Source organism: Siniperca chuatsi, linkage group LG4 (assembly GCF_020085105.1).
Source record: "Siniperca chuatsi isolate FFG_IHB_CAS linkage group LG4, ASM2008510v1, whole genome shotgun sequence".
Lineage (NCBI taxonomy): Eukaryota > Metazoa > Chordata > Actinopteri > Centrarchiformes > Sinipercidae > Siniperca > Siniperca chuatsi.
The window spans coordinates 24,780,625-24,834,823 of record NC_058045.1 but is presented as its reverse complement, the minus strand read 5'-3'; the positions used below and the strand labels follow the sequence as shown (position 1 = coordinate 24,834,823).

Below are 54,199 nucleotides of genomic sequence, written 5' to 3'. Positions count from 1 at the left end.
GAGGCAGGCCTTTAATTCCTTTCGCACAAAACTCTTGCTCAGCAAAGATGGGAAATACGGTAAATAATTAAGGAATGGACACGTATTTGGACTTTATGGCCACTTCAAAGGTAGGGAGTCACGGCTTTTTTTCGTCTCTCTTGTTTACCATGCCAATCTAAATAAATAAATCTGAATGAATTATACTTTGGTACTCATGGTTTCCGTAAAATGATCTGACTGAATTGTGGAGAATCTAATCGATCTAATGATGTGTAGCATGTCCATATTGACAAAAGTTAAAACATTTGTATGCCCAATCTAAGCAGCTTAGAACTAGCTCAAGCGGATGACCCTCTGAGCTTTAAGAGGTTTTATACTTCCAAAGAACTTCTTTAAAAACCAGACCCGGCATCTAATTGAGACCTACGTTTATTTGTCAAAACGTGTAGCCACACACAGCCAGTAAACGGGACTAAGCTAACTTAGTGGTCCTATTAGCTGACTGAGCGCCAGACCCGGAGCCGGGCAAGCAGCCTCCCAGTGAACACAGCCTCTGAGACCTTCGGAGGCCAGTTTGACGACAGGGAATACAGTACCGAGGTGATGTACAGTGGCTCCGACCAGGACTCCAGGGGTGACGAAGACAGGCGATGACAGGAGAGGCGTCAAGTGGGAGAGGAGCGAGAGGGAGGTCAGGCAGAGAGGCAGCGACAGCCTGTAGAGCCAGAATATTTTTCACATCTAACTCGGTGGATTAAGGATTTATTTCGACCAAACCAGAGTTGGTGATTGTTGGAACAGTGGAAAGATTAACCAAGGCGGTTTTGGTGATTTTTATTTTGTTTCTGTCTAGTTTGAATGAAGTGTGTTTTACAATGAGTTAACAAGGCAATTAAGTTGGTCTTAGTTCGGTGAAAGAGAGAAACATGAATTCAGAAGGTGTATGGTTTTATTTTTCTGTTTGATAAGGAAAAGAGGTGTAAGAATATTTCCTTTCTTGACATTTTGTGAGTTTATTTTGTTTATTTATTAGACTAAAACAGCTAAGAGAGCTTAGTGAACCCGCGGCTCACACACAAATCCCAGCTGGAACTACCTGAGCTATACTATCAGAGTATCGCACAAGTGGTATTACAACACAGGACAGGCTGGGGCTAGCAGGTTAGCATATCTCTGCAACACAATACATAGACATTTTTGACACGACGCCATGATAAGGTTAGTTAATTTTTTGAATGTTTTCAACAGAATTTCTGGCCAAATCTTACATATTGCCCCTTTAAGCTTAAGAGTTCAAACAAAATCCATGTTTGACAAAAACATTTGAACTTAAGGTCCTAGCTTTCGGGGGCTTTTGACTGCCTCTCACGGTCTTCCTCAGCGGATGGACTGGTAAGTAGACCTTTTTGGTCTAACTATGGTTTCCATGGTAAAAAAATGAACTTTCATGCTCAAAATCTATGTTGCTTATACATTAACTAACTGATATGTTAGTTGATATGTTAATCTTACTCAATAGGACTTACTGTGGCAAAGCAGAGAAAAAAAACATTAAAGCAGAGTTAATAGATTTTTTTGGCCACTTGGAGGCAGCAGAACAACCTCTAAACACAACATTAACATATTATCGGTTTATCAGGTTGCTATGGCTAACTTGTTAGCTAACAATTGTCATTTACACATCCAGTAGGCACGGAGTAACATTATCATTTGGAGTTGTGTTTCTGGCCACCTGGTAAATGTAAGTCCAATATTCACTCAACGTTTATGTTTTGGTCTTCAGCATCTCCTGAGGGAATAATCTGACTCGTGTAGCAGCTAAATGCTCCACTATGCTCGCTAGCTAGATGCTAACATTGCCTGTCTGTCATTTGGTGTTGGGCAGGTAGCGTACAGTGGGTTTATCAGTGCTATTTCATTGAAAACAGCTGCCAGCTACAAAGTGAACCAAAACAGTAAAGTTGCAACTATGCCAAAACAATGAGCTGAAAGACAATAAAACGCTCCGTAGAGCTGAGAGGAACTGCACAGTTGGGTGACAATTTTCTGTGGGTTTGTCACTATGAGTGACCCATGTCACATTACATATGGTCATTTGAATAATTGTTAATATAAAAATATTGATTAATGCAGATTTAAAAATGAAAAATGTGTGACCTAAACAACTTTCAATGTAGCAATTGGAGGAAGCTTAGGTATTTTCATAGACATTAAGGGGAATGTGGTAATAGGAAGAAGCTTAGGAAAAAATACAGACATACAGATTGTAAGGGTAAAAGAAAGAGAAGAGAGAGCAGAATATCCCAAAAATATTTTTCGTGGAAGTCAGTACCAGTCTAATATTGGTCTATCCCAATTTGAAAACCCAGAATAAGTCACAAAACACGATTTTCACAATGCAGCAGATGATGATAAGCCCTGAGCAGCAGGCTTGTAGGACTGCATTATCTTTGTGTATCTGATGTGTACCAGGTATGCAAACTGAAGAAGGCTCAAAGAGGCAATCAGCGGGAGCTGCTTGTCATTTCAAAGGTCTTCATTATATCACTACTACTGGACTGATTGGGCTGATTTTCCTTGCTGAGATAAGATGATGTATCACATGTTTACATCTAAACACTTTAACTCACAACTCCTTTACTTACTGCCTGATATTGTCACTTTTCTTTTTTTTTTTTATAAATATTTCATCTACATTTACCACTCTAAAATCAGAAAAGCAATATTATTTGGGATGGAAGAATGTCTTAGGTCAGTTGTAGAAAATATGATATCTGCATTTCATAAAATAAAGATTCCTAAGGGAGCAATACATGAAAACATGGCCTACATGGTAAAACTGCTTCAATGTATGAAAAAAGTTCTCATTTGAGTGTTTTGCTTAGTCAGGCAGTTTCAAGGCTGTGACTTATGAAATAAGTAAAAAGCAATAAATAAATAAGCAAAAAATTAATGAACAGACTTTTGCTACTGAAAGTACACTTAAAAACAGAAGCGGTCCATATAGAAATTAACATCATAAAGCCAATGGAGTTTCCATGCTGTAAATGTACTCAACCTGTTCTTTGTATAAGAAGTTTTGCTCAAACCAAACATACACACATACATGTAAACACAGTTAACTGAAGGTTTAATTGAAACCTACACAAACTCTCCAGAATATGGTTACTAATATGTGGAAGGATGGAGGTGAGCGACAGTCACAAAGCGCAAGGTCTCAGTGTGAAAATACATTACTACTACATAACTGACTGCTGTGCTTCAGGTTTGTTTTCCTAGGATCATCTTGCACTAGAATAAATTCCATCATGTGAGTTTGATTAATATATGTGCTCAAGTGTTCATTTAATTACTCTGAGATCTGTAAATTCTCAATACTTGCTCTCATTGCCAAGAACCATGCATTTCTGCACGGATGCTTTTTTTCAGTGCTTGACTCAATCATAGGGTCTGTTCATTTAAAGACATGCTCATAAATGGCTTATTTGCCTCTTTTGAGCAGATTGTTCAGGAATTCAATATCTCCAGGTCACACTGCTTCCGATACTTACAAATTCGCACCTTCATTTCTCTAAATATCATTCAATTCTCTTCACAGCCCCCAGACACACTCCTAGACTCAATCAATGACATTACATCATCCAGAAAGGGAAAGATAGGTGACATATTCTTTATTAATGAGAGAAAATATGAGTCTTAACTCCCTTAAAGGCCAGTGGGAGAGGGATCTGAGTATAGAAATGTCAGAATCCATTTAGTCAAAGATGATGGGGGGAATATATTCATCTTCAATATGTATGAAACATACTGTTATGCAGTTTAGCATTTTCCACCAACTGCACTGGACCAAAGTTAAACTATCCCAATTCAGTTGCAAGCAGAACCAAGCCACTCTAATTCACGTGTTTTGGGATTGTCCTAAATTATCTAATTTTTGGCAATTCCTAATAGTTGATATGCTTTCCGAAACTACTGATAAATCCTTAGAACAATCAGCCTCCCTTGCTTTATTTGGTGTGGTAACACAAAATCTTATTTTAAATAACAATAAACTAAGTATTTTGTCTTTTGTCAAAATGGTGGCCAGACGACAAATGTTGATTAGATGGAAAGATTGTAATCGTCCAACATTTGCACAATGGATTAGGGATATGTTTCTTCTTTTTTAATCCACTTTGGTACTACTTTTAGCTTTTATACTTATATCCACTTGTACTTAATTTATCTTACCTGTATTATAGGGTATTATATTTTGATTTGCTTAGTACTTCTATTACTTCTATTCCCAAGTGTGCATTGATGTGATAGTGACCAGCTGTAACAAAAGAGTTTCCCCTCAGGGATCAATAAAGTATTTCTGATTCTGATTCTGATTAGGTATACTGTTAGGGGGTCAGCTGACAGGTTTACATTGATATGGCAACCTTTCCTTAGTCGTGTTGATGCTTTAGGCTCTGATAACTTTATGGCTGAGTAAAGTCTTTGTATGTATGTCATATGTATGTAACTAGGAGCATTGGAAAGATCCCTGATATGTCTTAGTGTTCACATTTTTCTGTTTCCCTCTTTTGCATGCTTCTATGCATGCCAGTATGCTAGATAAAAAAAGAAACAAAAATTCATAAAATAAAATTTTGTTCAAAAAAGTATTACTTTAATTACTTTAATTACTCATTCTCTTTCAATTTCAGATCCATCCAGTGTGGTTCGCTGCATGCATTACAATGCGTCAAGGCCAAAATTCAGTTCATTTCCATTTCTTTTTTCAGTTTGTCTACTTGTATTAATGACACACTTGTTCCCAAAATGTTCGCTCTCATCTTCTCCTTGATACAGTCTCAAACAAACAGCAGAGATGAGGGGCGTCCTTGTCGAAGTCCCTTTTTAACAAGCTTGAGTTAATGCAAAGAATGTTCCGGGGGATACGTCAGGGAACACATACATTCATGGGCTAGTTCCAGATCTGCAACATACATGCGAAGAGGATTAACAAACCCCCCGGCCCCCTCGATCATATGTGGGAGAGTGTAAAGCTCGTCCACTTTTCTGCAACGGAATACACGTTTTTACTCCTAAAATCTGAGGTTCCTCACCTGCTCCCGCTCTCTATCACCATGCCAGTATGGGTATGGTTCTGGACTCCTAGATGGTCAAGGGGAATTATTAGTCCTCTTTCTTAAAAATGAGGCACAGTTCTTGATTCCATGATACTTCAATGAAATGTGTCAACCATGACAAGTCCACCAATATCCCAAGCCTTCAGCATTTCACAGATCTGGTCCTTCTTGCTGCTGAAGAGCTTTCTGACCACACCAGTGACCTCTGACTATAAAGCACAAGACAGTGAGTTCTTCCAGCCCTGGACAGAGCTCATGTCACTCAGATTTGAGAATTTCTCAAACTGCACCCACCAACTTCAGCCACCATTTGAGGTCAGCGTTTCTCTGCTTTTCAAATTGTTTTCTAAGCCTTTTTGGAGATTTAAGTCAGACACTGATCTGTAACATTGCTGGTGTCGGCTATCTGTTAAATGTACTTTGGAAATTCAAACATACTGCATATCTCTTCTGCGTAAATGGTCTATAATGACTCTATTGAGACATGATAGAGCGTTATGGGTCTTCCCCCCAGCGAAAGACTCATCCCCCCACAATGAGCCGCAGCACGCTACAGGAAGTCATTCCTGCCTGTGGCCATCAAACTCTTTAACTCCTCCCTCTAAGTGTCAGTCTATATGACCCTAGGTCACTAAACTGGACATTGGATCATTAACATCACTGCAATACTTGAAATAATTGTGCAATATCCTCTGTTTTCAGTTTAAAATTCCTTATTTACTGATATTTATTCATACTTCTATTACTGCTGTGCAATATCCACCGTCTCATAATCATCTTAATAAGCTACGCTTAACTTGACAGTACTCATTATTGCACTATTACTTATTACTGATCTTATTACATTGTATTATACTGTACATACTTATCAACCTCTAAATCCACTTTGGTACTTAAACTTATTTTAGCAGCTGTAATGAAAGAGTTTCCCTCTGGGATCAATAAAGTATTTCTAATTCTGATTCTGATTCTGATATACTATGGATGGATCTCTGCTGCTGTCCACTTCTCACCAGTCTGACTAACCCAGAGACATTTTCTCATCAATGTCAACTTTTATTAGATGAAATATAGAATTTTACTACCTATTAACCTACAATTTGATGGCCAAGTTTGCTGGATATGTTGTAAGCTGATGAAATGAATGAAAGTTAAAAGTTTAGAAAGACTGATGATCTGAGTGTTTTTTGTGTGTGTTTTTGTTTTGCTCTGTTGCCCTGAACTGTGAGGGAAAGAAATCATGCAAACACATTTTTTATATACTGATCTGATAAAAAGTCTTCGACATCTTAAAGGTGCTCTGTGGAGTTTACATTCAGTGTGTCAACAAAATGCATGAGGTCTAAAAATGTGTTAAATGTATTTCCTTCATTATTAAAAACCTTTTTAAAGCCAGTTTTTAAAAAAAAATCTTAAGGCTGCATTGTTTACATTCATGTTTGCTGTGCCTTCGGTGTGTGAGTGTGTGTGAATGGGTAGGATTCTTTGAACTGATTAGCAGTTGGCACCTGCCATCAGTGTATGAATGTGTGTAAATGGGGTGAAAGACAGTGGTCGGAAGACTAGAAAGGTGCTATACAAGTACAGTCCATTTACCATTTACCAATTTAACTCAGCTCATATGAATCTGGTCAAACCCACGTGGAGACTCCACACCCTTATTGTTTAGATTGCTCCCCACAGACCACAAGAGGGCTCTTGCTGACATTCTGCCTCTTCAACTCAGACATACTCTACTCCGTCTATATTTTCCCCCTCTGTCATTTCAAGCACAGAAGAGACCAAAATATGAAATTATACACAGATTGAGATGGATGCACAGATTAGAAGGCTCAAGTTAAAGCAGTGTTGCTCAAAGTAGAGCTTGCTGGACAAAATCTCTCTCTCCACAAAAATATTTTTAGCACCTCAAAGAGTTTCTAGGGAGTGACAGTCAGATCTATTTGGATTTCATGGCTGTACTATTCTGACTAGATCTGAGCAGTGGTTTTCATCTTTTAATGACACACAAACCAACACCATGCGTACAGAAATCTCAGCAGGCTAATGCTGACTTGATACATTTCTAAATAATAAATGTCCACTTGCATTTTTGCCGCTTAGATTCAAGCGTTCGGCCCTCCATGAAAAAGATATAGGATCCCAGGTACAGAGAGGGTTAATAAAACATCAGAAAACCAGGTGAGGTCAGATTCGAGGTCAGACTGTTGACCTTAAGATCACCAAGCTGAATGTTTTACTAGCCTGTTCTGTGTTTGCATGGCTCTGAGTCTGAGAATGAGACACACGTGCCAAAGATGTCACAGAAACACACTCTGTACAATCCACATGTGAGTCAGCTGTGTGTGAGTATGTTTGTATGCATCTGTGAGAATTTTACTTACACACAAACACAGACACGCTGCCATGTGGAATGCTAGTCTGCTGGCTGGCCTGGCCTGGCTGTGGTGTCGGGTTGCAGTAGGTGTTTCAGGCTGTGACCCTGGCATATCTGTGTTTGTTTTATGTCACAGCCCCTCCCTCTGGGGAGATGACAGTCCAGCAGTGCCCGAGGGGATGAAACCTGAGATCGGCAGAGCAGAGTAGTAAACAACAACTCCTTTACGAGGCAGAGGTGGATGCCTGCCGCATTCAAAGATCTGAGAGAGAAACAAAGATTTTCTGGTCAGGGCAGTGGCTACAAAAAGTGGGGTCCCCAGCAGCCCCGGGGATCCTTCCAGGCAGTCGGGGGGGGGGGGGGACGACATCTAGAGGACGATTTAGATAGCTGACAGCCTGCATTATTCCTGCACGCATTCCTACTGATAGCCCATAAATGCAAAAGAGAGCCAACGGAAAGCAACATTAGCATTAGCCCTTGATATGTTACGTTAGCTTAAATGTTGGCGTGTTAGCCTGCCTGTGTCGTGGTTTGTCCCTCCGCTGTTTTGTTGCTGATTCTTGACTAATTTTCTATCACATATTTCCTTCTATGAACCGTTAGCTAATGTTGCTGGCAGAGACATAACGGAACTGAAACATAAAATGCTGCTTATTAGTTTAACAGGTCAAGCAGCCTAGCAATGTGTAGCAAGTCAAGCACCAACAGTTGTACTTTGTTCTGACAAAGCTATAAAAGGCAGTCCCTACAACTATCACGTTTCTATTTGTGTATGGAGGCTGCATGTATGCTGGGACATAATCAGGATGTGAATCAGTTAAGCTGTATTATTTAGGAGATATTGACAATTTTCTGTTAAAGGGGGTTTTTGTTTCAGAATGATCCAAATGCAAATGTGACATTTCTTAATTAAGGTACAATATTTTGTTGTATATGTTAACTTTTGTGGAGCAGCAGCCAGTGTGACCGCAGTAAACTGAAAATAACACATCATGGGATAATGATAAATACTAAATACGAAATTATAGGCTATTATGACAGTAGCACAAGTAGTGAACAGTCATTAAGTCAGTGAACTCCTCAGTATGTCGGATGCACAACAATATCAAGTTTGCTAACATTGGCCACCATAAGCTACTGGTCATACCAGACCAAGCAAGGCCATATTGGTTCGTTCGTTTTATTGCTTATGAATGAAACTTTCCATTTGTAAGAAAAAGGAGGTTTTTTTTCTTCTTTATAAAGTCACATAGTTTCTCTAAAGTGTTTAAAATGGCCTTTTAATTATTTAAAATTCAACTTTCTAATTTTATTTTTGTGGACTAAGTGGTGGACTTTGTCATAAATTGTATTTGATGTGGCGTAAAAAGTTTTAAATTTAACGCGCACAAAGATGTTGTCACTGTATTTTTTAGCTGACCTTATTTGATTGGTTGTCAGCTGAGCAGAGCAGACTGTGTTTTCATCTCGATTCATTCTCCTCCTTCACTGAATCGAGTTTGGACGCTCCACTCTTTTCTTTTGTTGTTGAACGCAGCCCATACGGTCCGGCCCCTTCCCCTTCCCCCTCGCTCTCTTTTTTTTCCACCCATCCTCCCATCTCTCACTCACTCTATTTCATCTATCCAGGGTGACGCCAGTCCCTCTCACCCCGCCCCGTTCAACTCAGTCCACTGCGTTCATTTCATTCCTGCTCCCATTCCGCGCATATTTCGCATCCTTGGAGAGACGCTGCGCATTTTACGCACTCAGCGCGCCCGATCCTTCATTAATCCAAAACCGAGAGGAGACTCTGGACTTGGCGGAGTGCTTCCCGATGCTGTAGCGACTCCGATCCGTGGAAAAGTGTGGGAATTAATCCATAAAGAGGCGTATGAATCGAGGTAAGTTCCCAAGGAGGAGTCCCCCCCCCCCTCAGCCTGTAGCCTGCGCGTCTGAAAGCCCCCGGACGTTTTGCTTGTTTCTAAAACCCTGAAGTGGTCACTGAAGCTGAAATTACAACAATTTCGGCGACATCGCGAGCGAAATCGACACTCTCAGACCCCTTCTAGATTTTAAACAAGTCTAACAAGCTCATCAACGCTCTGCCGTGTGAGCCTCAAAGCGAGGGATGCCGCTTTCACTACAGTTTTATCCCCCTTTCTCCCGACACCAAAAAAAACCCACTTCTTTCTCTCGTATACTAAAATACATACTGTAGGATATCACCCCATCAGAGCTAGGTTCGTGAATTGACCTACATGTAACGCGGAAAGGATGGAAACATTTCGCTGTTGCGCTGGGAGGCAGCTTAACAAAGCTGGGAGTGAATGGGGGACTTGTTGCATCGGCGGGGTTTTCGCTTTTCCTCCACTGGCAGGCCCCAGTCACAGGAACAGGCCATAAGCTGATAACATGCACACAGTCAGTGTTTACCCAGTGGACAGAGCACATTATATGCTCAATGAGAACACGATCACACGAGCTGCTCTGGATGTGTTAACGCATTTACTCCTCCTCTCCATCTTAAAGAAAAACGATTAATATTGAGGCCTTAACACTCATTTTTATGAGCCTAATTTGAGTTTTTCTACCTTTCACCAGGCTGACTCATCTTTCACTGTGTGCATCCACGTTTTACATCATATACAGTGTGTAGACTGAACAGATGTAAGCTGTGAGAAGTGAGGGAAATTGAATGCGTTTTTGATTGATGATTTAAATTTGTCATTTGGGTTTCTCTCTAATTATTCCAGTTCAACCACCATTTAATTTTACATTTCACATCAAATCTGTTTTAAGTGTCTGTGGTAGGTGGTGGTAATTTTGTTAGAGACCTTTATAGCTTTTTAAATCTCCAATCAGTTTCATCAGCCTATAATATCTCCATATGGGCTTTAAGTTGCGTTGTGTATTTCCTTTTAAATATTGATTAAAGGACTGCTCTTGTCCTTTTATAGCAAGAGATCTGTGGCAATGCAGGCCAAACCACAATGTAATTATTGGAGAAAATTTCAGCCTGTAGCATGAAACATAGTAGCTGCATAACTTCTGTAACAGTAATCCGTCAGATGAGGGGAGGGCTATGTCCCATAAAAGGCTTCTTTTTATCACACTGATGTGGCTGAATGAAATTGTCAAATACAGTTTATGGAGATAAATGTTTTGTTTTGTCAGTGAGAAGATGCCGTACACCCAGTGACATTATTACAGTCATAGTGAGTTTATGACTTTGGCAAAATTTAAATTTGTTAAGGCTGCAACTAACGATTGTTGTCATTATCGATAGATTATCGATAAATAGTTTTTTCTTTAAAATGTCAGTAAATTATGTTATTATACTATCATTTCTCAGAGCCCAAAGCAATGTCCACTAATATCTTGTTTTGTTCGATCAACAGTCCAGAACTCATACGTATTAGAGCTGCAATAGTTGTCAACTATTAAATTAATCGCCAACTATTTTGATAATCGATTAATCAGTTTGAGTCATTTTTTTAAAGAAAAAAAGTCAAAATTCAAAACAAGACATTTGAGGACGTCGTCTTGGGCTTTGGGAAACACTGATGGACATTTTTCACCATTTTCTGACATTTTATACACCAAACAAGTAATCGATTAATGGAGAAAATAATCGACAGATAAATCAACAGTGAAAATAATCGTTAGTTGCAGCCCTAATACACATTCACTTTACAGTGGTGTAAAACACAGAAGCTGTACAGCTTCTCAAATGTGTGGCCGTTTTTGCTTGAAAAATGCCTGAAACAATGAATCAATGACCAATATAGTTGCTGATTAGTTGTCTGTTGATCAACTAACCGATTTCACCTGTCCCACAGTTACAAAACAGAAAGTGTGTGAGATAGAGTTTACATTAAACTGTCTTTAAAATGTCAGGAAAGCAAAACAGAAAAAAATATCAAATTGTTTTATGTAAGGTATTTTAAGTGCTTTATTACATGTCTGACATTACAGAGGTATATGTGTGTTTATTTAGTTTGTAGCGTTTTGGTCCATCTGTGGTAGCTGGCAACGGTGTAACATATTGCTAAATGTGAAGTAGTGATGCTCTACACCAACAACAGTATCTATGATGTTGTCATTTCTCTTGAAAATGTGAAAGTGTGTTTTTCATTTTTAAGCCTTGAAAAAGTGTTAATCTTGATTTGGGAGCAAAATGCACTTTTTAATCTCTCTTTTTGCTCCTTTTAAAGTGTTTAAAAATGATAAATCAGGCAGTCCTGAAAGTGTAACAGAAGAAGGAGATGCATTTGTGTGTGTGTGTGTGTGTGTGTGTGTGTGTGTCATTGTCTTTGCTGTGTCTAGGCCTTCGAGTGTACAAAGCTTTGTCAGTCACCCTGGGCAAACAGCCTCCAGTCGTCCCTCCACTTTCCTCCCCTCTTCCCTCTCCCCTGTGCCTCTCCCTCTCCAGTCCGTTGACATCTGTTTTGAGTGCTCCGTGCACCTGTAGAGACCGGGGAAGTGTGTGTGTGTGTGTGAGATAGAGAGAGAGAGAGGGGAGGAGGACGAAGGGAGGCGCAGAATGCAAATCCAGGCGTTTGTTCTGGGCCTAAGCAACACAGACTGACTGACTAACGACCATTTGGTGTGTGTGTGTACGTGCACGTGTGCACACACATTTGTGTGTGTGTGTGTTCGCGCACATTTGTGTGTGTGTGTTTGCCTCTTGCTGTCCAGGCCAGGCAGGCCTATTGTTGCGGCAGCAACAGGCGTCGGTGATGAGGACGCACCATATGGCCTGTGTGCTTTAGTCACAACCGCTGTGTACGTGCACATGTTTGTGTCTGTGTTCATGTACTTTGCCAGTGCTGTAACAATATGGAGGAGTTGTGAGCGGCCGCCTGCTCGCTGCCTTCCTCCTTGTTTCATTTGTCGTCTCATTTCTAGACAGGAGGACAAAATCCGGCACACAGATTTTTATGGAGTCGGGATTAGGAGGAGTAATCTTTCTGGCATGAAATGATGTCTTGTGACGTCCAAATGTAGTCCCACTCTTCATTTATATACAAATGATTTAGTTATTTTATCAGATTCAGTTGAGAGTTTTACTCGGTGCGGATTGTTAGTTTGGATGAATCAACAGGTGATACAGTGAATCCTGGAAATGAAGGGATGCTTCTGGCTGTGTTGTTGTTGTTGGAGTTACTGAGGTGAAAATTGGAGAATTTTCTCTTTTTAAAAAAACACAATTATCTTTTAAATCCAATTAAAATCAACTCCTGCAGTGTCCCCCGCAGTCCTGTTTTGATTTCCCTTTTTCTTTTTTTACACTTCTCGGACTATAACAGCGTTTCATTTAATTTTTGCCCGCAAATGTGGTGGTTTTCTGCATGTTGTGCTCACCAGAAAGTGACAGGGTTTTGCATGTAGCAAGATGAATCAGGATAAATTCGGTCTCTGTGTTTTTAAAAACTCTGAGTGTAAACGAACCCTGAGCTTGTATGTAATGAAATTTAGGGAGCGGAGCCGGTTTATTAGAGCAACAATGCTGAGTGGGTGGGGGGCAGGGGCAATGGGGGTAGGTGGGCAAAGGGAGGGTGGGTTTTGGGGTGTGGGGTGAGGTGGAGGGGGGCAGGCTTTGTTTAGGGGATGGGGGAACAATAGGCAGCCTCCTGGGTGGGGTGGGGTGGGGTAGGGGAGGGTTGTGGGTGTGCAGAGGCGCAGGGGGGGAGCTGGTTTCTGGCTGCAGGAGGCTGTGGAGCCTGTGCTGGCTTGTCTGACTGCCCGTCTCTCCTCTCCTTGTCTTCGTCTCTCAGTCAGTCTGTCTCTCTCGCTCATGTCCACACTAATGCAAATACACCTCAAAATGCATCTTTTTCTTTGTATACATCTGGGCTGTATGATACTCTCAGCATATTTTGCCGACGATAAGAATGGTATTACCATACAGGTGATTCTGCAACATATGGTAAGATAGTCCTCTGTGATATATCATGGTGTGTGTAAGTGAAGAAAAAAACATAACCCAGCCTTGTTCTGCTTTTATTCTCTGCATTATACAGATTTTTCAGTCACACAAAGTTTTATAAAAGCTGAGATGAAACAGTGTTTTTAACAAACGCAGCAACAATTATACACTTTGCATCGTTCAAATGCTAAACAGCCATAAACTGGCACAAAGCTGAACTGTCAGAAAGTAGAACAGTTCAGGCAGAAAATTTGTGCAGTAAAAAAAAAAAAAAATGAGACAGATTGCAATGTTGGTCCCAGTATATCAGTAAAGTATCACATCCTTCCTTAATCCACACCAACTTTTCCAATACCAAACATAATAGTGTGTATAAATTACAAAACTGCAGTAGTCTTGACAGGAGAAGCAGAACTTTTTTAAAACACTGATCTGTTTACCAGCATCGCAACCTCGAACAAACATGGCTGACACACAGTGTCAAAAAGACAGCTTTCTGTTGCCTTCAAATCTTTCTCACATCTTTTTTTGTATTTAACATTAGCAGATACGCAGTACAGCTGCTGTTGTTATATCCTTCTGTTTCTCTGTCAGGCGGCTGAAGGATCATAAAGCACCTCGAGTTAGTATTGGTCTAGCTCAAATCACTTGTTTTATACTATATATATATTTTCGTTCATTGATTTCTGTTTTTAGGGAATTTCTCAAAAAAAAAAAAAAACTAAATGTAAAGGAGCAGATTGAATTTGATTTGGTATCCCAGCTCACCCAAACGTTGTTGTTTCCTGTTGCAAGAAGGCGTTGACCACTGTACAGTAAAAGAAAGTCCGAATGCGAGTGCAGGAAATCTACTAGGAAATGAAAATTGAATTACAGAGTGGTTGCTTTCTTTTTCTTTGCTGTGGAATTTTTAAAACCTGATTGAAGCCAGATTTTTGTATCACTGCTGTATTAAAATCTATACTGAATCAGTTTTTTGATGTTCAAAATAAACATCAGTCAATTCCCACAATTCTTTGTAAAATGTAATAACTTGAAAAATGAACTCAATGGATCCTTTATGTGGCTGTCTACCAACGGAAATACAGAGAGAGTTGGAGGAAACAGAGCTTTACCCTGAAAACAGTGGAGTATATATACACCTGCCAAGTTTAGCCATTCTATTCAACCACAATGCTTACCAGATCATGGTGATAATATAAACCATGTTTTACCAACCTGCAATAAACTAAAAAAAAAAAAGGAAGAGATTTAAGTGTCTTTCTGTGGATGATACACCTTTTTAGAAACAGCTTCTACAAACCGGGACTGTCGACAGAAAACACATTAACAGCATTTTCAGGTTTATCTACGTTAGCACGGACGTGATCTCAGTCCAGGGTTTTAGCACCAAGCAGATACGTGGATGAGTATCTAACCCTTCATGGGAAATCTCAATCAACCTCGTGTTTCCTGACTTCAGCAGGAAGTGAGCTGGAAGTCTAGATTTCAGCTACTCCTTGCTTACTTTCCCGGTTGGAGGAATAGACATGATAAACACAATGCAGAGCAGGACAACAGCTCATGACCTCAGTTTTTTGTCAGTGATTACTCACTGTTGTTTGTTCTGTAGTTCTCTGATAACATGTTCACACTCAGTGAGGAGAGTGAGGCATTATTCAGAAATAGCTAATGGCCAAGTTGAAACCAAATAAGTTTTCACTGAATGAAGAATTAAACAGCTTCTGTTTCCAAGAGCCTGAAACAGTTTATGGTAATTTTTGTGACACTGATTTGCCTTTTTGTTCTTTAGATGCTATTACTAACTGACAGAATAAAGTACTTCATACATCTTCCATTGGAGTCAGTTGTACATATTAAATGTTGAATCGTTCATAAGTAATTAAACACACACTCGCTCAATCGAATACACCCAGAGGTTTTCCTGCTACAGCCTTTTTTGTCTGTATGTATGACGTGTAGCAGCTAGCTATTTAGCTTATGCTTAGCTAATGTTAGCAAACTTTAGCTAGATATTTTTGTGTAACTGACATTACTGAGCTAATTTGCTGCCTTAATGACTCTTCTTTACCTCTGCTACAGTTATATGTTACATGTTTTACCGTTCACCATCTAACTGTCACTTGTGGCTACTGTTTAGCAAAAGTTACATTATTTCGTTTTAAGTTTAGATTTGCAGCGCAAACAAATCTATTTCTTTGAGGTTTTATCAGTGTGAGAATTCATTTTCAGCGTTAAAGCCAATTTGTGGAGGTTGTTCATGTGCTGCTGGAAATCTCTGACACCCAACACTCGAGAGTTGACTGCACAGCACAACTCTTGTCACACACACCATTTTATTTTTGTAACTTTATCTTGGTGTTCAGCCAAATACAACAAACAAGAGCTCTTCTCGAACACGTGTGGAACACTGCGTACGCAGATCCCCAATTAGTAGTATGTATAGAAGTGCGTGCACGTCCGCTGCTCACGTCTGTACCGAAGTATGATCAAAGCTTTAACCCCTTGGCCACCAGGGCACCACAGCCATCATTTTTATTGTTAAGAATAAAATTACAGTACAGTAATTGCTAAGATCCGGGAAGTTAGTCAAATAAATTTGGAAGAGAAAACAAAGGCGGATGGTAAAATTATTACCCAACCATGGTAAACGTTTATCACAGTTCATAACTGATAGAAAGGATGGCCAAGATTTCCTTTAATGCTCCAGTCTGGTAGATTTTTAAATCAGTACACACTTTCAACTGTAAATCTTTGCTTCTGAAAGAGAGATATAATAAACACACACAGTCTTTTTGGGTGGAGCACCCTTTTTATTCATTTTATTACCCCACTGTCTATTGATCTGCTTGTAGAAGTACATGTTAACGACCTCTGAAGCCCATGTTGCGTTGGTCTGCTCTATTCAGGTCTGTGATGAAGCTTAGTTAGCGACACAGTTTTGTAGACAGAGGAATATAAAAGTGCGCAAATGAAGCCAGTTCTGTCCTTAAATAACTTACTGCACACCAGCATGGTTATGGGATGCACAGCCGCCGCACTCTCTGCCTCCTAACCTGCAGCAGTCTAAATAAAGCTGTACCCAAGTTTTAATGGACCATGGATGGAAAACACAGTTCAGGGGCTAATTCATTTTGTGTGTGTGTGTGTATGTGTGTGTGTGAGCAGTGGAGATGAGAGCAGAGCATCTGTTAGCTGTAGAGGATGTAATTGTGGCGGAGCGATAGATAGATGGAGTTCACTGTACTCTTTTCACATTCATGCTTCCATACAATGTTCCTTTACTAGGTGTGGAATAAGACTCATACATGAACGTACACACACACACACACACACACACATAAAAACACACATGTGGTTTCTGTCTCGGCACAATGCTCCCAAGCTCACACTTATTAAATGGTGTTGGTATTGCTGCAACCTCCCCAAGCCTCTCTACTGGTGTAGGATATTGTCATCCGTGTGTGTGTGTGTGTGTGTGTGTATGTCGGTGTGTATGTCGGTGTGACAGCAACCCCCCCCAGGAAGAGGCCGGATAATGGCTCGGTCTGACTCAGCAAAAACTGGTGGAAGAAGAAAAATAACAGAGGGACGGAGAACAGAGAAAAGAGCTGCTTTTACCATCACGTTTCCAGGAGGAAATAAGCACTTCACTGTATCAGTGTGCAATCTGTGACCAATTACTGTGTGTGCATAAATGGTAATGCTTCTGTGAGAAGAGTTGGTGAAATAATGAGGAGTGCATGCTGTGAATCACAGCCTCTTCACCACTCATAAAGCAAGTCTCTCTCACTTTCTCTGTCTTTCTCAAGTGTGTATTAGCGCAGCGGAAGAATAAAAGAAGCTTTGCTGGTTTCGTTTCACTGATTCCGCTTTTTCATTCAGCCTAATGAATATCTGTCTTTGTTTTTTAAACATGAAATCGGGTCAGAACTAATCAAACCAACTCGAGACTTCCATAAAGGTGATTATTTTTTCCCCGGCATTATGCAAGATGAATTTATCAGTAATGGATAAACTGAAATCGTGACCATCTGAACTATAAAGAGTGAATGCAGAGACTTGCGTCAGCGCCAAGACAAAAATCACGAGCCGTGGCGTACAGAACTAAAGTCTGCATTAGAAATGGATGCACAAGAGGTCAGTTCAGTCTGCATGGAAAGTATTTGTACAATCTGACGGATCATATAGATAATCCATGACAAACACCATTTTGAATATAGGTGCCATTAGAAATTAAAGTTGTCCTGTTGATTGTTTTTCAGTTCTCAGTATCTGATGCAGTATGCATATCGTGCTTCATGGTTGTTTGAGGCGTTAGAGAGATTGGAGCAGCACTCATCCACAGTTCAGGCAAAATACAGCTGAAACTAAATGCTGTTTTGGAGTCCAGCTGGTGACAATTGTCACATGGTTGATGGTTGTGTACCCTTGTGAAAGCATTTCTTCTTCTTTTTCTGCTTGTTGACATATGGTTACATATAGACCTGCACACTTCTTACCAAATAGCGTCGTGTGTGTGTGGATTAAAAGCAGATACCAGTATATACACTGGGAATGCACCTAGAATGCACTGAGGATGCATTACTTAAGCCACAATCAGGTGGTCAAGGACATGTGTCTTCGTGTGACCTCGTGTGTAGTTCACCCTTCCTGACCCCACTGAAGAATGGCCTTATTGACTCCAGTGTGTGTAAAGCACAACAAATCTCCCAAACACAGTTGGATGCAGTTGATTGGCTGATGCCAAACAAGTTGCATAAAGTTTTGAAGCCGGCCCTCCTCTCTAGCTGTATGGCTGAGTGCTAATGTGAGACTTTTTTTTATTTTAATGTGTTTACCACAGATACAATCAATTGGGAGAAAGCATAAAAACTGATCACAAGTGATCATTTCAAACGCATTTGAGATGCTGTGTGTCACAATCTGGATGGTTCTGAATTAGGTTGGGTCCTTTTGAATCCACTGCTGAATTGCAGTTCTTCTAATGGCTGATAGATAAGGGCGACTGTGGCTTAGTGGGTCGTCCACCAATTGGAGGGTCGGTGGTTCGATCCCCCAGCCCACATGTCGAAGTGTCCTTGGGCACTGAACCCCAAATTGCTGTTCATCAGTGTGTGAATGTGATATGTAGTTGAAGTGCTTTGAGTAGTCGGAACTATATAAGTACAGTCCATTTACCATTACCATTTAGATACTGGCTCTAAGAAAACTGTATTCAATTTAATATAGTCTGAAAAAACCCTCAGTGTTTAAACTTGGAAAATACTTAACAAATGAATGTTTTCCACAATACGGTAAACTCTTGGTAGTTAATTTTATTTCTCCTGATGTGTGTCTTGGTAGCAATTTTTAAAGGCAAAGTTTTTGACCACTAGTAGTGCTATGGTGCAATGATTTTGTTGCACATTTTGTTGACTTGCACAATGCAATAAACATTACTGCTGTTAGTGTCACGGTATTCCGCTGATCCACAGTGAGTGACTGTTATGCACAAAGAATTGTAGCAATGTGCCAACAATGGCAGGGAAGAAGACTGCTAGCAAACATGGATGTAATCAATGCACATCTTTTAAGATAAAGTAAATTCACTAAACACATTAGTCAGGCCTCGAAGAATGAATGAATGTAAACATAACTTTGTTTGTTTACAAGAAAACTCCACAATATAGCCCAACCGAGGTCGGAGGTTGGAGGTCTATACTTATCTCAGTATTTGGGATTTCGAAAAATCTGCCAACAATATATCGGCTAATAGTAATTTTTTAACATGAACAATAATAAATCAACAATTTATTTTTTTAAGAATTGTGATCAAGACGTTTTATAATGTAAAAATCAACGTGTCAGTGCTCTCTGGTGGACAAACTATGTAATGATGATTGTTTTTAAATTACCTTAAGCCTAGTTTGGCATTTCTGTACTGCAATATCTTACTTATTGGCCGACACATACACAAATACAGATAAATCTTTAATAAGCTGATATCGGCCGATATACTGGCCTGAAACTGCTCTCCAAGACACGTTAAGACTTAAACTATATTTATACATTAACTGAAATGGTTATGTCACAGTTGCTATATCCATGTTTTGTTTCGTTTTTTTAACTTTGCGATTTGGATGTGAGATAACAGCAACATGTCATCCATCACGTGTTTGAGATGAAAATTGTTCAAAAACTGAACGTGTTGGACTCTCTTACCATATGATTATTCCCATTGATCATTATACAGTAATGCTTTGAAGCTGTAGCTCTCACGCAGCCCAGGATCCTTTTTAGAATTAGACCAAGCAGACTGCATAGTTACATATGCATGTGTCAAAAACATGCAACAGAGTAATTCGCATATTAAAAAGTTTTATTCACCACTATCTTGGAACCCATCGGGGACAACGGCCAATATTTCAGAGCTTCTGGTTTAGCCAGCAGATATCTGGCTAACGAATATCAGGGTCAAGACTCTTCTGTGCGCCGGTCATTGTTTACAGTCTGATTAGCAATCCCGGAACCCATCAGCTATTGTCTAACGACGATTTAAATGCAGATACATTTTTAAAAAGCTAATCTCTAGGGTTCCGAGATTGATTAAAAGGCTATGGCGGTAGCCAATGCATTCTGCCTTTTTGCTCTCCACATGGACTGTTTATGCGTGCAACCAAAGCCCGCTCAAACATGATTGGTCAATACTACTCGGACTACAAACGGAAACCAGACACTTCCGATACCAAAATCTTGTCCCTTGCCTACAGAGTCTGCATTCATATGCAGATATCTGTTTATAGAGATTACATTCACCATAATAATACCCAAATAGTGTAGTAAAAGGAGGAGGATTTTATGAATGTTAGATTTGTTCCCATAGTTACCAGTGTGGAGCTCAGGGACAGACAGTACATCAACCCTGGCTTAAATCATACACTTAAATACATTCTGACTTTTTGAATAACATGAGGTGTACTTGAATGGTCTTACCTTGCAAATGATGTGTCCTCTGAGGAGGCTGTTGAAGTGGCAAGATGAATGAAACACCCCTGAATCTGTTCAGATATCGAATGCTTTAGTCACATTTGCACACGTGTAAAAAATGAGTGTTGTGCCTCATGGTCCTTGATGCAAAAAATACTAAAATAAACAGAAAACAAGAAATATCACCTCAGATGCTGAATAATTCTATTTGGGCCGTAATGGACCATTAAAACATGGCAAAACATTTTAAAGTGGAACAATGTTTGCTTTGAGGATTATGAGAAAATCCTCTTGTATAAAATCTGTGTGTGTGTGCGCACACATTTTGGAAGCAGTTAAAACAGATGCCGTTGAGTGGTCCAATAGAAGAATGAGTGAAAGGAACTGACTAGCCTGTGATAACACATTCAACTTGTATACCAACAAGCTGGTATACACACACGTTTGTTTCACTATCCCCGTGGGGGACAGTCATTGACATTATGCTTTCCCTAGCCCCTTACCCTAACCTTAACTATCACAACTAAGTGCCTAACCTTAACCCTTACCCTAACCTTAACCTAATTGTAACCTGTACCCTAAAACCAAGTCTTAACCCTCAAAAAGCAGTCTCTACCCATGGGGACCTCAATTTTTGTCCCCACGTTGACACAAGTCCCCATCGGTTAGTGTGCATTCAGGATAAGTCCCCACTGGGATATAAGAACATGAAACACACACACACACACACACACACATTTGCACACACATACCCAGGTCCCACTGGTAATGCAGACACTCACACATCAGTTGCATTACATTTCATTACAACCTCACTGGCCTGCTTTTGAGAATGTGGAGGCTGAGAGCCATGCACATTGCATGCTCACAAACACATACATGTAGTTGGCATGCAGTGGAAGCCAGTAAGTGCTGTAAGGAAGAAGTGGAAGAGGAAGAAAGGCGACACAGAGGGAGAGCATAAGGGTCCAAGGCAGCTGCAGGACTGTGGCTGTATGCCCTGTGTGTGTTCTCCTGAGTGCTGGCACTGACACCATGAAGCTTGCAGTCCTGGCTGGAGTGGCCCGGGCCTGCCTGGTGACAGAGAGACACAGAGAGGAGGGGTACCCAGGGCGCAGAGGAGTCGCCCAGTCAGAGTTGATTGTTGTGTGACTAATGTCTCTCTCCAGCGTCCATCTGCTGCCGGGCCCCTCGCATGCTCACCTCTCCTGAGCCTCACTGTGGTTCTTCTGTTAACCCTGAAACCTCTTCTCTTCAACCATCCCTGATTTTCATCATTATAAGCAGCTACAAATTAATTACATTCATGACCATTCATTTCCATTTAATTGATAATCAGAATTGGGTTGCACCACCTCTTCATAAATCCCAAAGTTTGTAATTAAGTTGTGAGTTACTTCTAGCTAGATTTAATGTCAGGTGGCACTATTAAAACTAAAAGCGGCTGCAATCAATATTTTTATAATAACGGTGTATCAAATCACTATGAGTAAGGTTAAAGGGGTCGCTCATACTGACAAACATACAGAGAATTACCACCCGACTCCTCATTTCCCCTACAGAGCTTTAGCCTACAGTTTTTTTCAGCTCATTGTTTAGATTTTCTGGCATGCAACTTGAGTTTTGGTTCACTCACTGCTCTCATAGTGTAGTTTTTGCCCGTAGCGCACAGCTTTTTTCAGAGAAAAAACAGTTAAAACCCATGGTGCTCTGTCTGCCAGCAAACAGACAAAGTTAGCGACTAGCTGGTGAACATAGTGGAGCATTTAGCAGCTAAGAGACCAAAAACAGCTTACATTGGGCACAAACACGACTCTAAGTGAATGCTAATGTTGCTACATACCTGCTGGATGTATAAATAAGCAACAATTTGCTAACAGGTTTGCCATAGCAGCTTGTTTCCACTGCCCTCAAGCGGCTAGAAAATCAGTTATTTCAGGTTTAAGAAAAAACTTAGTAAAGACTTTAGTTAATATGTAAATCGGTTGTTAGGAAAAGTTCCGTAGCTTTAAAAAACCAAAAGCAATCATCTATGTAATCAGGAAGTCACTGTAGCATCACTGGCTGTAACATAACTTCCAAAAATAAATTATAAGGATCCTAGCAACATATTAAACTTAAACAGCTGCCTACTGTAGCCGAAGACGACGCTATGAGAGCGGTGAGAGTGAACCAAAACAGTAAAGTTGAGGGCCGGAAGCTAAACAATGAGCAGAAACTCGCTATGAAACTTGATAAAGCTGAGGGGAGCTGCAGATTCAGGTGATAAGTCTCTGTAGGCTCATCACTACGGGCGACCCCTTTCACATTGTCACAATGTTTTCACATTGTCATTTGTTATTATGAAAACATTTATCATAGCTGCTTTAACTGACAATTCTTTGTGAATGTAAGTATGGCTTTTTGTATCTATATCTGTATACATGCAGAAATATGTGTGTTTCAGAGTTAGTACTATTCATACATATTAGAATGAGTAGGTAAGATTATGCTAACCTAGGTAATGCTTTTCAGTCATTTAGCAGAACAGTTTTTGTCATAGCGTTTTGTAATTTGAGGTATGTTGTGCAATTTTTCTGTAATATAATTCAAAATCTTCCCAGGTCAAATTACTATTAAATAGCATTTTAGAAGTGTGAGGTCAGATATGTCAATTTTTCAAGCTAACGTTAGCTTTGTCTGTTGTTTCAGTTAGCAGTTCCTGGCAGTTAGTAGATGTAAATATTTAGTAACACTATCTATTAACGTATGATGTCTATATAAGAACAAGTTTGTGTAGTGCAACCCATTTGATTTAGTGATGCTTTAATTTCCATTTGTTAATACTTATGTTATAACTAGGCTTTGAACTTTTGAACCTACAAAGTTTGAACTGACAAACAGTGCAACCTGCTCCAATTTATAAGAATGTGATCTCAGCCCTCTGGTTGGTCAGCTGCCTTGTGAAGAATGTAGTACAAACTGCCAACTTCACTTACTTGTTAATAACTAAACCATTTGTAAACACACCATTTGTCACACATATAGGAGCACCGTTTACACAACAATGGGATTTATTATGAGATTTGCATGTTTTATATGTTTACAGAAAGAGTTGTGTATATTTCTGAAGACTGTACCATATTGCAGTAGTTTATGCAAACTATTATCAGAATCTAGGGTCAGTCTTCCTATCATATATAATGTTGAGGATTATGGGAATTTAACATTGTAGTAATATTTAAAATTCAATTTTTCTTTCTTTTAGAAATGACATACAGTTATGTACACTTTGACGTCCAGTGTTGATGTTTCATAGCACCCACATGCAGAGCATTAAGTATAATACTAGCAGCTGCTCAGGCTGATAAGAATAGGGCTGTTGAGTGTTGTATATACAATAGAGACAAAATGTGGCCGTGGTAATTTAAAGCCCATTTAATTTCAGCGTATGTGTTTCATTGTCATTGCTTTAGCATAGGCCTTCAAAGAGGTCAAATGTTTTGTGAATGGTTCTGAAGTAAATGCAGAAATTTTCAGATCATGCAAAGAAGAAATTGTCTACATTTCTATAATAACAAATCTTAAAGCTACTGACTTGAACTCTTCAACTGTCATTTGTTTATTTTGAGTTTTTCAGAGGGAACCCTTAAAAGATGATTTGAAGCTTTAAAGCTGAAAACATAACCGTGACCTCACCTTATAAAGTTGTTGTCGACATGTTAGCATGTTGCCTACTTACACATCCAGCAGACATAGTACTACATTAGCACTATTTTGGAGTTATATTTCTGTCCACCTGATGAACGTAAGTCCAATATTCACTCTCCTTTTAGCTCTGTTTTGGTCGCCACCAGCTCCTAAGGAAAATCTGGCTCTTTCGCAGCTTAATGCTCCACTATTTTTACCAGTTAGTCATTAACTTTGTCAGGCGTTTCTGGGCAGGTAGTGTACAGTGGGCTTATCAGGGCTTTCTTGATGAAAACAGCTGCTTGCCGTGGCTGAAAATAAGGTTAATGAGAACTAAGTTTGCAGGCCACAAAAACCAAAACAATAAGCAAAAAGGTTCCGCAGAGTTGGGTGATAATACTCTTTAGGTTCATCACTATGAGCAACCCCTTTCACATTACATATAGGCATTTGAACCATTGTTTATATAAAATATTGATTAGTGCAGATTTAAAGCTCCATGTGATAAGTTGGCACAATCAAAGACTGATCGGCTTTACTGCCTGATCATGCTATCACCCTCCTTTAACCACCAAAGCCAAATGGAAGAAGTATACTTTGGCCATATTTTGGTGAAATGTTGATTGTTGAGATCACACTGAGCATATGGATAGACAGAATTGGATTACATTGCAGGAGTGGTTTCAAAAGTTTTTATGGATGTTTTGATCCATTATTTCCACCATTAAAACTTAAGTGGTCATTGGAATCACTGTATCATGAATCTAAGATGATCACAGCCTCTGTTACCTGTGAAGAGCGAGACTTCACTTTAGCACACACAGTTACATATTCACAAATGCACTCCCACTTGGTGTAGAGGAAACAAATCTTGCCGCTGGTGCTCAACCATACAGTCCGCTGGATGAATGAGTCCTTGTTTGAATGGAAAACTGCTGGGGGAGGGCAGGAGGGAAGAGGGGAAGAAAGCAAGGGTGGGAAGCTGGAGAGGAAACGGAAATGAGGGTGAATAGAATAAGCATGAAGAGAGAACCAGAGGACAAACTCTAGTAAAACCAGCAGATCTCATTTGTTACACATGGCTGGGAGTCTAAGCCAACGGATGTTTTCTTGCGGCCTCGCAGAGTTTTCCCCCAGGTGTTAAACAGCGTTGAGTTGGGCCCAAGTGTGCAATCGGGGTTAAAAATGTGTCCAAAATGTTGCCTGCTGCTTTACATGATTCAGTTGCATGTGTGCGCATGCACACAGTCAAGTGTAATTGTGTTAAAATTAGCCAGGCAGACACACATACACAGTATACACACACTGACATACACTTCACACTGCAGGCTTGTGCAGGCTGTGGCAAGGGACAGAGCATGGGAAGTGTGAACAGTAGAAGACCAGACAAAATGACATGTGTTCGCCCAAGGAGCTGGCACTGTAATTGTGTGTGTGTGCATATGTTGGTGTGTGAGTGTGGTGTGTACTGCGCCAACCCTGCTGTTTACCATGGGGGATTTTAGAAGAATTGTAGGCAGCTGGCAAGCCCCTTTTAGTTTCTCGTTTTTTCTTCCTAAATCTGCTAGTAGCTGTGTGTAGTAGTGGTCTCTGTCTGTCTATCTGCCTGTCTGTCTGTTTGTCTGTCTGTCTGTCCCTCATTCACTTGCTCCACTTATGTACATGTGGATTTGATATTGGGCTACCACGACGGTTTAACAAAATAGGCAATTTCCTACATGAAAAGAAGCAATAATTTCCCTCTAGCAGCTGGGATACAGGCCTACAGTGTGTTTGATCAAAACTTAAAGTTGCACTAGAAAATATTTTCTTGGTAAAAATACAGACTTAATATCAGTGTGAATCAGAGGAGAATGGCCCATTTCCATTGTATTTGCCCTGTTTTCTGAAATGAAATTCTGGGTTGTGGTGATAATGTGTTGTGTAAAATACAAACCGTCTCCTGAACAGCAGTGAGCAGCACACTGTAAAGAGAAAGCTGGAGAGTTACCTGACAACATTCTGTACATAGAGAACAGCAACACTATATGCCGACATTTGTGGCTAAAAGTCATTGCAACTCACGTGTCAACTATCATTGACTCCCATTTGAAATAAAAAAACAACACCTTAGCATGTGGCTTTGCCTTGTGAAACTCCTTTGCTTTGTGTTGCTGGAAATTAAAACTGTGTTCTATTGAAGCAGTTGATCGCTTTTACTTGCGGTTTGCATGTATGTCAAGAGTTATCGTTAAAAACTGTATGAACTTTAGTAGCCAGGAACCATGTGACATTAAGCTAATATAGGAGCCACCAATGTAAAGTTGCTGTGCACAAGTTTAATCAAGCTCTTTTTTTTCCATTTTAGGGTTCCTGCTGTCTGACGTTGGATTTCGGACCAGCTTGCTGAGTTGTCTGCAGTCTACCAGCCTTTATTAGTATTATTATTATTGGTAGTTTGAATTTGGGATTACCATTGTCGAAGCAGCAGTTAGCATTAGCATTCAGTTTCTTGTTGACCAAAGCTGGCTGTCCCCACTGGGAGTTAATTATTGCCATTAGTATTAACGTTAGTTTGAGTTTGCCATTAGCTTTTTATCACATCACGTACTTAGCGTCAAACCATTAGCATTAGCACTGAGTACACATCAGCTAGTTAACGTTAGCTGCCAGTATGGAGCGCAGTAGCTGGAGCGGCAGTGAGAGTGCAGGGGAGGACATGGATAGACTAAGTGACTCAGGAGGGGATAAGACCATGGACGGGGACCCTGAGGGGGTCTGGAGCCCTGACATCGAGCAGAGCTTCCAGGAGGCCCTGGCCATCTACCCACCCTGTGGAAGGAGGAAGATTATACTGTCAGATGAAGGAAAGATGTATGGTGAGTGATGGGAGACACAAGGAAGTTGGGTGTAAACTGCTGTGAGTCACTGAAGACGGGATGTTTTACTTTATAAAATGCCAGAAAATAGAGGAAAAGGACCAATGCTAAGATAACATCTTTAGATTGTTGGTTTTGTTTAACCAACAGTGCCAAAACCAAAAATATTCATATATATATTATATAAAATATGTGTGTGCGTATCTATAGATAGACATATAAGACATATATATCGATCAATTAAAGGACCAGTTGTGTGATGTACTATATGTGTTTAAGTGTTTGATATATCCCTGGTTGCTAATCGTTCATATAGAAGGAGGAATATTTTGAATGTTTATTGTGATGAACCATATTTAAAGAATGTGGATCATTTTGATTGTTCAACACTAATTCACAGTGTGTTGTGGTAGAATGTGACATCTCTGCACAATGTTATAAACACATCTAGTGATTGGCCGAGCTGTTGAAGTGTTCACTGCGGTGTGTCAGACTGTGAGAATTACTGGATAGATGGCTGTGTGTGAGGGCCGTCTCACAGGGCCTTGAGTGTCAGAGACAAAGGAAAGAAAGATGAACTGTAAAACAGAGGTGTGCTATAGGTGCATCATGTGTATGTGTATCTGAGAATGAGCGTGACACACAGAGCGAGAGTATATGTTTTTGTGTGTGTGTGAACTAATAGAGTGATGAACAGATGGTCCTCTGGCTGCCACCAGCTGCGCCTCCCTCCCTCTCTCTTTCACTCTGTCGTTCTTGTTTCCTTTTTTCTCTCTCTCTCTCTCTCTCTCTCTGTGTATGCAGAGTGCACTCTAGTGATTTCTTTATGATACTACTTGAGTTTTAGGCTTCTGAGTATTAAATTAAATCCCAGGTATTAGATACTTTTTTCCCCATGCACACTTGATGAAGTCTTGCCTCGGGACCTTGATGAATTTAAACACAGTACATGGCCAAAAGTATGTGGACACCCAAAGATTTCAACCATATGCATACACTGAATTACCCATTCAGCCACAGCATCATTAGTGAGGTCACGCACTGATGCTGGGTGGTCGCAGTCTGTGTGTTCAGTTAGGCTGAGGTCAGGGCTCTGTGCAGGCCACTCAAGTTCTTCCACAACAAACTCGGAAAAACATCTCTTTAGAATTATCACCCAATTTTGCAGTTCCCTTTTTTAGTGTCTTTTTGCGGCCCACAACTTTACTGTTTTGGTTCTCTCTCAATGCTCTCATCATCCTTGTTTCCAGAGGCAGCAAGGAGCTGTAGTCAGTGGGTTTATGTGATAAACCCACTGTACACTATCGGTCCAGCACCAAACAGCAGACAAACAAAGTTAACCTCTAGCTTCTGAACATAATGGGGCATTTAACCACAAAAAAGCCAGGTAACAGAGAGTGACTATTGGACTTAGTCAGGTGACTAGACACACAACTCCAAATGAATGCTAATGTTTGTCCGTGTCTGGTGGGGAAAAAAGCTTTAAGGACCTATTCTCACACACAGGGGCATCATGTTGAAGGAGGATAGGAAGGGCATTCTAAGAAACTATTGGAAAGTTGGAAGCAAACTAAAATAGCAGTGCATGCTGTAGCATTAAGATTTATCTTAATTCGAACAACGGGCGAAAAAACTGGAAAAACAGTCCCAGGCCAAAAGTACACAACAGTATGTTATGGACATGTGTGTCCACATACTTTTGACCACATATAGTAGTGTACTCATGTTGGGACATACCACACCAACTGACTTGCTGACATGCAGATATTAAACACTGATATTAAAACTCCTGTTAAAGCTCCTTTGTGTTATTGATCAGTCACCAATCAATCAGTCTCACCGTGTTCTCTGCCTATGTGGCATATTCATATACAGCGCTGTTTGTTTACCTTGTTGACTTTGTGTCCAAGCTGTTGACACATTTATCACTGTGATCTAATTGAGTTAGACAGTGTCTGTTTTCAGAGGCAGAGCAGGAAAGGCGAAATGGCGAGAAGGGATGAGAAGCGTTTGGCAGACCAGGGGGTTTTAATCGTTACTAGAACATCTTTGCAAACCAGAATTATGAAACAGTATCTAGATTGTTTTTATTTTTGGCTCATGATGCACACAGAATAGGACATGCTCACATTTTTATTCATGCATGCTGTTCCATTCTTTTGCAGTCTTTTGCAAGAAAAAAGCACAATTATGTTTTTCTACTTGCGCAAAAGCAACATACTGTATGCACACAACCTTGGGGTTACTTTAAAAACTTGGCATTATTTTCTTCACTATTCAAACCAAACCCCAGTGTCATTAATGGTGGTTTTCATGAGCATTACAGTAAAGATGAAATGAGTGGCAGGTGAGTATTCCTACAGAAAAGAAAGAGGTAATATCTGATGGGTAGGGAACCTGTGTGGGTCTAAAAATACCCCCCACTGGCTGCAGGGAAATGGACTGAAATAGAAAAGAAGAGGGAAAATGTGCAAAAGTGCTGGGATGAACTTAGTGGGAGAGAAGCGTAGAAAAATCAGAAATGGATGTGTATAAAAGGGAGAGAGAATGAAAAGGTGAATAATAGCGCTATTATCCTTGGCAAAGGTACAGCAGAGGTACGATGTAATGGCCTGTGGCTTTGTCCCCTACAGAAACATCATATGGATCTACTAGACGGATGTAAAGTCATTTAATTGGTATTGAACCTTCTCTGTCTCTTAAGCTTTGGATCAGGGACATGTTCAAAACAGATGTATTACAGAAGGCTACAACATACTGTGAATGGTAATGGAGGAAGTGTAGGCTGCAGTAGTGACACAGACTACAAATATCTCTCATCAACATCTTCAGTACAGTCTTCATCCAATGTTGTCATATAGTATAAAACATTCCTATATTCCACATGGATGTGAAAAATCGGTGGATTTTGTTTACAGGTCTTGGGGAGTACTACTGCATGTGTACAACGCCTTTTGCGGCTGCAGAGGGAGCTGCATGAATTTTCTTTTTTGCCTCAAGTGACTTGAGTCGGTTGGGGCTGAAGACCACAAGTTCGAAAATTTAATCTGGGGATGTGGAGTTTGAAGTGAGCTTACCAGACCTCTGTAGCCTGCTCCTCATCTGTACTTGAGGCTAGCGGCTCGAGGCTACATTAGTCGCTACTGGCAACTTTCGGCGGTCAAGTTGCATTTTGGGTAATGAAGGTGCCAGGTTTTGACAGGGAAGAAGAATGTTCAATGGAATAAATGATCTCTCTAGTTCTGCTGCATTTACTTTGATTCTTTTTTCTTTCTTTTTTTTAACTTTTCCATCAGAGTACTCAAAACAATCTTGTTTTGTAACTTTTCGTGGCATTGCACCATCCATGTTATTTGAGTTAGTATTGAGCCTCATTATTTTTTGAATATTGAGTGATATGTGTTCGTAGAATTGAGTAATAAAAGTGTGAAGTAACTAATGTAGGCTTCACTTTTCTAACTTGAGACTATATTTGACAGACATAATAAAATAATATATAATATAATATATAAGACATTGAGTAGTTAAGCGTACTACTGTTATAACTTTATAAAATTATTATGGTGAACATGTTAGCAAACAGTTGCCTGTTTACACATCCAGCAGACACGGAGCAACATTAGCATCCTTTTGTGTTTGGCAAGTCATGTTAAGTTGTATTAAGTCTAATATTCACTCTCCTGTTAGCTCTGCTTTGGGCTCCACAAACACCAAAGAGAAATATCTGGCCCTTCAGCTGCTAAATGCTCCACTATGTTCACCAGCTAGTCTCTAACTTTGTCTGTCAAAACAGCTGTCTGCTGCTGCTAGAGACAGGGTTGATGAGATCAGATGAGACTGAACCAAAACAATAAAGATGCCATGCTAATATTGCTCTGTGTCTGCTGGGTGTGTAAATAGGCAAAGAAAAACCAAAACAATGAGCAGAGAGACACTACATCACTCTGTATATAGAGCTGAAAGGAACTGCAGAGTCAGGTGATAATTCTTTGTCGGTTTGTCACTACAAACAACCCCTTTCACATTACACAGTCATTTGATCCATGGTTAAGATAAAAATACTTATTGGTACAGCTTTCAATTAAAAAAGGGTTAAAACATGTTTATAGTCCCAAAACCTAGGTAACAAAAATAGAATTGTTTTGGTATCTGTGCTGAAACTCTGGTATTGGATTGGGACTCATTGAAGAGGCCAAGTGTTTGCTCAGTTTCACATACAGTTAATTTCTATGAACCTTAAGGTTCTCTTAAGGATTATGAAACTAGTTACAGAAAAAAAACATTCTTCGGGCACCTACAGGCAAAACAGGGGAAAGGTCTTCATCCGACCTGAATATACCAAGGCATCAAATTTGAAACTAAAAAAGGTTTTCCTCCACTCAATTCATTTGAAATAAGTCACATACGCAGCCATTGCAATAGCAAACTGCTGTTGGCTGATCTTTGGTGTTAAGTGATGTCACCACCACTCTGCAGGTGACATCATCTGGCAGCAAAAAATGTCCAGTGTTTAGTTACTATTTAAAGGAAGTGGCAGCTTGTTTGTAATAAATAAAAGATTAACTGTGTGCAGTAGGAGGAGCAATGATGTTTTGAGCCATTAAAGACCTTTAAAAGGGTGCCACCTAAAGAAACCCAAATTAAGACAAAATCCACAAAAGAGGTGTGATTGACAGGTAGTCTCTGGGGGGTGCGACACTCAACCAGATGGAGACCAAACAAATGAGCTGAGATCTCAGGCTCGCCGCTTAAAAACACTTAAATTGCCCTGTGGATGTTGTAACCAGCACAAACTCCTACCTGGCGTTAGTGAAGCCAGACTCTGGACCAGAGTCCAGCCCCTGTGGTCTCTGAGGTCTTCCCAGGGTACACAACAATACACACCACTTCACTTTCACTGCAGCCTTGTTAACGAGCGCGGTCAGCAAGGCTTTGAACTTACTCTGAAAGGGTTTTCGAGCTATTCTGTAAAGCAGCTGAAGCTCTTAATCACTCTGCTAACTGAGCATAGGGAGCGACAGTACACTACTACAGTAATGCGTTTTTATAAAACTGGACAAAAAAAGTTAAAAAAAAAAACGTACAGGAAGCTGCAGATTTGGACAGATTGCATACTCATCCTCACAGGTATTTCTGTGCTCTCTCAATGCCAGGTGACAAATCAGTCGATATTTTGTTTCTGGTGTGGTGTTTACCCGCTGCTGCCTTGTGGATAGTATTACATTTAAATCACTTTATCTGAATTTGGGAATTTTCTCCTCATCACCTCATTTGGACTTCATATTCACATTTACTATAAATTGAGTCACTTTTTGATTTTATCATATTATCGCTTCTTGTCTGCTTCTTGTTTCTTGTTTTTTGTAGATGCTCCTTCATGTTCTCGAATCTGAACTAACGTGAATTCTGTGTTTTTCGAGTGCGTTGTCTCTCTCAATATCTGCTCGCACACAGAGTGGCTTCAGCCTGGAGATAGAGAGAGAGGGAGAGCGGGGGTGCTTCTGTTCGTCACGGTTAATGACCATCTGACTTTGGCCTTGAAGTCTTTCACTGGGCAAGTGGAGAGAGAGAGAGAGAGACAGAGACAGAGAGGAAGAGGGAGGGAGCAGAAGGAAAGCCCATTCACTACAAGAGGGACAGGGGAGGGGAAAAAAAGAACAGCCAGAACAGAGGATGGATGGATGGAAGGAGCAAGGGGGGGTTGTGTTGTGTGTGTGTGTGTCTGTGCTGGAGAGTTTTTGAGAAAGAGGGAGGGCGAGAGCGAGGGATGTGTGCCGCAGGGTTAGTGAAGGATGATAATTCACCGTTAAGCCTCCTAGAAAGACCAGCTGGCCCCTCTGGAGTCAGATGTCAGCCTCCGCAGCCAGGGCTCACTCTGTGAGTGTGTGTGTCTGTGTGTGTCTGTGTGTGTGTGTGTGTGTGTGTTGGCACTCATGCATGTATATACATGTATGTGTGCGTGTGTGTTTGTGTGTGTGCTGCCGTCAGTCGCAGCTTTTGACTGCTAGAAGGAAAACACCTGCATGGGGAGCTGTAGATTTTATCAGTCTAAGCTCCCTATCTCAGTGAGAGTGGGATTGGTCAGAACACACACACACACACACACACACACACACACACATACACATGCACAAATATACAGGCACACACACCATCTGCTAGTTAGTTAGGGCTATTGTTGCAAGCCATTTGGGTAGTGTGTAGAGGTTTGGCTTTGCGCTGATCTTGACCATCAGTTGGCCAGCTGGCCTGACTTTGGTTTTCCACTTGGTTGGAACAGAATACAGGCCAGGAGACAAACCAAACTAAGCCACAGAGCCCCAAACATGCTTGTTAGCAAATGAAATAACAGTCAAATTACTATCATTTCATAAAATATTTCAAACTAACTGCCATCTTTGAATTTTGAGGACTCTAAAGTTGTAACCTGGTCAGACTTTGGAGGCCACTGTAGTGCAACACTGTATCTATCAACTAATGTGTTATATATGAACACACACACACACACACACTTCTCTGTCACAGGTTTTCTGGATGTAACGCTGTGGTTTTGTGCTTCTTTTCTCTCTCTGTCTCCCTCTCCCTCACTAATCTATACTAGCCAGGTCATGCTGAGTCTGCTGTGCTCCGTATTGAATGGGTTGAATTATTCAGCATTGTGAGCATGTGTATGTGTGTGTGTGCACGTGTGTGTCTGTGTGTGTGCGCGTATGTGCACACACGTAAGCATGGGTACAGCTGGCCTGCTGGTTCCTTTAATCAGGGGACGGCCGGTCTGCATGAATGCCTGTATTGTTGGGTCATGTGTATTCAGGGCTATGGCGTGTGTGGTTTTGTGTATGTGTGGAGGGCTACAGCAACAGGGGTATCTGTGATTACAACGCTACTATGTGAAACTGCACGTCACAGGGTCGCTGGGTCAACAGCATTAAATCAGGCACAAAGTTGTTTGTCAGGGTCATATCATTTGCTTGTGATTGTCTGTGAGAAAGAAAGAGAGTTCAAATAGGGTATATATAACGTGTGTGCGTGTGTGTGTGTCGCATGCATGTTTCATCAGTATGTTCTGTGTCTTTTCCCTCCAGGTCGGAATGAGTTGATAGCCAGATACATCAAGCTCCGAACAGGCAAGACGCGGACAAGGAAACAGGTAATAATGGGAGTGTGCATTAAATCCAATCATACTGTCTACAGTATGTATCACAGCATATCACATTATACAGACATAATGAGGGAAATGGTGTTAACTGCAGTGATGAAAAGAATGGTTGAAAAGCTGAACTGTAATGGTTTAATGGTTAAGTTTGGGCAAAAAATAAAAGCAAATTAAAGCTGCACTTTGCAAGATTTTATGTGTCCATTTTCTTCATTCTGAAAAACATAGGAAATATGGTCTTATTTAATCGCCGTGAAACAATTGGTTTAGCTGATATTATTTTACAGGATCTCTAAAGGTGTCATTTTTTGTTTTTTTTATTTTCTGTCTTGATTTACTGTGGTGGCAGCTTGCACTTTACCTGAAATGTACACACAAATTTGCATCAGTATTTCACTGGTAAAGATATTATTTGTGGTTAGCAAAGCTCTGAAAACAGCATTGCAATCAGAAGCTAATCTTTGAATACGTTGTGCCACTAGCTTAGTCTAGTAAAACACGTTCCTGGGGTATACTCTCTATATTCTAAGATGAATGATTATCTACAAAAGCACTTGCTATTAGAATTCGAGCCATTTGTGATTTGTGAGTTATACAATGATGAGTTTGTTTTGCTGTGCACAAAATATGCCATCTAACTGTTGGTTTCTCTGTTAAGCATGACATCCACCCATGCTCTCTTCTAATGTCATCTTTCTAACTTTTTAGCTGTAATATCTGCACTTTAAAAACACTTTGTTTGGCTCTTTCTGTCCTGCTGTTGTTCCAGCTATGTCTGAATTAAAAGGCCTCTTCTGTCGAGCTGGTGACCTTTAACCACAAAGGTCTTGTGCATGTGGGAAATGGTGTTCATTAAAGGCTGCTAAAAACAGAAATATTACCAAATAAAAAACAACAGCATTAGACCATCCTTATCTAGACATATGAAGTGAACCACATGACTAAGGTTATGTTCCATGGATGGTTTTTTATTTTATTTGCGTTATTACAAATGTCAGTGTGATTTTGTATGAGGTGTTCTCACTAGGCACAAGCTCTCTATTGGGAATTCCTTCCAAAACAGTTGCACATGAATGTTTTTTTTGGCAGATATTTTAGTCATTCTGCACTTTCTTCTGCATTCCATGCAAGAATTCTGAAAGGAGAAATCTTTTTCATAAATGGGTGGTCCGCTCAAATACATTCTATAGGGGAAACACTGTTGCATGTATTGTTACACAACAACCAAACATGGCAACTTCTTTGTACTACTAAAAAGGGTCAGGCAAAACAATTATTAGGCCTGCTAACTGGCTACTGTTAGGAGCTTCACTAGTCTTGCAATGTTAGCAACCATATAAGTATAGAAAATGGTATATTATTACAGTGCTGTTCATATCAACACACTTTTACTGCTGACAACGATGTCATTGTTTGCTCAGTGTTATGGGTGCTAATGGAGCCTTAGCCCAATAGCTACTGTGTATAGGTGATGTGATTGTGTTTTCATACCTTTGGGGCGCTTTGTTTGGTGTAAATTTTAGAAGTTAATTCCAACTGTATGTCGCACCCATGTAGGCGTGTGTGTGTTTGTACTTGTGCTTGCTACATAGTGAGGACTGAAACACGTTTTTTTACCTACAGAGTGAGGACATTTTTGGAAAGAGAGGACATTTGGGCCAGTCCTCACAACTTCAAAGGGCTGTTGAAGGTTAAGACTTGGTTTTAAGGGTTAGGTTAGAATTACGTTAGGGTAAGGGACCAGATAATGCTTTATGTCAATGACAGCCCTCACAAAGATAGAAGTGCAAGTATGTGTGTGTGTCTGTGCGTGTATGTGTGTACCCTTCCAGTGTGGCAATAGTCCTTTCATAACCATGGCAACTCACTGTTTGGTCCTTCCTCTTCTCTTTTCTACCCCCACGACCCCCCTTCCCTTTACCCTCTCCTCTCCTCTCCTCTCCTCTCCTCTCCTCTCCTCTCCTCTCCTCTCCACTCCTGTCCTCTCCTCCCAGGTATCCAGTCATATCCAGGTCTTAGCCAGAAGAAAATCCAGGGAGTTTCAATCCAAACTAAAGGTAAGGGGGGTAGTAATCCATAACACTCAGGGTTTGGTGGTTCTTTGTTGTGAAAAATCCTCTGGTGCACAGGAAATTATGTGTTTTTTTTTTTAAATTTCATTTGTTTGGAATAAACACAGCTGATTAATGAGGATTACCAGTGATGGCCACCATGGATGAACAGACAGAAAAAAGCGCAGCCTACAGAAACTTAAACTGCTTTTACAGAAACCCCAAGGAAAAAGACGTCACAGTATTTAATACATTGACAAAAAAGTGATCTGTGGGGAATGCAGTGCAAAGATACTGCAGCAATTAACCCAGTGAAAATCTAGATCATTACTGTTTAAATAACGCAATAAAGAAAATAGAGCTGTCCTGAAGCCTATAGATGCATCATTAGGGATCATTTTACTTTCTCTACTTCACCACATAATGCGCAAAAGCAATCTGAATTCAGTGTGTGTCCCTTGCATGTTAACTTTTCACTGTGACTGGATGGATGCCTGTCACAATGACTCCAGTATCCTAGGTGTCTAATTAGGCCTGCTACACACCCCTCCCCCCTTGTCTCTCTCTTCCTCCTCTTCTTCTTGTCATTCTCTTATATCCATACATTCATTCATTTGTTGTTCTCCTCTTCCCTCCCTCTTCTTACACTCTCTCCACCCTTCTTTCAGTCTATTAATCTCTTACCCTCCATGTCTCCTCCTCCCTCTCTCCCTCTTTCTTTTTCTTCCTCACTGTTGGTTGTAATTAACTTCATGTAAAGCAACAAAGGAGCGCTTGTTTTCCGAGAAGAGCAGTCGGAACTCCAAATGGAAACAAAGCGAGAGCTGAATTGATGTTTGCTGTCATAAAATAAATTTGGTGGTTGATTAAAATTGACAGGAAAGGTTATTTGAATCGATATAGATCTTACATACATTATACTAACGTGTTATTGATGATACAGTGTATGTGCATAAGCCGGGTTCTTTAAAATTATATTGGAAAACATATTCTGTTATAAAAATGTTGCAAGAGTGCAATGTAGCAGAATGAAAATGTATCATTATACATTATATTTAATTAATTAATTAAAGATATTATTGTGTAACACGCCAAATTCTAAACTCTATATGAAATATGGGTCACGACCTAAATTAAAACAGATTTTAAGGATATTTATATTTGGGCATGTTAACGTTGGACTGTTTTGAATAAAAAAGGAAACGCCTAGTATGAATGATATGCTTCTAGCCACCACCTGTTGACTTCTCTAAAAACAATATTAATTTCAGCATTTTATTATAGATTGAATAGATCAATTATGCGTGTAGCTAATTAATATTTTCATTATCAATCTATGGATTATTTTTATAATCAGAAAAACCAGGAAATATTTGGTATTTTTGTTTAAAATATAAGTCTGGTGATATTATATAGGTTTCATATTGTCTGCAAATCCAATGAAAACACTAAACAACAATGAATTGATCCTGCTAACAAGTACTGTGTGTGTATCCAAAGCCTGCTATCTTATTCCTCTGTGCCATAGACTTTCATTGTTGTCCAAAAACTATTAAAACACATCATTCAGCCACACTGTTGCACTGGGGCACATATTCCTTCATTACCATGAATAGAGTCACAGACACGGTAGGGTGAATAGTACTGAGAGATGAACTGAGACATTATAGCTTTTGGTCTTTTCATGGGATTTGTTGGAAATAGGGAAAATATAGAATTACACCAGCCTTATCTTTCAGTAAATAACTTACACGATTAATAGATTATCAAAAAACCCCAAATCATTAATAGATTGTCTCAGTACTGTATATCATGGATTTGCTAAAAGCACATCAAACATTTTGTATAGTCTCTCTGGTTTGAACATGATGTAAGAGCCTTTCCCTGCTGTTCAATTTCCCATTAAAACCAAAACACATGGGTTCAAAGAAGTGAGTTCAGGTCAAGGATGTTATCAAACCCATATGGTTCCTGGTATTTAATATGAAAATCCAGCATGATTCCCATCTCTGTATCTCCTATAATGTTATTACCTCCCCTAGGAGGAGAGATTTCTCTCAGTGCCAATTAACTTGAGTGAAGCTGCCAATTAGTGATTCTCCAGCTATTGCAGCGCCTGTAATTCCATTTCATTCAGCTGTTTTCTGCTCTCAGTTTCATGTTGCTTTGAGTTCAGATGTTACAAATGAGTTCAGCCTTACTGTAAATCTTCTATATGGAACTTTTTGCCCTCAGGCAGCTGCCCCGATCAGTGATGTTCACTGTGTTGTTGTTGTTGTGTGAAGCACATTTAGCTCTGCTGCACGCTTTTGTGCTCACCACTCTTGTTGCTATGACTTCCCTGCGGGCCACAAGCCAGATCGCCACACCCAAACTACCCACGCATAGAGAAAGGTGTATTCCCTAAAGCCAGCTTTAGGCAAAACAGGGGATTTAGACATGAACAACCATGTTCAGCCACTGATGTGTGGATGTGTTGGATTTTGCTGATAATTAGAATGATAAAGCAAGGGCAGACTCTTTAATCCTATGTTGGCCAGGTGAGCCACTTCCAGCAGGAACCTCTTGGTATCTGAAAGGTTAAATACTAAAGTTGACAGGGCCTTACCCCTGCTCTGCCTGGGGACCTCCGATTGTCAAGATTATTGTCAGAAGCATTAAACTGTTGTAAATAGTTTAGTCTTATTCCTCAAAAACCTTTAAAGTATATACTGAGATTTCCTCCAGCTTTTTTAATCAGTGTTTTATTGTCTGTAAAGCAAGTTTTAGCTCTTAAGTTTTATTAGAATACACAAACAAAGCTTTTAATTTCTAAGTGCCCTTGCTACTTTCCACAGTGTTGTACTGCAGGCAAATGAGCCGCTTCATATTGGGCAGTTTACGCAAATTGCTGTATGATAATTTGTGAAATCAGAAAGTAAAGGAAGGCGCCAGTCTGATCACAACAAGTCACAACTGTTTTCTTCTTCTTAATTTTTTGTGTAGGACCAGATGTGAAGTGTATTCATCACGATGATGATGAAGATGATAATGTGTGTGTTTGTTGTGGTGCAGGACCAGAATGCCAAGGAGAAGGCTCTGCAAAGCATCTCCTCTATGTCCTCGGCTCAGATTGTCTCAGCCACCGCCATACACAGCAAGCTCCTGCCTGGAATAGTACGGGCCAGCTTCCCAGGCAACGCACAGGTAACACACACACACACACACACACACACACACACACACACACACACACACACACACACACACACACACAGTATTTATTCTTTTCAAATAAATACAGGAAACACAAGGACATGAACAATAATAAAGCAATTTTTTGTACAATCTGGTGGCCACACATGCTCAATTTGTTTGCATGTCCTGGTACACAGATAACAACACACACACACATTGTATTTCATTCATGGTTTGCAGCTTCAGTCTAGTGTATTAATGTGTGTGCTTATTTTCAGCTGTGGCAGGGGATGATTCCTGGAGGACAGTCCAGCTCCACCACAGAAGAGTAAGTCACACTCAGCTTATACACTTAATTACTGATTTTCAGCTTTGAGTTGTGACACTGCTTTGATGTGGGACCCATTGGTCTTTATTGGTTAATATACAGTATGTCTGGTAGTGTCAATTCACCTAAAGGGTAAGCTACTCTCCTGGTATTCGCTGGGCTAGTTAGTGATCTTCTCTTGTTTTTTATACCTAATGTATGTATGTAAAGAAAACATTTCAGGCAGTCACTGTTGATAACTGTTCTTTTAAAGCTCACTCACACTTTATACCAAGTGGGAAGGAAAAAGACACCTTCATCGTCCAGTGATGATGAATGGTTCCAGGTTAAAATGGTGTCAACATATGTAAACATCACCTATGTACAATGCAAGTTGTAAAAGACAGCTAAGATATGGTTGGCCGGGGACCAACATGTAGTTCGACATGTTAATTGGCCAATTTTCGGCTAATGTTTCTTGGCCAATTCAGAAAGAATTTATAACGATCACCTAATCTGACACAGTGGCCATCTCAAGTGACCAAAACATAGTGTAGTCTGATCCCGGCATTAGAGGGTGCTCCTCATTGTGATTTCATGTACAGTATGTTGATGATTCAGACATTGCTCGGTTGTACTGAGATACCTGTTGGATCACATTTATAACCACAATCGCTGAAGAAGACTGAATCTCAAAATATGTAGTTTCCTCTGCAGAGGATGTGGATGCATTTGCTTGTTTATAGTAGATAGAAATCACAAAAATCCTCCTCAAGTCACTCATTCATAAACCTCAAAATATACACCATCAGCCTGTGTCTGTGCATGCATCCATTAGACATGATCATCTCAGCTGATATTTAAGAAATCACTGGTGTGATTTTTGCTGACTCCCATGATTGACGCCTGGAATCTGTCTTTCCTCATCTTGCCAAATACTGACTGATTTTACTGTCTAAATGAATACCATATGCATAGTTTCAAATTTGGTGGACTTGGATTCTAAAACCTGCTATCCTGCTGTGTCCATATCTTCCATTAGTTTCTGTTCACATGGATAGTGGGAATCATTGTGCTACAAGTTCAAACCCTTTTCATTCCATTGCCAACTGCTGTTACATGACCATGTGATGATGATGATGATGATGATGATGATAATGGTAGTAAATGGGGCTGGTATAGCTTTTACTGAACTTAAGAGACACTCTTGACCTCTGTGCTCCTGTTGCTATTCAGACAAGACAAAGAACAGAATTCCTTTCTGTATAAAAGTAGGTGCAATGTGACTGGCCCTACTGTGTCTCTTCTTCTTTTAGCCTTTTTAATGCTCTCCTGTCTCTGTCTATGTCTCTGTTTCTCTCAGTATCAAGCCGTTCTCTCAGCAAGCCTATTCTGTGCAGACAGCAGGGACGACCACAATCTCAGGTGAGAGGGACCACGGTACAATTATCTCCTTTTCTGTAAAGCGAACAGGCGGTCCTCTCTCCTGCCAGTTAGTCCACTGGCTCTCTACGGGGTGGTTTTTCACTCTGTCCGGGCACCCGGGTCTCCAGTGCGCCCTGAGGTTTGTCTTGTGAAGAGGTCAAAGTGAGAAAAGGTGTCAGTCTGACTTTTCTTACATCACTTGTAATGAATTGGCTTACTTCTTACAGTATCTAGTCGAACTGAAATTAAAATACATTTTTGCTAAGAAATTATTATACATCCTTGGTGTTTACTGGGTTAAAATTGTAATTACCACAAACAAAAACATTTTTTTTCAGTGATAGCACCTCCTACATCAGTGCGTGTAAATTTTCGTCTAGTGGGAATCAGTCCTAATGTTACATTTTCTCAGACAAAAAGTGAGGAGAATTTAATTTTCAATTTGACTTTTTGAGGGGCTCAGTGGGCACACAGCCCATTTTTACCCTAGGGCTCACAAGTGCGCTAATCTGACCATGTGACTAACTACAGTATGGGTAAACGAAAGCTACTTTTCAGGAATTTAAGAAAGCAACTTGTCATTTGACTCATCTGTATTGTTGATATTTCACAATGCATTTTTAACAACTGCAGGGTTGTAAATTTTACTAAAAGTGGGCGATGGCAGCTGTCAGTTACAATAGCATGTAGCTAAATGGAGTGTATGAGCTTTGATTCAGCACCCAAGAGATTTCACTGTGTCCTCATCATTGTTACCCCTTTACATCTACTTTTGTTAAGTGCTTTTCAGTGCTGCAAGCTCGCCTCAGACAGGCTTTGTCCATGAGACTCCAGTAATGGCATACATTTTGCACGTTTGTAGCAAAGAATAATGCTAGCATTACTGCTAACCCTGTTAAATAGCATGATTGTACATGATGACAGTGGTGAAGTGAGGTTAAACAGACTGTGTGTGTGTGTGTGTGTGTGTGTGTGTGTGTGTGTGTGTGTGTGTTGTCTAGGCTACGAGCCTCCCACTGCAGCCCAAACACACAGAGAGCCGGCGTGGCAGGGTCGCTCCATCGGCACCACCAAACTACGACTGGTGGAGTTTTCATCTTTCCTGGAGACACAGAGGGACCAGGAGGCAGTGAGTTAAACCCCCACCACACCACGACCACCACACACACACACACACACACACACACACACACAGAGCACCAGTCTACAATAAGCACTCCCTATTGTCCCATAAACAGAGATGACAGATAACCCCACAGCAGAGAACAGCGTTAAAGCCCTATGTGTGTATCCTAGTATGAATAACCTTTGTAAAGCTCTATCTCTCTGTCTGCTCAGTCTATCTGTCATCCTGCCACACTGTGGACTCATTGTCATTTTTCTACCTCGGGCTCACAGACAGCTGGCATTCATCTTGTTGCTTTCTGTTTGGACAGTTAAAAACCTCGAACTGTTCAATGTTGACTTTGAAATAGACTCTGTTGTCGAAAGGTGTCACGTTTCCTGCATAATTTTACATTACTGTAAATGAGAGCCTCACTGGTAAAAACATTTCATTGCAATGAAAAAGTGTCATTTAGCTTAAATGACAAAGGCGACTACAGATGCGCACATAATAATTGTTATAGGAAAATTCTGAAATGATTTTACCATCTGAAGAGGTAGGGCTGAATAATTTAAAAATATCTAATCATGATTTTTCTGACCACTGTTGTGATTATGATTTACAGTGGGTGATAATTTTCCATAAAGTCTAGGCCAATATTCGTGGTCAACATAGTTATTGTATAATCACAATGTATCTTGTTTCTGCATGAAAAAATCAAAGAGAATAAAGAAGTAACATGTTGTTGCTTGTTATTTAAGTCCTACTAGGGTTCTTTTTTTCTTTCAAATCAGTCTTTTGGAGAAAAGTCAGATCCCAAGTAATGTTAGATAGTTTGCATTAAAAAAAATACCAATTCAGCTCAGATTCAGTAATACATTATTACAATAGTGTTTTATTCGACATAATAAGTATACAAATTTGACAGTTCCTTAAAACTTTGACATTTTAACCTACTCTTCTTCTCCCCTGCCTTTGCTGGTGCATTGCTACATTTTTGATTAGTGGAATGGTGTGAAACCATCGGCCAAAATGTGTATCATTTTACCCAGCATGCTTGTGGGTGTAAATATGTGTACCTACGCGTGTGCTAATAGAGGATAAGATACAAACAGAACAGGGACCCACTTATAAAAACAGTGCTCCATAGTGCCACTCACAAGTGGTCAAAAATTTCATGGGGCATCTTTAATTTTTGAGATCTGGGGAAATAGCGACGTAGCTACAACCTGTGTGGTCTCTTGGCTGCTCATGTTTCTTGCAAGAACCCATCCGTTCGAGATGGTAGACACTCATGAATTAAGACCCTGCTTGTAAAAAGAAAAAGGGCACAGGTGTTAACTTAAATGTCAAAACCAATACTACAGAAAACACTGTTGTTTGTCAGTCTCTCTTTTGCTATTGTTTCACCCAGGGTGAGATCAGTTGTTTTCCATCTCTTTTTCTTTCTCTATCTTTGCCTAATTCAGCTGTATCCCTCCCCTCAGTACAACAAGCACCTGTTTGTGCACATCAGCCAGAGCAGCCCGAGCTACAGCGACCCCCTGCTGGAGTGTGTGGACATCAGGCAGATCTACGACAAGTTCCCTGAGAAGAAGGGCGGCCTCAAGGAGCTGTTCGGCAAAGGCCCGCAAAACGCTTTCTACCTGATCAAGTTCTGGGTGAGCAGATAAACCTACCTACTTCCTGTTTACGTGAGAGTTTGTTTCCATTTTGTTTCCTCTCTATACCAGCTTCACATCCATCCGAAATGTTAAAGGCCTCTGATAAATATACGAACTACTGTCTTTCATACTTTCTCCAATTTTTTTCTTAATTTTGTTTTAATGCTTTTGGTCATCAGTGCGCAGGGTTAGCATGTACCCCACATTTTCCCCTGTATTTTTCCACCCAGTGCCATGCCTTTGTCTGTATTTACAGGTGTGTGTATGTGTGTGTTCTGTCTTTCCACCTGGGATATGGAGGTGGTGTTTTGATGAAAGCACAGTTGCTTTGTTTGAACACCTGCTCACCTCCTGACTCACAAGTTGCTCTTGTGTGTGTGTGTGTGTGTGTGTGTGTGTGTGTGTGTGTGTGTGTGTGTGTGTGTGTGTGTGTCTCACGTTACTGTTCTTTCTCAGAGCTGCAGTATACCAAAGGACTTTCAAAAATCCCGGCAACAGAACAAATCACACATTTAGTAATTTCTTTTCTATCACAGTAATGCTGACACTAAGTGTCAGTAAAGCAAAGACCTGTGATGAACTCAAAAGAGTCTCAGACTCGTTTCAGACCGGGTCTCAAGTGGGTGATATGACAAGACAGATTTTATTATGATCTTTCAAATTGGTCTGGGACTTCAATCCTGGCTTAAATTGTATGCTTACAAAAAGGCATGTTTACAGCATTACATTTGGCTATGACATAATAGATTCACTTTTTGAATTTGAATTTAAATGCTGTAATTGACCGTAAGCCCTGTTACTGTTGCTGCACCTGTCAGTCTTTGCATTTTTGCCCAGCACATACAGTATGCATTTTAAAGATTTACCTCTATGACTTGGTTGAAAATGCCACCACTAGCTGATGTTTCCAGCTGACTCGTTTTAAAGCAAAAACCCTGTAAAATGGTCTTAAAATGGAACTTGAAACCTACAGACATGACATTGTGCTAAAAGACTGAGGCTAAAGCTACATGTCCCAGGCTAAAAGTCAGCTTCCTCTCCAGTTAATGCTCAATGTAGAAGACATGGACATAAAGAAACAGTTTATTAATTATTACAAGTACGATAAGAAAAAATGTAAGACCAGTCTCGTACTACACTGTTTGGCTGCTTAGCTTATGTACTATGTACATACCTGGTTGAGCAAGACAAAGGTTAGCTAGAGATGTGCTTTACTGTTCGTATTTATAAACAGTACGTTTCACTTTTAATGTTACACGTGAAAAGGCTTTTAGGATGAGAACTTACCAATGTGTTTATGGCGAATGTAACACTACCTCAGGTAACGTTGGTTGGGGTTGCTGGAGTGTAAACTTGCACACATCTAATAAAGAGCCACGCAAGGCTGCTAACTTTATTCTAAACTCTGATAGCATCCAGGGCTGGCTTTTTTATAATGTAACCTGTAACTCCACAAAATAATATAATATAATATAGTATGCAATGCTCCTTGGCTGTGGAAGTAACCCTGGGTTAAGTTACTACTGAAGTAAGTTAGTTAGCCGGACATGCTAACAATTGCAGCTTATGTTACAGCAGACAAATACGCTGTGTAATCCATTCCTTACACTTTTGCTCTTGTGTCTTTTTGGACAAGACACCACCCTCTAAAAAAAGACAGCAACTCTTTGCAGAGTATCACCCTTACTGAAGCCTCATGTATGCTGCTTCAGCATACGGAGAAATCCAAAGCTCGACTTTGCCTAGTTACGGTTGCTAAGTTATGATTGGACAATCCCTGTTTGGGGGCGGGGTTTAACAAATGGTTATTAAAGAATTTGAATGTATCTGCGAGGCTGTCGACAGTAGAATCAGGAAGGAGAGGACAGAAACCTGCAGGCCTGTGAAGTGGGTTCAGTATACAATAAATGTAGAAGTGATGAGGTGTGATTGTAGCATGAAAACAAACAAAGAGAGTGTGTGTGTGTCATGTAGAGAGCCTTCCCTCTGAATTTAATTAAAAAGCTCTCTGATCTACTACAATGGAGTGTGTTTCTGATAATCTGCTGCTTTAATAGAGCACAGTTAGATGTTTGTGTGTGTCAATTAATGTACAAGTGGGTGACTTAGCATATTGTGTGTGTGTGTGCACACGCGCGCCCGCGTTCTAAGCCCTGACACACACAGTGCTCCTTAGACAACTCATTACAAATAATACAAACCTTCTTAACTTCTCTCAGCCTGTAATCCAGGTGCAGCATGTTCTCGCTGCTCTGATTAAACAACTTCAAACACACAAAGTTACATAAGAATATTGTTTTTTTCCCTGTAGTATCTTCCAGTATTTTTAGAAAGTAGATTAGTATCTCACTATTTCTATATATTTGGAAAAGTTACATTAAGCATAAACAAATCTGTCTCTGAGATGTCTGCCTCCCCAATACAATGAAGGGGAACGTGATTTTGTTGGTGGTCTTTAACGTACTGAAAAATAATTATAACCCTTTTACAAGCAGCTGCCCACCAGGGGGTCAGTCAGTACCAACTCATGCTGTTCAGCCAACATTGTTTATTTTAAATTCTAGAGATTCAAAGTTGTCAAAGATACCAAAAATGCCTGGCTGAATTTGGGGAACTGCATCTAAAATGATGCACCAGACATCAAGTCAAGTCAGTTTTATTAATATAGCCCAATATCACAAATTTGCCTCAAGGGGCTTTACAATCTGTACAGTGCATCTTCTATCCTTAGACTCTCAATTCAGATAAGGAAAAATAGGAGAGCAACAGAGGAGAGATCCTCCTCCAGCATAGACAGACATTCAATGCATGTCATGTGTTCAAAGCAGGCAGAAATAACAATAGCAAAATTACTATATGTAGAAACAGCATGACAATATTTTCCAGAATCAGTATCCCTGTTTTGAAAATGAACAGTTTTCATAGGGACTATTTTTCCAGTGGAAAGTGGTTCCAATGAAAAAAGTCCATTCACCTCCATTGTACAGTATGTGCATATCTAATCACCAGTAGGTGTAAGTGAAATATGTTTTTATAATTTGGGTGAACGTAAAGCAGTTGAAAGCATTACAAGTTAATGTCTATCATGTGTGATTTGGAATGGACAAGGACAATTTATATCATTTAGTCTCTAACAGGCCAGACCAGCACACAATATTATTATACTGAACTATTAGAGAGCCGGAGGAAAATTTCCAGATTATTTTGTGCCTCCATCTGATGGAAATTGAGCTACTATTCCACATAATTTCTTTCACATGTACCCGAATTAGGACAGATGCATTTTTGACTAGCAGATGACCTTTTGATATCAGTTTTAGCAGTGTAAAAATGGACCCAGTCAGTCTCATCCAGATGCTATGTTTGAGCAAGTTATGGCTCAGTGGCTGAGCTACCAGCAGAGGGCACTGTTGGCTAACTTTGGTGGCAGAAAGCGGCCGGTGCTCTTTTTCATGTTTGTTCTCATGTTTCTGGGAGTGTACTTGGATTTGATTGTATGATTTGGATCGGTGACATTTATACTATTTTTGCTCTGTGGTTGCCAGGCGGACCTAAATCACAACATGCAGGATGACCCTGCGGCCTTCTATGGTGTCACCAGCCAATACGAGAGCTCAGAGAACATGACCATCACCTGCTCCACCAAGGTCTGCTCCTTCGGCAAGCAAGTGGTCGAGAAGGTGGAGGTGAGGATGGATTCACATTGTGGTGTGCTCTGGTTCCAGGATCTTTTCATGGGCATTAATGTCTGCTGTGATGTACTTTATCACTGAAATCAAATAATAAGGGATTAAACTTGAAGCCAATTCATGAATGTTTTAACATTTGCCCATTAACACCCCATGTCATTGAAGTTTTCTGGCTCACAGAAAGCGATGGCTTTTATACAGTTATTAAATGAATTTCTAGTAGAGACTGTGGTTGGACAAAGAAACCGGAGACACTCAAAGTCAAGCCTTAACAACAAAAAAAGACTTGAGAATCCTTCATATGCTTTCTAACTGACGAATAAGCAACATCAATTTTGGCATTCAAATCTTTCAGGAAACAGATGCTTGAAATCACATGCACACAGTTGTTATAGAAAACCTTATTAAAAGAGTACTCAAGTGATTTATGACATCTGTAAAGTTGTTTGTAAACATATAAATCCTGATGACATCGAATAACCCCTTATGACATCATCTGGGTTATTTTGTCAGGCCTGACGCAGCTTTCCAGAGCCACAGAAGACACTATACAACAGTTTTGACAGGATGAGCTCATGACTAGTAAATGATCTTTATTTGTACTGTATAATCGGTGGAGTTCCCGTTAAATGGTCAGTTACCACATTTTATTTGGTAATGATAACCGATTTCTCCCTCAGACGGAGTACGCGCGGTTTGAAAACGGGCGCTTCGTCTACAGAATCAGTCGCTCTCCGATGTGTGAATACATGATCAACTTCATCCACAAGCTCAAACACCTGCCTGAGAAATACATGATGAACAGTGTGCTGGAGAACTTCACTATTCTGCTGGTGAGGACGTCAGTCCGTGTGTCTGTCTGTGTGTTATAGAATAAATAAATTCAATTTGTTTTTTTGTGTGTAAGTAGATACGTATTTAAAGTGGTCATATTATGCACATTTTATGGGTGTTACATTGTGAGGTAGATACGTTACGGAAGTAAAGGCTGGACTACAATCGAGCTGTTTTCAGGCGGTTCAGGAGCAGTGTTTTCTGTGGGAGAGGGCAACTCCCTTTGGGGTGGACTTCGGGATTTTTCCCTTTGCAAACCTACTACATGCACAAAAAAGATATATAACACAATAAAGGAAAGGGGAAAAGCCAAAAAGCATATGACCACTTTAACATTAACATAATATTCAACTATATATCCCTTCTTTCCTCTGTGTGTATGTGTGTGTGTCCAGGTTGTGAGCAACAGAGACACTCAGGAGACCTTGCTGTGTATGGCGTGTGTGTTCGAGGTGTCCAACAGTGAGCACGGAGCACAGCACCACATCTATCGACTCGTCAAGGAATAACACACACACAAACACACACACACACACACACACACACACACACACGGCCTTTGCTTGGTGATAAATGGTGACATTGGAGGTAAAATGTCTGAAAACTGAATTCTACAAAAGTGTCTTTCAGCCAAACAATTCGACTTAGTGAGGAAGAAAATGGCTGCATTTTCACTGCTGCTCACAAAACATCACAGCAATAATTGGGTAATTTTTAATTAACACCAGATATGACACGGTATGCTGCAGAATCCTCAACAGGAGCATTTCAACACATAAATATTAACTCCAATCTGAATATCAGATGCTCATTTGCTGCAGAAGCACAGTGGCAGTGCAGCCATAGACACATCCGAATCGACCTGGGTGGTTTTCCGAAGAACATCCTGACTCTGATATCACCAGGAGATGCCATGTCTCCTGTTAATTGGTTTCTTCCCCTCTTTCTCCCAGTAAATTTGTATTTTGCTGTTCTGATGATGGAAATGAAAGTGTTATTTCTGTCATGTGCTTTTGGGAAAGTCAACCCAGGAAGAAAAGAAGAAATCTCACAATTGTTGCCCCCTGTGACAAAAGTGTGTTTGTTATCTGCCAAGATACTGATGGACACTGAAGGTCAGACCCTGTGTATCATCAATAACCAGAGGAGGAAATAACACTACTGCATTATCATATAGTACAGTATAGAGGTGGTTTTGTACACTGATAGCCACTGCAAATTGTGTGAGCTGCATTCTTGCACAAAAAAGAGGTTTGTCCCAAAGAGAAGAAATCAGATTTTTACCTTTTTGTATGTTTTCTTTAAAAAAAAAAAAAAAAAAGAATAGCTAAACTTTGGGAAATTGTTTAGTGATAGTAGCATATAGACTATATTTTAATTCCAGGAACACTATCTAAAATTTATGTTAATAAGAAAGTATAAGTGAAACTGAACAATTCAGGTACCTTATTGTGCAACAAGTGACTCTTCATCAAGATTGAATAAATAAATAAATAAATAAATAAGCATGTTAAAGCTATAATCCTTAAGATTTCAGTCCTGGCTGATTTGGCGATCACTGTCAGCACTAACCCTGGTGACAAATACAATACGCTCCCTGTGACTGCTTCACAATAAAAGCCACTCTGTGTTTCATCAGTTAAAAGCTTTTAATATGAAGCTGCAGTAGTAGGAAATGTTGGGTTAGCATTAGCAGTAACTTAATACAGCTCTGATATGGCTGTAGGAGAGTGAACAGTAAATGGTGAGGCTGATGCCAGTGAGATAAAATTACAAACATGGATTGTGTCCTGTGAGGCAATGTGAATCCAGCGCGGGAATGGCAGACTCTGCTGCTGACAGTGAAAACTACCATATCGAGAGGTGATCACATAATTTGAATATACAAAATGGCCATTGCTGAAACATAATGCAGACCATAAAAAGTTTTTTAAAACAAACGGTTTGATTTCATGAAAATTTTAAGGATTATAACTTTAAGTATTACATTTATTGTGGTCAGTCCATTGGGAAGCACTGTGAATCTTTAAAACTATACAACATCATTCATGGTGTACGAGGGAAGGAAACCTTTCAAACCTTAGATTTTTCTGATCAGGTTTCACTTTGCAAATTAAACTTAGCTTAGTTCAGTATTCTTGCACCAGCTAACTTGAGCTTTAACATGTCCATACTGACAAACGTGTTGAAGCCTGAAATGTTATTACGATCATATTTAAACTGAAGCTTGCCCTGACCAGAAGCCTTGGCACCTGTTTTTCATTTCGAGAGTTCTCCATGTCAGGACAGCTCTTTCAGTGCTCGTTTTTTTAACTCTAGAAGACATAAAATAGTTTAAGACACAGTTCCCTTTAATCAGTTCAGGACTGGTTTCTTCCAGTTAGATGATGATATAGCAGAATTAAAGTAATTTATGAATCAAAAACCAAAAACTGTTGATGACGTCTACTGTAGCAGGTGATGATTGGTGGTTCGTCTGTGTCATGCTCAGCAGCATGAAGTGCCTTTGGGTGGGAGCAGCAGTAGACATTTCTAATCTGTTTTACGTAAGTCCTGATGATTTGGTGTTGTAGATGGTGTACAGACAGGCATTTCAATGAATATAAAGAATGCATAATTAAGCATCAGATGCTCCACTTTCCAGTGTCTGAGGGCTAATTATTCAAATTCCATATTTAATGGCTGTTTCTTGTTGTAATCTGTAGACAGTCAGCACTGAACCATCCTAAAGGATCGTAACTGTATTTCCCACAGGATGTTAATGAGTCACATTCTTGTTTACTTGGTATCTTATCGCAGCATTTACACGTATTTGCATTTGTGTATTACATGTATGTGTGACAGATTCATGTTAAAACAGCTTGCACACTAGCTATTGTCTGGTGCCTCATTTATAAAATGCAACTTGGACTTGTTACTACTGGAGAAGACCGACTCTAATTTAAAATAATTGAAAAAGATCTGGGCCATCAATGACCACAGAGCTGTGATGGTGTTTTCTTTAGAAACCTTAAAGAAAAAGTCAGTAATCTGAGAGTGGTATTGATCTTCTCATCTAACTCTCGGCAAGAAAACGAATAACTCTAATCCCAAAAATGTCAAACAATTTCTTCAAAACTGAATTGAAAATAATTTAAGACTACACTACCTTACAATTAGCATCCTGCATGGCCAAAAATGTATCAGCACCTGGTCTTTATCCAACTTACTCAGCAAAGTTAGCCAGACAACTCAGTAAAGCTGCTTCTTGGAACAGACCTCCTCCAGACTCCTGTGCACATTTTCTCACCTGGAAATGTCTTTGATTTTGTATACTCAGTATGTCCGTCATGTAAACTGACAAAGACCAACACAAACACCAAAATGATGTGCATGTTAATGAATGAGGCCCAGAGTTTTTGTTTCTTAACACACTGATGCTGATCAACACAGTGCCAAGACTCACAGGGTTTCCTGTGTGACCAGCTGGGATGCTATGTGGTGTCCAGAATACCCAGTAACTTGCAGAGAAAACCTTGCAGATTAACTTTGTGTTTAGGGCAGACCTGAAATGAGCCATCTTTAGATTTGCCATTGCCCAAAACCACTATATTTTGACTCTATTTGTCTAAAGACTCAGGGTTACAACCACCTGTCCAAAAAAACACAATCCTTTCAACACACTAGTGAATCATTCTGTTGGGAAAACCCATTTCAAAATTCCCCTGCCTTTCACTTTCCCAGAGCTTTGTCTCACACTCCAGCAGTTTGTTGTTTGCAGACAGACTGACCAGGCCTTCACAGCAGAGAACCAACATGTAACATGTGCATGATAACCTAACGCACGGCCTCAGAGGGGCTGATTTTTTAATGATGACCGTCTGCGTCGAAATTATCTACCACCTGCTTACCAAAGACAGTCATCATGTGACACAACATACAGAGGAAAATTGATTTATTAAAAGCTAGAGTAACTTACAAGCTTCTGCCAAAAAGTTTCAAGGAAAATGACTGCCAACCTAGAAACACCTGTAGCTTATGGGCTACACTGTAAAACTGTACAGATGTAAGTAAAAAAATAAATACAACAAAATAAATAGAAAGTAATGGAAATAGGGTTGAATAAAACCTTTTGCATTTTGAACCTGGTTCATTAACGTGTTTGTCTTTAAAGACATTTTAATTTGACCTTATCAAATATCGACACCTCTTATCGCCTTGGTTGGCAGATTGAAGAAGCCCTGTATGCGAAGGTCACTGGAAACTGTGATTTATTCAAATTATGTTAAACTTTACAAGGACTCAACTGTAGGACTTTACTGTTAAATGTCCACTCATTATAATCAACTAGAGAAAGTCACACAAAAAGCAGTGTATACACGATGCCTAAAGGTCGTTCAAAAGGTTTCACAGTTCAGTAAACTGCTGAATTTCGGAATCATCGTCGTCTGTGTTGTTAATGTCGTCTCGTATGTGCAAGTTGGATATTTATCTTCTTTTCCGAACCACGTGTGGCACAGAAATCCTGTCTGTAATCAACTCCAGAATGGCCTTGAATCTTTTTGCTCTGGTGCATGCGCAGCACACCTGTGTGCACTGAGGGTTCTTGATAAGGTGCTTTGTATAAAGGTGACAATAACATTTATTACAGATGTTGTGTATATCTTTGATATTCTAATGTTTATCCTATTTTGCAAAGAAGAGAGTACATTTAGGAAAGTCCAAAATCTAGTAATGTGTGTCTATTGGTACTGCACAGGGTCTGATCTTTGCTTTGTACGTTTTTTCCCCCTCATGGCTAAAAGTATGTTAGATATTTTCTAGCTTTGTAGAGACTTTGTACGCATACAGTATGCTATTCAGTTTAAATAAATGGTCAGTTCCAAACTGTGCTCTGGGGTTCTGTCTTTACTCATTAGTCCACATTAACAACATGTCCAGAGTCTGAATCCACTGAGTCATCTGAGAAACTGTATCTTTGTTATATTTTGTTAAATTATATACATAATATCATTTATATATTTATATACTGTTCCCATGAGACCAAAGTTCTACAATTAGGTCACACAATTACAACTGAGCCATCTCCGTGACACTTGAGCGAAGTCCAAACCGCTGATTAACACTGTGAGATGCGGTTGAAAGCACAGGAAAAAAGCCAGTAAGTGGAACTTCAGTTTTCTCAGTTGCTTAGACACATTTTCTGAAACACTGAAAAAAGTACAATCAAAAACAGAAAACGCACAAATAAAAGTACAGTAAAAACAAATGTCTCAACACAACAAATTCCTTCAATTCATTCAAAATGAGGTGGAGGCTTCAACACCAGCCACTTATGGTTGCACAAGGTCAGCAGTAAAGGATTCGCAGAGGCGAGAGCCACAAAAATGCAGTATTCAAGAGCAGCCTCTAGTGTTATGGCGTCTTATTGTTTGTTTATAATGCATGCAGGCAGGAGTCCCTGGAAAGCTGTGCTGTTCCTGAGTGACTTGAGTGAAATTAAGTAAAACTGAATATCTAAACACTCCTTTTAGACGTCTTCTCTTCTTTAGGAGCTGTCTGCAGTCCCTTGTCGATGACTGCCTGGTTCATGTTCAGTAACTGTGGTACGTAAACCTCAGTTTCATCCCCTCTGTGTATGTAAATGTGTTGGAGAAAAGATGTGAGTTACGTGTTGTGTTACAAGTTAGACTAGAAACTGAGGATGAACATGTTGCTAATTGAATCTGTGGCATCATGACACTAGGCGATTACTGAACACATGAGCCATTCCTGTTTGAAAGGTTGTGGACAGTGTGACATTTACATGACGAGCACAATGCTGAACACGTCAAAGAGAGTTATACAGTTCATTAGAGAAGCAGTGTAATCCATTTTAACCACACATACTACCCTAAATGCATCACTTGCTCAACAGAAGTTAATT

General features: G+C 40.0%; 1 protein-coding gene and 1 long non-coding RNA gene across 3 annotated transcripts; one reads left to right on the top strand and one right to left on the bottom strand.

Moving 5' to 3' along the window:
* Positions 1-4,664: 4,664 nt before the first annotated feature.
* Positions 4,665-9,024, bottom strand: LOC122874784. 2 transcript variants are annotated; one of them, XR_006377677.1, is made up of 4 exons: positions 8,900-9,024; positions 7,484-7,738; positions 5,076-5,124; positions 4,665-4,945 (listed from the first exon to the last, which is right to left on the bottom strand). It is a non-coding gene; the product is annotated as an uncharacterized LOC122874784 (long non-coding RNA). The 2 variants fall into 2 exon arrangements; XR_006377678.1 differs by having other exon boundaries at positions 7,484-7,662; positions 8,900-9,016.
* A 141-nt stretch (positions 9,025-9,165) lies between these two features.
* On the top strand, positions 9,166-53,165 carry tead1a (TEA domain family member 1a). Its single transcript, XM_044193122.1, has 12 exons — positions 9,166-9,362; positions 26,376-26,886; positions 33,972-34,036; positions 36,037-36,099; positions 39,148-39,279; positions 39,549-39,598; positions 40,941-41,002; positions 42,004-42,131; positions 43,595-43,768; positions 47,317-47,457; positions 48,141-48,293; positions 48,690-53,165. Exons 2-12 carry the CDS (start codon positions 26,682-26,684, stop codon positions 48,801-48,803), a joined length of 1,287 nt encoding a protein of 428 aa, XP_044049057.1. The 5' UTR covers positions 9,166-9,362; positions 26,376-26,681; the 3' UTR covers positions 48,804-53,165.
* The last annotated feature ends 1,034 nt before the right edge of the window (positions 53,166-54,199 follow it).

Bases quoted from the DNA above. Each gene is read 5' to 3' on its own strand.
- tead1a (XM_044193122.1), top strand. From the start codon at position 26,682: ATGGAGCGCAGTAGCTGGAGCGGCAGTGAGAGTGCAGGGGAGGACATG. The intron at 36,100-39,147 runs GTAAGGGGGGTA...GTTGTGGTGCAG, and splicing joins AGTTTCAATCCAAACTAAAG to GACCAGAATGCCAAGGAGAA. The intron at 39,599-40,940 runs GTAAGTCACACT...TGTTTCTCTCAG, and splicing joins TCCAGCTCCACCACAGAAGA to TATCAAGCCGTTCTCTCAGC.